The 71093-nt window shown below is 44.9% G+C and overlaps 2 protein-coding genes across 4 annotated transcripts in view; both read left to right on the top strand.

Moving 5' to 3' along the window:
- Taf3 (TATA-box binding protein associated factor 3) overlaps positions 1 to 6845 on the top strand; it is a 167575-nt gene extending 160730 nt beyond the window's left edge. The window contains exons 5-7 of the mRNA XM_046442357.2: positions 1 to 37; positions 3215 to 3321; positions 4869 to 6845. The exon at positions 1 to 37 is cut by the window's left edge and continues 213 nt beyond it. Of these exons, the coding sequence (XP_046298313.1) occupies positions 1 to 37; positions 3215 to 3321; positions 4869 to 4983 (259 nt within the window). The 3' untranslated portion in view covers positions 4984 to 6845. The remainder of the gene's footprint in view (positions 38 to 3214; positions 3322 to 4868) is intronic.
- A 23761-nt stretch (positions 6846 to 30606) lies between these two features.
- On the top strand, positions 30607 to 61001 carry Gata3 (GATA binding protein 3). 3 transcript variants are annotated; one of them, XM_046442353.2, is made up of 6 exons: positions 30607 to 30769; positions 40571 to 41174; positions 43560 to 44096; positions 49411 to 49556; positions 54558 to 54683; positions 58861 to 61001. In XM_046442353.2, the coding sequence occupies exons 2-6, from the start codon at positions 40934 to 40936 to the stop codon at positions 59143 to 59145; spliced, it is 1335 nt and encodes a 444-aa protein (XP_046298309.1). In that variant the 5' UTR covers positions 30607 to 30769; positions 40571 to 40933; the 3' UTR covers positions 59146 to 61001. The 3 variants fall into 3 exon arrangements, with proteins under 3 accessions (XP_046298309.1, XP_046298311.1, XP_046298308.1); XM_046442355.2 differs by lacking the exon at positions 30607 to 30769 and adding an exon at positions 40018 to 40194 and having other exon boundaries at positions 49414 to 49556; XM_046442352.2 differs by lacking the exon at positions 30607 to 30769 and adding an exon at positions 40020 to 40194.
- Positions 61002 to 71093: the final 10092 nt, after the last annotated feature.

Genomic DNA, 71093 nt, shown 5'->3' with positions numbered 1-71093 from the left:
GCGAAGTGTGGTGACTGAGACGGTCAGCACCTATGTGGTATGTATATGTACTTCATTTTCATAGTAGTGAAGAGAGCATTACTTGAGAACCTGTCATGAGTGATGTATATGTGTCATCATTGAGTCTTGGAGGCAACTCTTCAGGACCAGAAAAGTATTTTCATTGCATTTTTTAGCTTTTGGTTAAAAAGCATTATGTTTGCATATTCAGTCTCCATGAATAGTTTCAAAACATTGTTTTTCATTCCTTTGTATTATTTTGGAATATGACCATATTCCTATATACAATAATCTCAATGTGAAAATTATATAGATGAATAATGAAATTTAAATTCCGTGTTGAATTTCTTGATCAAACAATTAAATTATTCACTTAAGAATATAATTTATGTAATATACATAGATTTTATGAGCCAGCTGGTGTTTCTGAGTTACAGCACTAATTATATTTTATTGGCAAGATCCAGAATATTAAATGGAAATGAACTTTTTAAGTCACAGAGCTTCCTGAGTATCCAGGAAGCTTTAGATGTGAAACCCACCATGTTGAATGAATCCACATTGTCCCAGGATTCTTTTTAGGTGTTTTCCCCATACTTAATAGTATCAGGATTTTATTCAAACCCTAAATCCAATCTAGTAATAAAGTATTTATAAAGGTAAATTCTAAGAACTAGAGATGTAGCTCAGAGGTCAATTGCCTGCTGCTGAGAGCCACGGCTGAGTCTGTATGGCCCCTGGCATTTTGCCAACAGTACTGATTGACAGGCAAGGCATTACTATCTGCCTCTGCCACAACTTTTGAGTTCTCGCACTATTTTGAAGTTCTCGTGGGGATTTCCGGGGATTCCCCGAGAGTTCCCATTGGTTGGGGAAGTGCAAGAGGAGGGATTTCCGGGAGAGATATTTCCGGCTGGGGGTTCCTGGACAAGCCTCGTGGTGTTCGGGAGGATTCCCTGGGAGCTGTGTGAAGTGTTTTCCTGCAGTTTAAAAATAAAGTTTGTTCCTGCTTCAGTGGCTCTTGATTTGTGCCCAGCCAGACTGCGGCAGCCTGCCTCACTTGACCAAAGCCCTGGGTTCAATCCAGTAGCACCAAAAAAAAAAAAGGGAAGTTAAAAAAATGGAAATAAGATAAGTTTTGTGGGCACTGTAGAGTACACACACACACACAACAAATGTTTTTGATGCATTGAAGCATTGACATTGTATGGCTCCAGCTATGGAGACTGGGATTCATTAGCCTAATGATGGATGGCATTGTGGGAAGTGGTCGGGGGACTCATAGCATCTCTTGCTATGAACCATGAAATATTTCATGCTTCAAGGAGTTAAGGTAATTTCAGCAAATCATTAAATATTTGAAACTCTCCATGAAACAAAGAAATATAAAAAGAAAATATTAACTATATTCAGAGAGAATACAGTATGAAAAATAAAGTATTGCCAATTCAAGACAAAATAGAAGATGTGATATAAAAAATTGTGATCATCAGATTGAATAATTCAAGGACCAATTGCTATAGGTATTTAATCAAGGCAACATCACTCCATGTGTATTGATTGGGAAAGATTTTATACTTGATCTCTTCAACCTCCATTTGTTTATAGTGGATATTTGAGCTACTCTGTGGAAATGGGTCTGATTGTAATAGACAGTGTGGTTCAAAAGCCTTCTAACTCCTATAGAGACACTTTGTAGACAGAGGACAGAATGTGTGATTAGGGCAAAAAGGCTGATTTTTGTTACTGTCTAATAGTATGATGTTAGAGATGTCACCTAAATTCCCATAGTTTTGGTTTTTTCATTCTTAATTATCCAAAGCTTGTTTTACAATGATTAAACAAAATAGTAGTATATATTTGAAAGAACTTAGTAAACTGTGAAGTATTAGATGTAATTATGGATGCTATGCTAAATTTCTTATGTAGCACAGTCTCAGCTTGATAATTGCAAGAAAGGCCAATCAGCGGCAGAACTGGCCATGCGAGAGTTTGAGGGCCTAGGATGCTAGAGCAGTGTCAGCCACTGGTGAGCTGGTGTATGGTATCTGTGAATTCTCTCCCTGATAGTTTCCCCTGAAAGAGGGCTAGGTCAGAGCTACCTACAAGTTTCTTTAGGAAGTTTTTATATCAGTGTAATTGGCCTTATAGAGATTTAAAAAAAAAAAAAATAGTTGAATTTAGCTGGGTGCAGTGTCACAGTCCTGTAATTCTGGTGACTCAGCAGGTTGAGGCAGGAGGATCCCAAATTCAAGGCCAGTCTCAGCAACTTAGCGAGGCCCTAAGCAACTTAAAGAGATCCTGTCTCAAAATTAAAAATTAAAAAATGGGATGGGGATATGGCTTGGTGGTCAGGTGCCCCTAGGTTCAATCCCCAGCACAATAAATAAATAAATACAGGATTTTAAGATTTGCTTTTACTTATTGCCTTTATGCCCATATTGTAGAAGTATTTTCCCCAGATTCATTTTGATAATGTGAAATTTGAGGAAGTAGTAAAATTAGGGATGCTTCCTATTTAGAATGCTAAATTAATAAAGTAAATTAGAATCTTCAATAGGTATAGCAAAATCATGTTTAAATGTGTAGCTCTTTGGCCTCCTGAGCCCCTTATTTCATTTGCCCTTTAGTTGATTGTACTTTTCTAAAAATGCCATAAAGGGAATGGAAAGTTACTTAGTAACCACTCTTTTATATCCTTGATCTTATCATCTAGTTCAGGGGAATGGTTTGGCTAATGAGTAATAAGGGGACACCTGCACATGGGCCATATATATTAATCCCATGCCTAGGAATGTGATTGGGGAAACTACACACAGTTGAGCTCTATAGCTTTCAAAAATATCGTTAGTACCATAAAGACCCTAATTGTTAAAAATTTGTGGTAAAGGATTTTTTTCAGATGAAGATTACAGGTCATATGCTCATAGATATTATATAAATACTTTGTTTCTTTATGACTCATAAAACAGAGTTTAGGATATTCATTAGAAATGTCTTATCATTGATCACTCAGCTATTTTCTTTTTCACACGATTCCAGAACACTGATGATCATGATCATGGCTTTGGAAAGTGCTAATCTGTGATATTTTTTAGCTTAATTTGTCAGCTTATTTGGCTTACAAAGATAATGTCATAATTCTTATCTGGCCTCTTTTCGGTTCTTCTTCCCCACTCCCTGTCTTTGCTCCTTCCCCTTGTGGTAATGTCAGATCCGAGACGAGTGGGGCAATCAGATCTGGATCTGTCCTGGGTGTAACAAACCTGACGATGGGAGTCCGATGATCGGCTGTGATGACTGTGACGACTGGTACCACTGGTGAGTGTCTCAGAGTACCTCCAGCCACACTTGGTGGCTGCTGTTTAGTCAGGACAGCACAGGACACTCCTAAGAAGAAGTGTTCTGCAGAGTAGCTTAGTGCCTTCAGGCCACCCTCAAAGCAGTACTTGAAGTAAAATCATGGAGCACAGAAAATGAGATGAAGTTCAAAAACCAAGAGTACTTCAGCCTCAATTCTGGATATTTTGCTTATCTATCCTTTTTGTGAAAGTAAATTAGAGGAGAAACACCATGCATTTCTCCATCAGCCAGGAAGGATAGTGGTGTGGAGGACAGTAACTGCCATGACTTTTATGAAACCTCAGATGCAGGGTCTTCTGGCCAAGCATCTGTGGTTTTTATATTATTGGAGCTTTTATAGTCACCCTAGGGTTGCAGCTCTCTGTAAGTTTGTGACTGAACTAATAAAGAAGGTATGTGCAGATTTCTTAAGAAATTATGATTCCATAGAAGATCTTGAGGAGATGAAGAGGGCTGGTGTCTTTCAGAGTGCAAAGTGATTTTTGGAATATAAAGAATTTTTTGGAGTGAATTACTTAGAAGTTTGTAACTAACTTGTGCTCCTTAACTATAAAACATGAATATGTGGGCTTAGGAGTAGTTCTTCTTAGTAAATAAACAATTAACAAACGCTGTGAGGGAAAAAAAATGAGAGGAAGCCAAGTGTGGGTGGGTGCACACCTATACTCCCAGTGAGGCTACAATAGTAGCATCACAAGGTCCAGGCCAGCCTCAGAAATTTAGTAAAATCCTTTCTCAAAATAAAAAGGGCTGGGCATGTGGTTCAGTGTACAAGATTCTGTGTTCAATCCTCAGCACCACAAAAAAATAAAAAATAAAATGAAAGGAGACATAGTGTTTCCCTTTCCTTCCCTCCACTAATGTTCTGTAAGAGCTACGGTACCTGGGCTAGGGATGTGGCTCAAGCGGTAGCGCGCTCGCCTGGCATGCGTGCGGCCCGGGTTCCATCCTCAGCACCACATACAAACAAAGATGTTGTGTCCACCAAGAACTAAAAAAATAAATATTTTTTTTAAAAAAAAGAGCTACGGTACCTGAAAAATCCCATTAAAAGGTGACCCCTTGGTAAACTTGGTACAAACTGGAGAAATAAAGACAGCTTGTGTGTTTTTAAAACCTCTTCAGTAGTTCCTCAAAACTGAAGAAACGTGACCAAAATATATACAATCTTCTTAATTTATCTTTAAGGTATCAGATTTTAAAAGATGTCTGTTCAGTTATGATGTATGATATCTATGAAATAAAAACAAAGCCACTGCTCAGAAGAATTACACTATTCCTGGCTGAAAGAATGAACAAAGTAATTAAGCCCTCCATTGGGGCCTATAAAAGAGGCACTATAAAGTATAATCAAGTGCCCAACAATAGTGCTGCATAAATTCAAGCCATTTGACTTTGATTTCTGGTAAATATTTCATAGACTTAAAGAATTATTATAAAAACGTTGAAAGAAAAGGAATGAGCATATATAAAACTTGTTTCTTTGGATGTGTCTCTAACATCAGGCCCTGTGTGGGAATAATGGCTGCACCACCAGAAGAAATGCAGTGGTTCTGCCCCAAGTGTGCCAACAAGAAGAAGGACAAAAAGCACAAGAAGAGGAAGCACCGAGCTCACTGACCTCTCCACGTGGACTGGACCAAGCAGGGTCAGCTCAGGCTTTGTCCCTGGCACCTCTGGAGGGGAGCTGGCGCAGTTCCGCATCACGTGCCCTGGTCCCTGTAGACAGTGAATCTGGGAAGACTGAGGACAGCAATGCGCCATCCACTCTGGATCTTCCCTTCTGAGCACACTGGCCTATGGTTCGGTGGTGGTGTAGCAGGAAAAACTCTACAGTAGAGGCGTGGCCTCAGGGCTGCCACCTCCATTTTTCTATTACCAGTGACAAGTATTATTAATAAAAAGACCATACATCTTCCCTTTTGATTTCCTTCATTCTCTCCAGGGCCTTTTCATTAAGGTATTAGACAAGAAGATAATGTGTAAACTGCCTTGACTGTAATTTAAGGATGATATCATTAGTCTGTATACAGTTTTCAACTTCTCCCCCTCTATAGTAAGATAATCATAATAACATAAAAGAAAACTCCAGTTGGAGTACTGGTAAATATTTTTGTGATGAGAATATATGAAGCTTCCCCCAACCCCATTTTTAGTACTAACATGTAAAATGTTCAGGCTTTTGTGAAATACCTTATATTTTTTAAGAAAAAGGTTTCTATCATGTCCTGTTTGCTTCTGCGCAAATTATTTTTGTTTAACGTATTTTATATCTCTGTTGCATTCTAATTTTGCCCTTTAAACTGCCGGAGTCATTTCTCACTGCTTGTACATTTCACCAACTTGTATAAAAACTCTTCATACTAAAAAATTTCCCTTAATGTAAATAATAAATATTTATGAAGTAGTTATTTTTTAAATTTTTATCGTGTTTAATTCTGGCTTTCTCTGAAATCCACTGTGATTTCAGCCATGTCTGTAATTACTGCTGTATATAAATAAGCAAAGAGACTAGAGAAAAAGAGCCATAGTTCAGAGTAATTTACCTTGAGCTGAATGGACCCGTGCAGTGCCCAAAATATTGTGGGGGGAAAAGGACCCTAGCAGTTGGAAGGAAAACAAAGCAATTTAAATCTAGAGTTTACGATTTAAAATTGTTTTGTTTGTTATCTGTTTTGTTTTTGTAAATTTCTTTGATATTAAAAGGACATGTAGGTTCCATGAAAGTTAAAAAAAAAAATACTGTAGCATTTTGTGTTTATATTGTTTTATTTCTACAAATTTGTTCATTGATATTGTGCTTTAAGGCTGAAATGAAGTATATTATGAATTTTTTAAAAAGAAAACTCATCAAATTTCAGGGTATCACAAAACTTTATTATATTACTATACTGCCCACTATTTATTATATGTTATAGATATCTGAAAGGTAAACCAAATATTTTATTTTTAATGTAAAAACATCAAATTTAACTTTATTAGCATATTTTAGCAACTTTGGAATAAATATGGACTTTTACTTGATTTTGAAATAATCCCAATTTGGGCCCGTGTAATGGATATCTTGAATATTAGCATATGGGCTTTGAACCTAATACAAATATATTAATAGAAAATGTGATTTTTTTATTGCCAAATCAATTGATATTAGTGTGTGAATTAGTCATATTTTAAAACATTATGTGATTACAGAAATGTGGTTTTCTGCCATGAATGTTAAACTGCAAATCAGTGGAAATGGAGTAGACCTTTTAAGAGTGCAGGATATCATTACCCTCCTTGTTCTAGAGGCCAGAATTTTTCTGTCCCTTAAAAACAACAAAGCATCTATGTTGAGATATGTGTTTTTTGTTTTATTAATTTGAGATCATTCTAAATACTTTATACAGTATTTTCACATGCACAAATATACCCATTAGTGCTTTTTGGAGAAGGATGAGGGGTGGGGGAAGTGCGAAATAAAGATTATTGGCTATTTCATAGTTTGCTTTTCCATTTTCTTTATTTAGGATTTAGTTCCTTGAGGCATGGTCAGTGGGTCTAAAGTTGCCACGTTTAAGTGAGCAGGTCATGCTACTGAAATAATAACGGAGGTGCCTAGATAGAACTTTTCCCCCAATCCTACTGTCTGAGAGACTTCAGCCCGCACTACATTTAAGGAATTTCAATCAGTTTGTTGTCCCTTGCTATTTCATGGTTGCCTTCCTAAATCCAGTTCATGATTTTATAAATGGTCTTTGCAATAATAAAACCAAAGAATCATTTTCAGGGGGCTGGATGGCTCAAGGGATTAGTAATGGAATACAGAGCCTTTCACCTCTAGGTCAGTGAGTCGAATCCAGTCCAGGTCACTAGAGACCAAAAGTTGTCACCATCTTATGACTGTTCAGTGGCCTGTGTGAATGAACTGGTGGTCTCAGTCTCTACTGGATGGCTGTCTGTGACACCAACCAAAGGAAGTTCAAGAAACTGGCAAAAAGAAATGTGGATTAGAAAATAAAACATCTGTGTTACAAAGAAAAGTTAGAAAGTGGTCATAGTCGATCTCCAGAAAGGAATAAAGAAGAAAAAGAGAGCAACTTGGAAGCCAGAACAGTTAGTAAAAGAAAGGCTCAAGCAGAAGGAATGGGAAGAGCCTCTGTGACATGACAGAACTAGATTCGGAGGAATGAGAGGTATTTCCCTTTGGAGGGTTAGAGGTTTCCCCGTTGTGAGTAAAATGTGACCTGTTTTCATTTATCAGAGCACTGTCATTTGAGTGGCATCCATACTTCATAAAGAGAGGCAGTCAGGAAAAGAGCTTACCTGGCTAGTGATTTTATTGGAGGTGATGTTATTTAAGAAATAGACACTCACAGGAAACTGAGCTGCTCCTCTGGTGCGATAATCTGCCTTTGGGGCCAGGTGTAACTGGCAAAGCAGAATTTCTGTAGCCAACAAGGTGTTTCTCTTCCAAAGGTGTCTGGCGTTAAGTACAGTGAGGATCTTTATCCTCTGTCTGATGTGTGGTTCCAAACGTCCTGAAGAAAATCAGAGGCTATCAGAGTATTCTGACTTTGTCGGGCTTTTTTCAAGAGATAAAATATAGTGCATTACTGTGTCACCTAAACCGCTTTTGTTCTCCTTTCAATAGGACGATTAAACAAAGACCTACTAACCAAATTAAAGTATAAAATGAACACTGAGATATGGAAACCTTGCCACTGAGAATGCTAATGAATGAAGTTCACTGGAGGCATGTTGGCTAAGTTTTCAATACAAATAGTTTTATGGCCAATCTCTTTAGATCATAGCAGTGTTCTTTAGAAGTGTAAGTTTAAAAGTAGATGAGTTACCTTGACTGAAGAATGAAATAGATAATGTCCTGAATAACATCTCTTTCCACAATGGTATCAGTCATTTCTGCTAGGAAACCATTTCTTTTGAGAATCTTACATTAGTTATAGCCTAAAAAGTATAAAGTAGCTATTAATCCATGTGTGCAGGCCAGTGGAGGACATTGAAATTAGATATGTAGGTGGAATGCTGGACAGTTTATTATTCATTTCATGCGAATACAGCAAAACAATTTGGCCGGCAGTGTAGTTCAGTGGTAGAGAATGTACTTAGCATACACAAGGCCTGGGGTTTAATCCCCAGAGCCTAAATAAATAAATAAAACATTTAGCATACATAAGAGTTATTAAAATGACTTGTTGCTTTTTTATCCTGGACAACTAAGTTTTTTATCTAGTTTGTAGAACAAGGGTTCTAAACATTTGCATTCGCTTTCAACATTTACTAGGAATGCTTCCTGGAAAAGATGTGTTAGCCAAGTCTGGCTCCAGGGGTGTGGTTTCTGAGCCGCTGCTGTCTTCCCTAGTACACTCTGCAGTTGTTCCTGCAGTTTTCTGTATTAGAATGAAGGCTGGGGTTGTGGCTCAGTAGTAGAGCTCTGACCTAGCATGTTGTGAGGCCCTATGTTCAATCCCAGTACTGGAAATAAATAAACAAAATACATTACACATATACATTCATTCATTACATCGTCCTAAGCATATTCCATACCTGTTCTTTCCCCATTTTTCTATATACAATCTTTCTAAGACTACAACTGGTTTTTATTTTTATTTGGGGGGTACCAGGGATTGAACTCGGGAGCACTCAGCCACTGAGCCACATCCCCAGGCCTATTTTGTATTTTATTTAGACAGGGTCTCACTGAGTTGTTTAGAGCCTCACTTATGCTGAGGCTGGCTTTGAACTCGAGATCCTCCTGTCTCAGACTCCTGAGCTGCTGGTATTACAGGTGTGCACCACCGCACCTAGATTTGGTTTTTATTATTAATGTAGCTTTTTGCTTATGCACGTTTATATTTACAGAAAATAATTAAAAACTTAGAAAATGTTTGATTAAACTATCCTAGGAATTAGCAAAGTAGATGTTACATGAAAAATATATAGATATAAAAATAGATATCCTTTACAAGATGCAAACATGTTGGACTTTCGTAACAGAAGCATATTTTAGGTGCTTATGCTAGGCCATGATTTCCTACTACATCCTTGGAATCTAGCATTTGTTAGCCCATTGAAGTCTTATGAATTTTTTTGTTTGGTCCTGGGTTTTTGTTTTGTTTTGTTTTTGTTTCGTTGTTGCTATTTGGCTTGGTACCAGGGATTGAACCTAGGGATGTTCAACCACTGAGCCACTTTTCCAGCCCCTTTGATTTGTTATTTTGAGACAGGGTCTCAGTAAGTTCTTTAGGGCCTCACTAAATTGCTGAAGCTGGCTTTGAATTTGCCATCCTCCTGCCTCAGCCTCCCAAGCCTCTGGAAATACAGGCATGTGCTACCGCACCCAGGTGGTCTTGTTTCTGATTAATGAAACATTTAGAATGAGACTATCAAGCAAAACAACAAAGACCTGAGGAATGTCACTGTTATTGTCCTTAATGAGTTAACTATTGCCAAGTTCAGTGGTTTGAAGAAAAGGTTTGTGATAGTTTTAGTTAACTCATTGAGAGCTATACAAGTACTTACCAAAGGATGTTCATATCATCCAACAATATTATCCAGTTATATTCTGATTATTTCTTATATACTCTGTGGGATGGTGATAAAACTTTTTTTTTCTGCTAGCTTTTAAGAAAGTAGCTTCTATGTAATTGTATTTCTATATACCTAATAATTTCTCATCTTTCCTTCATTCTATTAATTTTTTACATGGCTATTTATAACATTCACAAAAATATGAGGAGCTGGGCATGTAGCTGAATGGTAGAGTGCTTAACTACCATGTGCAAGTCCTGGGCTCCATCCCCAGCAGTGGGGAAAGAAAAAAAAAATGACTGGAATGTTCTGCACTCAACCATATCCAGACATTTCTCAAAAAAAAAAAAATCCATTAGTCATCTGCCTGGGCAAGGCACATTATGTACTGTGACGATACAAAGATGAAAAGAGATAGCATGTCCCCAGTGTTCCAGAGAGCTCTTAACAGGTAATATGTCACAAAGGGAATACACCACTCAAAACCAGGTACAAAGCTGGGCTTGGTGGTACGTACCTATACTCCCAGTCAGCTGAGATGGGGGGATCACAAGCTTGAAGTCAGCTTCAGCAATTTAGCGAGACCCTGGGTTTAATCCCCAGTACCAGGGAAAAAAAAAAAAAGTTCATGGTCAACGATCATTTCTGCCAACTATAAGTTAATTAGACCAAACATCACAATACAGTATTTGTAAATTTCTAAAGGAGACAATGCTATGCTGTATCAATACATGGTGTTACTTACGTATAACAGTGGTGGCAAAGCAAGGACCTGGTCCTGAGTGGGAGTCTGAGTTACTTCTATAAGAACAGGGAGTTTTGATGAAGAAGGAATAAGAAAGCTCAGGGCTGCTTCCAGGAAAACGGGCAATGTCATATTGCTTGATGAGGGCAACGATTAAGAGGAGTCTCTATTACATGTTAAAGCTGTGTATATAAGATAAGTGTTGGGGCTGGGACCACAGCTCAGTGGTAGAGCGCTCGTCTAGCACATGTGAGGCCCTGGGTTCGATCCTCAGCACCACATAAAAAAATAAATAAAGATATTGTGTCCATCTACAACTAAAAAAATATTAAAAAAAAAGATAAGTGTTAGTCATTTTCCCTGCTTATTATTTTCTACATTGAAAGAAGGTATAGATCAGTGATAGAGGAGGATGTGTTTAACAATTGCTAGTCCCGGTCAAGGAAGTTTACAAAAGTATAGCCTGCCCTGCCCAGTAATACTTAATGGACCTGAGGCTGAATTTGGGGCCGGGGGCCTCTCTGAGAAGATATATCTATTTATTTCAGTAGAAGCATTCCTAATGTAATCATAAACTTTTTTTTTTTTTGTATGAGGGATTGAACCCACTGAACCATATCTCCAAGACCTCTGTGTTTTTGTCGTTTGGGGATTTTGTTTGTTTGTTTGTTTGTTTTAGACAGGGTTTCGCTAAGTTGCTTAGGACCTTGCTACCTTGCTGAGGATGCCTTCAAATTTGTGAGCCTCCTGTCTCAGCCTCCCAAGCCACTGGGATTACAGGCATGTGCCACCATATCTGGCATAAACCGAATTTTTGTAAATGCACCTATGCTAAGTGCCTGGAGAGAGTTTCTATTTGTTCAGGGTTTTGTTTATTTATTTTGGTACTGGGGATTGAACCCTGGCTTGCTCTACCACTGTACCACTGAGCCAGACTTTTTTTTTTTTTTTTTTTGAGTCTCCGTCTTGCTAAACTGCCCAGTCTGGACTCAGACTTGCAATCCTCCTGCCTCAGCTTGCAGAGCTGCTGGGATTACAGGCATGTGCCCCCATGTTTGGCTGAGGAAAGAATTTTGTAAAACTAAATGAAATTATACATACAACATTTAACAAATGATAAAAGCTCAATAAATGGTAGCTATTGTGGCTTTTTGAAAGCCTAATCCATTAATAAGTATTATTTTACTCTTTCAGTAAAATAATTTTTCAATGCTTTTATGAATTCTGGGTTTCCTGTGAGACTCAGATTCGAAACTTCAATACCCACTCCTGAGGAGTGATCTTGTATTACAATCTAGGTTTGGAAAATTGGACATGACATTAACTAGGCAGTTTTTATTATTAATTTAATTATGTCAATTTCATTATTGGCCAGGAGAGAGACTGAAAGGCACCTTCCCAGTGCACTTTTGCTCCTGAGCGGGTGGTCCAGCTCAGTTTTACACCTATGTGTGTCATGAACAGAAGTGGAGAGTAGGGGGATAATTACCACTCAGTGCCAGACCCAAGAAGCACATGCATTATTAGCTGCACAGCACTGCCAATGTTAATATGCAGCAAGCTCATGTGCAATTGACTTGGCATTGGCATTTTTTAATTATTACCCTAAGCCATGTCAGAGAGCAAAATGCAAGGGCCAATCTCAGAGGAAAAGACAGTGAGGTTTCTTCTACATTCAACAGGTTCATGGCTACACATTTATTCTTACAGGCCTCGGTGTAAAATGGGTATCAGATAGATCGAGAACCTAGCTTACACTTGAAATGAACAGCGATTTCTCAAAGCATTCTAAATGCAGTCCAGGTATAGGGAGGCCTTGATTTATAGAGTGTCCATGAGTGGAGAAGTGATCAATACACTCCTCTATAAATTTAGGAATCTGTTCAGTATACAAATATTTGTGTTCTTCAATCATCACACCCAATCTAGGGGCTCAGGCTATTCAATGAATGGAACTTTCTGGATGATGAAAGTGTTCTTTTATTTCTATGCTGTCCAATACAGTAGCCACTGTCATACGTGACTATTGAGCACTTGAAGTGTAGCTGCTGCAACCAAGAAGCTGAATTTTAATTCATTTGATTTTAAATGTTTTTAATTTGAAGATCTGCCAGGGACTGGGAGCTTCCTACTGCACAGTGCAGATCTGCAGCATCCACAAGTGCAGGCCTTCTCTGCTACTTCATTGTGTCATCCCAGCCCTCCATAAGGCCAGGGAGGAGACTGAGGGAGGCAGCACATCACACCAGCCACACCTCCTAGCCAGCGGCTCCACCTTTCCAATATCAGTTCTTGCTTCCAGAAGCCAAAAAGTTGCATGAGATCTCTGTGCTCTTGTATTTCTAGCATTCTGTGTATGAGATTTGAACAATTAAATAACTTCTGTTTAAGAGACATGGACAGCTACCCAAGAGTAGTAGCCCATACCTGTAATCCCAGTGACTTGGGAGGCTGAGGCAGGAGGATCACAAATTTGAGGTCAACCTGGGGAATTTAGGAAAACCCTGTCTTGAAATTAGAAAATTAAAAGGGGCTGGGGATGCAGCACAGTAATAAAGCATCCCTGAGTTCACATACGCGCGCACACACACACACACACACACAAACTCTTAGCCCTGTTGCATTGTTAATCAATCAATGTGTGAAGGGAACTCATACCAGTTCCTGGATTCCATTCCCAGTGCTGGGGAAAAAACAAAAATGTGGAATGGAACTCACACCTACTACTAACTCTTCACATTTTTTGAAATGTGGATTTGGTTAAATTAGCATAAAAGGATTAGTCAAAAAAGTAAGAAAATGAGGGTACAAAAAATAGACAGCTGGGCCTGGTGGTGCATGCCTATAATTCCAGTGACGCAGGAGGCTGAGGCAGGAGGACCACAAGTTCAAGGCCAGCCTTGGCAACAAAGTGAGCCCCTGTCTCAAAATAAAAAATAAAAAGGGCTGGGGATGTGGCTCAGATGTGTCATTCTTTTCAGGCACCTCTTTCTTGCAAGAGCAAAGGGGGGAAAGGAATAGGAGAATTTTTCTCTGGACATTTCTTCAGCTGTAGAAATGGCTCCTAGGAGCAGAGGCAGGGCTGGGCGAATGAATGCCTTCACCAACATTCCTCTGCCAGTGTCTCTAATTACAAGAGGTTGAGCAGCACAGCACAGAGGTATGTATATTGCTTTATTGCCAACAAAATGGAATGGACAGAGTTTGATATTTTCATCTTATTAATTTTCATTAAGTACATGTTTTATGTATCCAGGAATCTGTATAGAGCATCAATTGTCAGTAGTTTTCAAAAAAATTTTTGAATGACAATTTCCCACTGTGTTGATGTAGCCATTAATAAAAACATGGGATATACTACTTGTTCATGGATGTTTTACCTGCTTACATTCAGTTTCTAGCATCTACCAGATAACCTAAAACCCTTTCAATTTCTATTCCATTTCTGGGATGGCTAGTTACTTTAAAAAATATTTTTATTTACAAACTATTATCACTAAACTTTGTTTCAAATTACTAAAAACAATAGAGAAAGTCCTCTTGTAGATACAAAATACTAGAACCTGCTTGAGAGTTTCAAATGACCAGGCTACCAAAACAAAGCTAGCCCCAGGTTTCAGTTTGTAGTCACAGACAATACAGCAACTTAATGCAGCATTAGATCCTGGCTGAATTGAAAAGATGGTATTTTAGGCCATAAGAGGTTATTTACTTACTTTCCCTTTGGTTTATGTTGATGTTTCACAGTTGTGCACTCTGTCTTTGAGAAGCATCTCTAAGTTTGTGTGTATCGATTCACATGAAGGATGGTTATATAAAAATATGGGGTATTCCATTCAGCTCGGGATACTTCATATCCATATACATTCAGGTATGGTTTTTACAGTTGTATAGTTTAGATACAAAATAACATTAAGTGGCTATAATTTTGAATTATGCATGATGCATTTGGAAACAGGAATATGAATGATGAAGAGTTTGCAAGCTCCTATTTTTCATGCAGTTGGCAATCATGTTTCATTAGTTGCTCAAACATCAGAAGAAAAAGAAAAGATTTGGAGCACAAGTAAGGAAAGGCCCAGATGAGCTGTTTCCCCCATCTGCCCTTCAATTACTGCCCAGTGTGAGGACAGTCCATGTCACTGAAACAAACCAAACTTAGCCTGTCGTTTGCTTGTCTTCCCTGACATTATCTGATTCTTTTCTTTCCTTTTCTTTCCTTCCTTCTTTCCTTCCTTCCTTCCTTTCTTTTTTTTTTAACAAGAAAAGCTGATCTTTCATATTAAATGGGGTAGTCTCCCAATTAGACAAACAGTGTGTCCAAAGGTGAATGGAAACGGTACACTTTCTATAAAGAATTGGCATAAGATGATTTTTTTAAATGTTCTAGAATCTCAGTAATTGACTGTTGATAGACTTGGGGAAGGGCACTAGCTCTTAAAGCCAAAAAAGGAAAAAAAAAAAAGAAAGAAAGAAAAGAAACATCCCCAAAACGAAACCTTAATCATCTTGTACCTAAGCCAATCCACTAATCAGTAATACAAAATATAGAGTGCTAAGATATTAAGACACTATAGAAATGCCGCTGAATACTGAACATGAAAGTAAACAGCCCCAGTTTCCTAGCCCTCTCCCACCTAATCTGATGGAGCCACCCAATGGCTTTGCATAAGGTAAATGGAGCTGGCTGCCCTCCGCAGTCTATCGCAGGCTCCTAAATGGATTTCTATGAAAAAACCTGAGTTGATGTATCTCCTGGGATCAGTGTGGCATTTAGTTGCTGGCTGGCCCCACTAAGTTTCAGCCACCCCTGCAGTAAACCCCCACTGTTATGGAAAGCACCACGTGATGGTCAGGGTCCACCCCTGGCTCTGTTTCCAAGGTCTTTCCTGAAAGTTGGCCACAGAGATAACCTGGTTTCCATGCTATTTATTGCCTAGGAAGGAGAAAGGGTTGAGCCCAACCCCTTTGGGATGTGAACTTGTGGTTCCAGGGAGTCTAGGAAGTCAAATCTGATGCTTTCAGAACTAAGCTTCCCGGTGTAGTGAATCAAACTGAAGTTTTTCTCTGAGAAGCAAAGGGGAACTGAATTACGATAGCTCTTTCTTATTTACAACACATTTAGAAAACAAAGAAGAAGGAGAAAAAAAAAAAAAAACAACAACTCTTTTCTACCTCCCCTAGTTCTTTCGAACATATTTAACCTGTGGCTTTTGCAAATAGTAATTTTTCTCCATTAAGAATGCATTCCTTTTAACATTCTTTTTATTAAGTCAAAAATCATTTCATCCAGGACTTCCATTTACTGGTGGTGAATCTGGTTAACTTCGGAGGCCTAATATCACTTCTTCCATCAAAATTGATTAGTCTGCAGGTTAGGGAAGATTATAAGGTCGGGTCAACCCCCCTTCCTTCCTCCCAAGCGTTTTAGCAAAGATAAAATTCAAATGATGTTTTTACTAAAAATTATTGCCTTCTTTTAAAAGATGGCATTAAAGATAGCAGTGTAATAATACTTTTTTTTTCAGCAGCAGAAAAGTTTGCTCTTTTTGTAACTAGATTTATGAAACAGCTGGCTGGAAACGGTCCAAGGTTTTCATCTGGGGTGGGTTCTGAGCATAGCATTACTCTGAAACTCCATTTCTTTAAAGGAATGAGATGCCTTATAGACAAGACAGCATTTAAAGACTAAAAAAAAACAACTTCCTCAACTTTTAAAAAATGAATGCTTATTCAGCAACCACTTTTGGATAAGACTTTACAACTTTCAACATGTTGTGAGAACAAGCAGCTCTGGCTACCATATAACTTATAAATATCAGAAAGGAGATATTGGCCCATTGGTTCCGTGGTAGAGTGCTTGCCTAGCATGTGCAAAGCCCCGGGTTTGATTCCCAGCAACATACGTGTGCGCTCACGTGCACGTGCACACACACACACACACACATACACACACAGGCATACATTTCCTGTTTCTAGCTGTTAGCAAAATGCATGCATTAATTTCTCAGGATTCTGCTAGTTCTTTGAAGACTTGTTTGTGAAATCCAGTGCCTCAGACTTGTTCAGATTCCATATGATCAGAACATAACACACCCTGAAAAAGTATAGGGGGTTAATCCAGTTCAGAGATTCAGGTGGTTTAAAATTGTTTCAGTGGTACTATGTATATTGTATGAATGAATATACATGTACAGTCATACTCAGAAAATCCTTCCTTCTCATTCAGAAGAGTTAAAAATGTAGGCCCCATTTCTAGCCCTCTAAATAAAATCCCTGTTCCAGGATTATTTATCATGGGTATGGATGCCATCAGTCATGAAAAGTTAACAAAGACCTATTGGGTTTATCTATAGGCTGGAAACAAACATATCTTGCTCCTCCGTTATCTTCTTGTTAACAAAGCCCTATCAGGATGTTCTAAACATCAGCATTTACTGCCCAGTGGCCCTTTATCTGGGATGATATAGAGAGTCCAGTCAATTAGTGGGAGGGTTTGTAGATACCTGCCACATATTCCTGAGTGGGATCTCTCTGCTCTCTTTCTCTCCCCCATCACAAACACTTCACAGTCTAGTTCTCTAGGTGGTGTCCCTGCTTGCATACTGGGCTTTGGTCCATCTCTGTTGGAGTAGTGAAACTCCCAGCAAATAAAGGCTTACTGCCACAAAGCCAATGACCAGCTGTTCTCAACAGGGGCATAACCCTTAGGACCAAGGTCCCACGCAGCTTGTCTTGAAAAAACGGGAACACCAGCTTTAGTATAAATGTTGCTTTTCACCTAAGCATTTTGCAAAAACAATGTTACTAACGCCTATTCCATAAACATGGGAAACCTCTTTGATCCTGGGTGTGTGAGTGTGGACCGGTGAAGCTAGTAGCCACTATGGCATCTAGAATCTATAACCTCTTCACCCATTGTGTTCACTTTGCAATTGCAAGCAAAGCTGTCCCTGGCTCCCCAGGGTCCACAGGATATAGCCACTTAACTTGATATATAAGGTGCTTCACTGGACCACCAACCTACTTCTCTCCCCATCCTCCTGCTTGGGCACATCACATTTCTCATGGTTTATTGAAACTTTCATGCCCTTTCCCAGCCCTGTGCCACAGAGCATGTCTTTCCCTTTTGTACCTCCTGTGCTCCTGAAGCACCTAAGTGTCCTTGTGAGAGAGATCAAGAGATCAAGCTGGCCTCTTTGATAGATCATGGGTAGGCTCTGCCTGGCACTGCTGCCTCTAGATTCCCCCACCATATGGTCATGCTTTTCCTATAGTTATTTATTCCATCTGGAATGATCTACCAGTGTGTCTTTCTCCCCACTCACCTCGTGGGCATCTTTTAAAAAAAAAAATTATAGTTGTAGATGGACAGAATGCCTTTATTTTATTTGTTTATTTTTATGTGGTGCTGAGGATGGAACCCAGTGCCTCACACATGCTAGGCAAGTGCTCTGCCTCTAAGCCACAACCCCAGCCCAACCTGTGGGTATCTTGGGGACTGAAATAGTTTCTTACTTGGCAGTCTTGGAGGTTAGCAGGATGGCCATTAGGAAAGAATGAATGATGAATGGATAGATATAAATGATTTCAACTGTACTGACACACCTTAGTAAATACTGAGATCTGCTGGAAGGAAAGAAGGAAATCCAAGGAGCAGCAGGAAGCATGAGAACTGGTGTTGTGGTCAGATGAACAGTCACTTGTCCCAAAGGGATCAACTCATCTTAGAGGAATGTTCCATACATTTAATGAGGTAATGCTTGAAACCTATTTAGTTTACAATGGATGGAATTTCTGTTATTCTACAATAATGCATTTATACTCTTTGGTACAAAGGCCTATGCTTCCATTAATTTGGGCAGCATTTGTTCTTGCACAGAATCTCTGATTTACCCCAAGACAGCTCAGTTTGGTGAAGGGATAAGTAGCATATGGTGCCTTAAAATGCAAAGGCCGACTTACACCTAAAGCAGATGGGGAAGATTCTGGGTGGTATAAGTACTACTGTTATTTTCATAAGTACGAAGTTGCCACCAGTTGGACATTGAAGTGAGAATACCTACATGGGCTGTGGCCTTTCTCCAGTAGTTACTCACCCAGAACCCAGTCTCCAGCCTCTCCTGGCTAAAGTCTGGTCAACAGTCAGGATCTTGACATTGTTTTGACCCTCTGAACCTTAGAACCATCATTGGGAGAGTCTGGGACAGGAACTATCTGCTTCTTCCAGTTCCCCACTTCCAGCTCCCAATCTGCACTCCAGGTGCTTGGAGTTTCTTTTTCAAAAAGCTGGTTAGCCCTCCACCCCCACCCCCATACACCACTAGTCCCTGCTGGCATTGCAGCCAGCCCAGCCCCATCTCCCCTCTTGGTCCCCATCCTGCCCCAGCTTATGCCTTTCATGTTATTTTGCTGAAAAGTGTCCTAGATATAAGAAGGAGAGAGACCACAAAATCAATCCGCTGACTCCCAGAGGAAGGCTCACACCCTCCTTCCTGGGACTCCCCCTGCCTAGGCGTCCATTGTCCCTGGGGTGGAAGTCTGCCTAGGGGACTACTAAGGCTTTTCTGAACCAGATTAGTTCCCCCTCAGGCAGGCAATGTCGTCTGGTGGTTCAATAAGTCCCAGCGCTCTGGGAGTAGGATGGTGGTGGGATCGCCCCCCACCCCCCCCCTCCACGGAACATCCTGCTCCGCCGGGTGCCATCTGAGCGGTCATGACAGCTCAGTCGACCCGCAAACCTGAGCTTGGGGAAGGAGGTTAACCAATGAAATCTTTGGGAGCGCCTTCCACTTGCCACCGAGGAGTCTGGCACACACCTTTAAGCCGCCACACGACTGGCCGTTCCCAACTCGGATCACCACCAGTATTCGTGAAGCTGCTCGCATCCTATGCATGCGGAGGGCAAATAGAGGCCTTGGTCAAGTGACCTTGCGCGTGCTCTGGACACATACGATCCTGGTGGCCTGGAGAGGGCTCCTTTGGGGCGTGCCGCTGGCTATCAGATGGATGGCGCCAGAAGAGGGCGCTACCAGGGCTGCAATGTCCTTTACTGGTCAGGTTCACAGAGACCACAGGGCCCCAGTGGGTCTGCGGCTTCCATTAAAAAAGAGGGGGAGTGAGGGGAAGGTGGAGAAAAGAAGAAGGGGCGGGAAGGAAGGGGGAAAGGGTTACACTAACCGTTTGGTGGCGCACTGTTCTCATCACTGCTACTCCGGATGCTGGGGCAGGAAGATCTCCAGTTGGAGGCCGGCCTTAGCAACTTAGTGAGACTTGTCTTGCAATAAAATATAAAAAGGGCTGGGGATGTAACTCACTGGAACAAGGGGTGGGAGAGACGGTGGAGAGGGACAGGGTGTGGAAAGGAAGAAAAGAAAAAGGGAGAGAGGAACAGAGGGAAGAAAGAATTGGGGGACCCTGGAGGGCAAATAGAGGCCTTGGTCAAGTGGCCTTCAAGACATCTCTTAGATTTTTGGTGACCTTGCAGGTTGGGAATAGAAATTTGCCATGTCTGCTTTAATGTAGACTGGTCTCTTGTGATGTCCTTGACTGTCCTTTGATGCTACCATTTTTTCCACATAGCCCCCTCCCCGGCCACATTCCCTTCGCAGAGAAGCCGGAGACCAAATTCATCCCCGTTTCCCCAGCACCAGCGACCCGCTGGAGGATTGCTCAGGAACCCGCACCACTGGCAGGCGGTGTTTCCTGAACAAACTGGAGAAGGAAACCTAAGACCCGCGCTCTCCTGGCAGGTGGCTTTCTCCCCAGCCAGGGCGGCCCGCGCGGCCAGGCGGCGCCACCGGACTCCGTCGGCCTGCTGCCGGCGCCCCGGAGGCCCGGGCCCTGCCGATCCCAAGGAGGGGAGAAGAATAGGGAAGTTGAGCGGGGAGGAGGGGGGAAGGTGCACTCGGAGAAAGTGGGACAAAAGGTGACTTTATTTGGGAAGATACATAGACAAGGACCCCCCACCCCCACCCCCGTTATGCAAGTCTTGGAAGCTGAGGTGATGGGGTCCGAGAAGTGGGTTCTTACTCCTTTTCCTGAAGGTCCATGAGATGGTCAAAAAACGACCCCGATGGATGAATGGGGCAGTGGACCTACCGTTCGCCCCACAGCAGGAGTGGGGGTGACCGTGGTGGAGACCGCCTGCTGTGTCAGTATGTAAACAAGCGAGCGTCCATGTGGGGCCCATGCACTCCAGGGCAGTTGTTACCAATACAGAGCAGGACAATGATACCCCCCAGTACAAGTGCAAACTAGTTTCTTTGTTGGGGGGAAAAAAAGAGAATAAAAGTTTAATAAACGTGTGCTGTGTTGTGGATGACTTTGTGACGACCTCTGTTGCAAATGGCCTATGCATGCGGAATAATGGTCTCCTTGCAGAGAGGGAAATAGCTTAGTGCTATCATCGTTGCCTCGGTAACCATCAGAGTCCCCATCTAGCAAGAGAGAAATGAGTTATGAAAAGGCTTGAGTGAAGAAGGGATTAACACATGATCCCAGGGACAGTATGTCAATCAAAATCAACTGAGAAATTACACTGCTCTATTTGAGAATTTCTCCGGAACCCGAACGGTAGTGGAGTTGGGTGCCTCTCCCTCTCTCCCTCTCTCCCTCCCCCCGTCTCTCTCCCACCCCCCTTTTAATTTGAGAAAGAAGGGGGAAAGTACTACCATGATTATTCTTCATGATCATCATCGAAAATCACACTGAAGGGAGGGAAAGCTCACAAAAAGGGGGTGATCTAAGAAGACAGGAGCACCCTCACCCACCCACGGCACGTCTGAGCACCTTATGCTCTTATGCTCCCCTCTGTCGCGACCCCTTCTGACTGGAGCACGGACCCCCACGCCACCGCTCCAGTCCATCCCGACTGAGAGTCCTGGGCCTGGCGCTCTCGCGCTTGATTCTGGACAGCCCCGCAACTGCGCAGGGCGAGGCAGGGAGGAGGATGGACCGTGTGGGCTTGGGTCCCAGCCCTAGGGGACAGTAGCTTCCTCTCGCTGGCGGCCTGCTGCCTGGACTCGATTTTCCGCTCAGTGTTCTGGGAAACAAAGCGAATTGGGTGCACATCCCACCCACCCAGCCCGTGAAACCCCCTCCCCCCGGGAACACACGCCCACGCACGCAGATCTTGCGCACGTGACACTCAAGTCTCAATACAGAAGCGGGGATGGGCGCGGGGGCGGGGAAGACCCCATACAAAGAGAAGCAGCGGACTTTCCTTAATGGACTTCAAACCCAGCGTTTGGTGTGGTTGAACTAGCCCCCCTGCCCAGAGATTGCGCCTGCTTGGACTTCCGCTCTGGAGCCTGAGTCAGGAATTTTGAAATAAACCATAGTGTGTTCTCCACTCCCCACCCCTCAAAGAGAATGCCCTCTTTGGGAAACACTTGAGAAGCACAGGACTTTGAGGAGGGAGGAAAAAGAATTTGGGTCTGTTGCAGTCTGGGAAGTGGGTCTTCTGCAGATGTGGACCCCAGAATAATCGCTGGTGCTCCTGGCTATAGGCACTGGAGTTTGGATAAAGACTTTATAAGTTCTAGAGCGTTCTGTGGCTCTCTTACGAGGGTCTTTCTGGACAGTGCCTGCAGGCTGGCAATGGTACCAAGAGATCCGATAGGGACTTCGGAGCTTCGCACCCCCCACCCCCCACCCCCCACATACCAGTTTCCGCTCTAGGGAGTTTGGACACCATCTGACCCAACTCCATAATTAGCAGATGGGGAAACTGAGACCTGGAGATGTTACACTTATTAAAGCCTCACATTGACAGGGCTGGAACCAGAGCCCAGTTTTCTGAACTTTGGTTTAGAAAAGTGGCCCCATTTAAAATTTAAAAATAAAAAGGAAGGAAGCTAGTGCTGTGGACGGGGCTGTCTCCTGGCTCAGACCCGGTGACCCCTTCGCTGCGAGCTGAATGCTTCCCGCCATCACTTCATTCATTCATTCGCCTTTCCTCCGGACGCCTCTCCTCCCCCGCGGAGTCCCACACAAGTTTCGAGTCCTGGGCGCCCCAATGGTTAACTAAATCGCCTTGACCCCGGCGCTATTTGATATTTGCCTCCTTGACACTCATTTAGGAGCTCGCAGCGGTAAAGCAGACATTGGACAAGTCCAGCCTGAAACCGAAGCCTTGTGAAAGGGGGGAGATGGGGAGAACCTGATAGCTGGAAACTCGTTTTCTCCAAAGGCTTTCGGGACATTTTAGCCCGGCTCCAGGTCCGCGGAGCGCCAGGGCGCCGCCAGTGCGGGTGTAAACGTTAAATGTTAGCTATTTGTTCCGATGATTGGCATGAAATCGACTCTTTCTTGTCTTCTTTTTTCCTCCTTCTCCCTCTTTCCTTTCCTTTCTCTCTTTCCCCCTCTGGATTCCCACAAAAACTAACCCAACCAGTGGCTCTAGTAATCTGCGTCCCTCCTACAGCCAACACTCAAGTCAGAAAACTCCCAGTTTGGAGAAAAGTAACAATAACAACCAGGACAAGGCCGGGGGGCGGGTAACTTTTCTGGTTTGGCTCCACTTCTGGAGGTGACACTATATGTCTGCCACCGACTCACTGTCTCTTCTTCTTCTGGGTTCCTTGTATCATTTCTCTCACTCTCTCCCTCCCCCCCCCCTTTTAAACGGGGCTGAAAAGAATGAAAAGTGTCCCTAGCATATTATTATTCAGGAGTGCTGTGCTCTCTATGAACAAGAGACAAACAGATGGACAGATAAGGGAGTCACCTGATTTCAAAAGTTCCAGTTTCTGCTTAAGGGGAGCAAAACGACAGAGACATCTTACTCAGAGCAATTACTGCCTCTCTAGAAAGTAAAGGAAGAGTCCACAGTTGAAGCTAGCCACTAACCACACTCCCCACACCCCATCCAGTTTTTAGTCTCCTCTAATCCCACTCCCACATTGTCTAAATAACAACACATTTCTTATAGACTCTCCTATTCTAAGAGAGGTGGGTCCTGAAGCTTCCCACCCCCACTGCATCCTAATTCCCCATTCATCTTATTTGTTCTGTCACTACCTATACCTTCTTCCAGTGTAACCTTTTCAAACTCTGATTAGTGAAAGCTTCATTCTTCTCACTGATGATTTTCCCCAAACTCCCTCCCTCCTCCTCTCCCTCCTTCTTAAAAGATTTTGGAGCCGGCAAGATAAGATATGCAATCCTCTATCGGGAGTCCTGTGATATTAAAGATCAAACGTGGCATCAATGGAAGACCAAATGCAGGGGGGAAACAAAAGGGGGAGGCTGGGAGATGCTCATCAGCTAATTACAGCTGCAAATATTATGCAAATTTATCTTGGCACAGAAATGGAGAAAGCGAGTTTAAGTGCGGAGATAATGCCGGAAAATTGAATGTTCATCTGGGCATGGGAAACGGCCCAGTAGGCTCCATTGGTCTGTCTCATCTAGGGAAGCTCCGTTTTTATACTCCTATCAGATCATCTGCACTTCACTGGTTGGGGCTGAGAAATTAATATTACTTATAATTGATACTTGAAATTCTTGGAGTGATGTGTCATAAGGAGGAGGAAGACACGAATTGAGGAAAAGGGAGAAGGGGAAAGGGAGAAAGTAGGAGGAGGAGAAGGAAACCATACAACATCATTCAATATACAGAATTGGAAGGAGAAGTCTGAAGTTCATGGTAATAAGGATAAAGTGATCTGAAAGATAAAGGGGAAACATCTTAGAAAATTAGGTGTCTCCCTCTACTACCATCTAAAGCCTGATGTATCTTTATAATAAAAATTCAAGTGAAAAAATCTGTAATTAGTTGGCTATGTCTTTTCCCTGAAAATGTGAGATAGGCTTAGAAATGGAAACTTAACTGGAGATGGGAACTTTGGGTATCACCAGGAAAGGAAAACTTCAGAATGGGAAGGCATGACCACTCTAGGACTCTTTTTGTAGACCTAAGCACAGAGAGGAAGGGTGCTTTGTCTCTAGTAGAAACTCATCCCTGCCTCCTCCCTAGTCACACCTCCATTTCCTCCATTTTTATTGGCCCAAGTCAACATTCTTCAGTCTACTCAAGAACTGTCTGGGAAATCACAGTCCCAGAGAACTCCAGATCCTCACACTTTAAGAAGAAAACATTCTTACATCTAGGGAAGAAGGAAAAAAATGGAAAATACAGAGAAGATAAAGTAATTATGGAGGAGGAAAAGAAGAAGGATAAGAATCAGAATCCACCTCCCAGTACAAAATCTACCACAATCTTAAAAAAAAATGTGGAGAATTTCAGACAAAAAGTATTCAGGTGCAAGCCATCCAATTACTGAGAAATTATGATCTGACGTCAGGAAGAACAATTGGAGAGCGAATAAGTATGAATCTCCTCTCACTAGTTTGCATATTCACAACGATTGTTTAATCCAAGCAACCAGAAAGTAATCAACAGGCACAAAAAGCTTAAAGAGCAAATTACCAAGGACTCCTGCCCCTTCTCCATCCCTAAACTGGAACATTGCTAGTGTTGTCAGACTCTGGGAGGGGAGTGCAGGGTTAGCCTTAGATTCTGAAATCTGTCCTCTAAGAGACCAGTAAAGCCTGTTGCTTTTAGATGCTTTTGTTCTTTTGGTATTAGGAGGAAAGACAAAAGAAACAAAAATGCCAATTATTGAAACTAATTAGCCATTAAATGAGATGTGTGTCCTCTTCTAACTCAAAAATGGAAGGAAGTTGATGAGAGTAGGTGGGAGCCATTTGGGAGAACCCACCCACCCTTTTTTTCTAAAAAAAATAAAAATTAATTCTATGCATATTCTTCATGTGTCAACAAAGTCAGGAGATCTGGAAAATATATATATATATATATATGATGCACTTTTATAAACAAGAGTAACGAATATTCAGCAAACCTGGAATTGATTTTTTTCTTATTTACTAGGAATGGGGTTGGAGTGGGTAACTGAAGGAGGAGTTGTGGCTGGGGGGGGGCGGAGATGGCGAAGAGAGAGAAAATCTCAGAAAAATTAACATTATTGGTATCTTTCTATATAAAGATGCAAATGGCATTTTATCTTAACTTGGCCCTGTGCTTTAGACAGTGTTTATGATTAATTATCTCCTTTTTCATAAAAATAAATCGTGTTAAAAATTAGGATCTCGGCACTGGGGAGAAACGAAGCGCTGGTTTCAGGTCGATCTTGTTAATTTCAGCCTGAAATTGACACACTAATTAAAGAGCAGCGTGGTAAAGCACGAGCAAGGCAAGATGATACCCAGCTCTTTTTTTTTTTTTTTTATCAGATCTACCTTATATTTTCCCAATTAAAAACTGCAAAAAGCAGTTTCATTGCCCCGGGATAAAAAAATAAGGGCCCCCTTTTCACAACGTTGGCCATCACTTTCTACCATCAGATTCATTGTGATGTATTAGATGCAATAAATTATCCCATGTAACAAAACATTGGGAGCTGAAAGGCAGATAATCTGGAAAGCAGAGATAAGGATTCATTATTCCAAATCATTATGAATCCAACGTTGCCTCTGACTTCTTTCTTAATCAGCTCCTCTGATCCTGGATATGTGAGCAGCACAGATAAGGAAAGAGTCGTTTATAATTCTCCACCTCGTCTAATATTTTAAAATAAAGTCAGAGGCAAGAAAACGCCATAAAACACTGGTGAGCAGGCAAGCGCCGAATGAAAAATCACTTCCATGTTATTATATCCACAGTAAGATTTAATTAAAATTCTCCACGTCCACGTGCTTTATTTTCAGATAGGATTTTTTTCCCATCACGTAATAATTGATAGGAATTTGCAAACGGGGCTATTTATTTAGGGCGCCTGGGTGGAATAGGTCTGATTTTTTTTTTTTAATTTCCAGTCATTGCTTTTGAAACTTTCATTTGAGATGTCCACAATTCCATATTACCCAAGCCCCCCACTGCCACCTGCCCCCAATCAGGCCATAGTTCTTGATTAGGAAGACATAGTCACAGTCCTGAGAGTTGAGTTTAATAAAAATGTTCTGTTAAAAGGAAAAAAGGAAGAAGGGGGGGGGAGGAAAGAATTGGATTCTATGCCTTAGCTCCTTTAAGCCTCCCCAATCCCCCCTCCCCCTGCATATTTATAATAAATATCTATGAATGGGATTGAAAGATTAGAACTTTGGAACCAAGGCTAATATTTGAGTATGTTCTCATCCGGCAGAGTGCACTTTAAAGACTCCAATCAATCTGAGAATATATGAGGAAGGTTTTAAAAATTGAAAAAGGGGATGATGCTGATGACTGATGGGAAGAAAGAAAGGTGTTTCCAGTGTTTTAGGGAAAATAAATGGGATATCAGGAGCTTGGAAGAACAAATACAAATACATTACAAATACGGTCCCCCCAACCGTAGGTAGAACACTGGATGCTGTGGCCCCACATTCTTAGAAAGACAGGAGATTCTACCAGTGTTTATTTCTTCCTATGGGGTTTCCTTTTTCTTTATCTAACAGGTGAACTTTATATCTCCATGGCCATCGAAAAGATCTGGACAGAGTGCTTCTATTATCTATTAGTTATTTACTGATCAATCTTCTACCTGCATAAGCCCAGTGACTTTATTTTTAAAGTCCAATTAAATGCCTTAGCTTGTGGCCTGGGAAAACTTGCTGAACACACCAGAGGGATTTAAAGCAGTTGCTGGTGGTGCCAGTTAAGATGATATGTTTGCCGACAGGAAGAGTCTCAAAGCCATGTTCTGTTTCCAGGCCCAGGAGACTCAGTCTGTCTCCCCAGGTGGGTCAACTCTGAATCTGTCTGAGATGGATGATAGCCGAGCCAGGGGTAACTGGTTAAAAGGCCAGCAGTAGGTGCTCCACAGAGGGGAAATGGAGTCTGGGAGATCCGAAGCAGGATATATGGATGTGGAGTGAAGGAAAAGGTGATTAGCGCTGCAGCTTCCGTGTCTGTGTGGCCAAGAGCTGTGTGTGTGCCTTGGGCTGGTTCTCCAGGTGTCCTCTAAACACAAAAATCTCCTCAGTGAAAAGATTCACTAAAATCCTGGAAGTGGAACCACCATGTCTTCTCAGAGGGGTTAGATTAGTGCCACCTCTGAGTCACTCATTCTCCATTGCCCAAATACCGGCGTGTCAGTTTCTCTTCCCTGGTTCTCTCTGTCTCACCCACAGGTGTATGTATGCACAGACAGACTTGAATCACGAATCAGCAAGCCAGAGTGAGAGCTTTTAAAATTCAGAAAGCGACTTATAGCTTCATTAAAGCAATATCTTTGCAGTGTGCCAGGCGGATGTCCATGGATCGGGAATAAATCTTCAGTCCCTCTGCCCAGGAAGTGTGACTAAGCGACTGGAGCGGGTCCCTCACTTTGTTTACTTCTCAGAATAAATTCTCTCCTTTTTCTATCCCACTTCCTCCCTACCCTCAAATCTCCCCAAATTCTTCTGGAATAATCCTTCCCAATTAGCAGCATTTCCACCCTTAAGTCCACCGAGATAGCAAGACATGTCCAGCTGGCTGAATCTTACCCCTGTCTGACCATTACATTGAGAAGCAATTCTAATTTTATGAAGTCCTTTGGATTTTCTTCTTAAAGCCTGAGTTTCTCTGGCAGTCAAAGATAGAATTGGGGTGGCAGGGGAACCGTGTGCATGCGGTCACATTTCGCAACCCCTTACCACTTTAGACCTGGAGACAAGAAAGTGCCCGCATCAGCAGAAAAGGAACTGGGAGCAAGGCCGCCAGACCGACGGGAACCAGCGTAGGAAAGATCGCCGGTCCGTGGGGGTGCGGGGGAGGGGAGGGGACTAGGTGGCCAGGGTAGTATGGAAAGGGTAGGAGAGGAAAGAAGGAAGTCCTCCTTAGGTCTGAGAAGATGCAGTCGCGGGACCTAGATTCTAAGGGGGAAAGGGCTTTACCGTAGGAGGCTAATCAGGGGGATAGGAAGAGAAAAGGAGAGAAGGGAGAATGAGAAACTTAAGGGGACAAGAAACCGAAGAGGGAAGCTTGGAGAAAGATACAAATGACCCCACCGGCTTAGTGGCGTGTTGAAGGAGAGCTAACACCCGCAGCAAAGAGACAACTGTCACTACCTGGGTGACAGATCAGTCCCTCCCTGAGTCTCTACCCTAGTTCCCACTAAGCAGCTTGCTACAAGGAAAGTGGCGGTGTGATGACCTTCTAGGGATCAGAGATGCCAGCGACACTCTTCTTCCCGGGGGCCGAGCCCTTCCTGGCACTGTCCAGGGAGCCCCCGAGGTGCGCGGGGGCAACAGGTTGAGTGCAAGCTGTCGAGAGAGTGGACTTCTTTCTCTGTCCTCGGAACCCGCTGAAGAACGTGGCTCTGCCACTTAGTGGCGAAAGGCGGGAGGGACAGAGTAGGAACACGGAGGAGGGGCTGTGTTCCTGAAGATGGGTGGGCAGAGGGGGTGCTCCCTTAAGGGCAGGGAGGCCCCCTTCTCCTGGCCAGCTTAGCAAGGGACACACTGCACTCGCCCACTCTGGGCTTAAACCTACCCCGAGGGCGCTGCCATCTAGCTGGTGGGGAGTATTAATGGTCGGGGTTTCAGGATTACGGGACTAGTAACAGGCTAAAGGGGACAAGAATGCCCATCTCGCGGACAGCTGCTGCCCAATCCACAAAAGTGGCATCGCCCCTTACTGGTTCTCTCCTCCCCATCTGGGGCACTTGCCCTTGCGCGGTTCCTGGCTCTCTTCGGCCCTCCCACCTTTCCGTCCCCTGGCCTCTGCCCACCTCCATCCACACCACCAATTCTCCCAGAGCCACTGACCAATTGCCTTGTCCTCCTGACACGGAATGGCCACCCCCAAACACGTTGTCCTATGAAACTGGGCAACTCCATCTTACCCAATCGGTTGGAGCACTAGAAACCTCTGGACTTCCTGGCCCAGCCATGGACAAATTTTGTTTTATTTCTCCCCAAAGATTGATTTATTTTTAAAGTCAGTCTCCATATTCTTATTGTATAAATATTGTGAAGGGAAAACTCTACCTGTCAAAACAAATGGACCCTGACCTTTCTACCCCAATGTTTATAGAGTTTCATTTTACTCTTGCTGAAACTTATTCATGACAGATTCTCTCCGTGGATGATTTTGACCTCCTCGCCACTGGGTAGGGATAGTAAAGGGGTGGGGGCGGGGCTTGAAGGGAAGGACTGAAGTGTACTGGGCTCTGGGTAGTCACATAGGGTGATTTTCCTTCAAACATTTTATCTCTGGATGCTGCTGATTCCTTCTCCCTTATCTGATTCTCCTTGAATGTAGATTCCACCCCCCTAGAACTCTTCTTAAAAAGAGTTGGGACCCCTAGGGAGATTCCTCCTCAAATCTCCAGTTCCTGTGCCCATGGATATCCCTACTTCTAAATATTCTTCTGTCCTCCAAGGAAAGGGTCAGGGTAGCAGCCAGGCCAAGTCTCAAAAAGTCCTGCTTCTAACTTTTATTAGCCAACTGCGACTAAAGAGAGATGAAGGTAGAATAGGCATTTGGAGGCATCATATCAACAGAAACATGGAGAGGGAGCCGGAAAGTCCTAGAGGCAAAAGCACTAGTTTGCTGGCCTTGCTAATGATTGTCACCAGCTGCAGCCTAGTCGTTTTCACTGGGTCCCCAATTGGGAAGAAAATGCCCAAAATGTGTTTATATCTTTGATAATGACCCAGTCAATGCTACTGATGACATATATAGTGTTAATTGCAACCTTGCCAGAAGACAGTGGGCTGGCTTTGTAGGCGCCAGGGGCAGGTCGCATTTCAGGCAGTCTTTCTTGGCCCCCCCACCCCCATCTCTCTCGGTTTCACACACCCCTGATGTGCGGTTTGCATGTTTGCAAAAGGGGGTGAAATTCATTCCCTTCTTCTTTCTTCTTCCCTCCCTCCTTTTCCCCCCTTCGCAACCCGGAAGAGCTCCGCTCTCTACAGTGAGCATGGGAAGGCGGAGGGGAGGGGGCTCCTAGGAAGGGTGCACATCACCCAGGTTTTACCTCTCGCTGGAAGCCCGCCTGAGATGCGGTAAGCAGTTCCAGCGGCGAGGGCGGCAGCGGCGGCCACTGTAGCGAACTCTGCCTGTCATTTCTGCCTTCAGATCTTCTGCAAGTGGGGGAAAAAAAAATAAAAAACAGCTGCTCTCAGGAACAAGCTGCCCAGGTCAGTGGATATAGCTCTCTACCCTCTCTCTCTATTCCCTCTCCCTGCTCCACGTGGAGAGAATTAGAGGAGGAGGTCCTGGAAGAAAGTGAACTAGACCCCAGTCCTTATTGTTCTTTCTGGTCACTGGAAATGTTGGGCTTTCTGCGGTGACCTTGGACGAGCAGTGTGTGTGTGTGTGTGTGTCCTTGTTTGGAGAAAACAGTTAGTAGAACTAGGAATGCAAAGAAAAACTGAACAGAAAAATAAGAGCTGGTGGGAATGGTTTTCCTCTGCAGGGAGGGCAGAGGATTGGAGAAAAGCCATTTTGCTCAGGAACCTTCTCCCAAGGTGGCTGCAGTGTCCAAGTGTCAATTTCGTGTTTATTTTCCTCTGCTTACAAGTGTATGTTGAGCTCATTGTCTCTGCATATAATTAAAGAAACAGATGTGCACTCCATGATAAAGTTGGAGCCCAGATGTGTCAGAACCTGGCATCATCTCGAGCAGCTGGTGGTCGGGAGGCACCTTTGCTTTCAGAAGCATCCTCAGGTGGGGAGAAAACCGCAGCTTCCCGGAGGGAGTAACCGGGGTTGTGAGGAGCAGGAGGGGCATCTGGGACAAGATTTGGACTTTCTCCCAGGACCCTAGACCTGCAAGACATCGTTCATAGTTCCCCACAAAGACAGATAATAGGAAGACTAGTGAATCCGGGCCAGGCAGTTGCTTTTATAAATGTAATTTCTTACTCTTGGATACTGCAGGGTGCTTGAAGAAACTGACACTGGTGATTCTGTCCAAGGGCACGGGGTGGAAGTGAGTCTAACTGCAGCATCTCCCCTCAGTTTGGGTTTGGTTCCCATGTTTTCTGATCCCTTTCTCCTCTCCCATAGCCCAAATTCACTAGAACCCTGGGGTAATGAATGGGAGACTGAGAACTTTGAAGAGACAAACACTGAAGTAGCATTTCAGAGGTCCTTCTATCCTTTTTCTGTTGCTGTGGAAAAGGTTGTGGTGGTGGCTTATTCCTCCGGTTGACAGACTGCAGACCAGGGAGTACCAGCCAGGCAGGTTGAGTCCATCCAGGTGTTTCTAAGTGAGATGCTTTGAGGGTGGGGGTCCAACGTGCTGTTTATGGGGAGGATGTTTACTATTAAATTGTGTGCCATTCAGAAGAATACAATTGTTTCCTGCTGGTTTGAACCCAGGTTGGGATGTGGTGTCAGTGCAGACAGTCCAAGACCGAAGTGGGTGTCAGGTCGCATGGGGCTTTGCTTATTGATTGATTCTCACAGTGGAATCAAACAGAAGGCCCAACTTCTAGGTTTATTTAAGGCAGTCATTCTGCAAGTTCTAAGGTTCCTGGCTTGAGAAGGTAGCTGGGTTTGGAGGATGTGAATGAGTGGCAGCGGTCCACAGCTTACCCTCCATCCCACTAAGCTGCCTCTGCCAGCATTGGGGGGAAACAGTGCTGGGGCTATTCTGTTCCCCACCAAAAGCCTGGACATGGGGCAGTGTGCACTTTCCTTTATTTAATATTTTCACTCCACCTTCTTGCATAAGAAGTGAATGGGGGGGGGGCTGGGGTTGTAGCTTAGTGGTAGAGCGCTTGTATTGTATGCATGAGGCCCTGGGTTCGATCCTCAGCACCACATAAAAATAAATAAATAAAAATAAAGATATTGTGTCCATATACAACTAAAAAATTTAAAAAAAAAGAAGTGAATGGGGTCAAGCAGAAGTACAGTGAAGGGAGGAGAGCTGTGCTTCTGGGCACTCATTGGTAGAGTCTTTCTTTTGGGATGTCCAGCAGCCCGGAGTTACACTAAAAAACTGGGGAAGGGGCAGATACACAGGAGCCAAATGGCTGAGACCCCTTCTGGCTATTTGTGTCCAGAAACTGTAGAAGGTGGCAAAGAATTAGGGATCCTGATAGCTTATGTGGGGGCAAATAAGAAGCCTTCTATGTTCTCTAGTACTGGGTTATTTTTAACCTTTTCTAAGATGCACTGCAATATTACATGCTTGGTGGTTGAGCCATTTTACACCTAAGTGTACATTTCTGTCCTGCTTTTGTCTTTGTGTGCAAACCAAACATTTCTGATCTTTTTCTTAATGATTGTTATAAGCAGAAAGAGGCTTTGCAACAAGGAGGGGGGTAAGCCACGGGAGACCCCATGCTTGCTGTTGGGCCAACTGGGACTGGAGTGTGGTTGCTTGGGCGCGGCTGTCAGAAAGGATAAGAAAAAAAACAGTTGCCAAGTCCCCTGGCCATGGTCCCCATATTGCGCCGTCGCCGAGGGTCTACAGCGCAGTGAAGAATAGAAGCGTGTGTCTAGTTGGTGTTTCATTTTATATAACAAATTGCTGAAGGTCCACGAGGTGGCAGGCAGCGGAGAGTCGACCGTGAGCCGGGGCCTGGCTGGAAGAGACCGCCGGCAGAGGACAGCCGCTGACCAGGCGAGGGCCAAATCCTTCTTTTTTGCACTTCTGAGCTGGGTGGATTCATGGCTTTTACTGAGGGATTTTCAGCACTCCGAAAACAGAAACGATTAGTGGTTTTAAAAGCCTGCCTCCAGTGTCTCCAGGATCTGTACAGAATCACCTCCCCATTTCCCTTACCCCTGCTGTGAACACTGCCCCCCACCTTCACGCCCGTGGTCGATTGTCTCGAAACAATCACATTCCAGTTCCTCAGGCTAATCTAGAGAAGAAGAAGGAGAAGGAGAAGGAGAAGGAGAAGGAGAAAGAAAAAAAGAAAAGAAAAGAAAAGAAAATCCGCACAATATCCCTAGATAAAGCCCATCTGCAATGCCAAACCAGAGGGACCAAGGGAAGTCAGCCTAGCAGAGGGTTATGGCTGACTAGTGGCTTTGAAGATGGGTGATCGCAAAGTGGTGGGCGACCAGCTGGGAATGCTGGGAGGCCAAGGGGAGTGGGACAGGCCTAAGCCCCATGAGCACCCCTTTTCACCCGAAAAATACTTCGACCGGGTATCCCAGGCGCTCAAATGGTGCATCCCACCGTCGGGTTCGCCTTTTCTGGGCTATGGGGCCAGAGTTGGATGTTTCAGCGGTTCGGCCTGAGGGTCGTCTTGAAAGGAGAGTCATGATCTAAAAGCAGCGAGTCCCTGGCTGGAATCAGTAATGCCGTAGGCGGCAGGGTAAGCGGCCTGTGGCCGAAGAGACAGACGTCACCACGCTGGGACACCCCCATTCTTCCTCTTCTCCTGGGGCTACCACCTGTCCTCCAAACTGCCAAGGCCAGGAGGTTGGACGAGCTGGGAGATTCACCCTTCCTCCAGGGTGACTCGAATTCCTTTCAAATCACCCTTAAGGGAAGCTCTTTCTCTCCTACCCAACCTCGGGGGTTCCCCTCGTTAACACCCCCCCTCACGCGTGCATTGTTATACCCGAAAGCAGAAATCCCCGGTCTTCTCCCGGCCGGTGTTCCCTTTCCGCTACATCCCTACCTACCCAAATTTTATCTTAACTACAATCAGGGGTTTTCTCAACCCGTGAAAAGGTGGTAGTGGCGGAGGGAAGGCCAGGGTCCCTTGAAGCTGGAGGCCCCTGCCAAAGCTGGGGCTGGGGCTGGGGCTGGGGGCGGAGTGCGAGGGGGAAATCTCCCAGCACAGCTCATCTCTCTTTGACTCTCCACAGCTCGCTCGCTACTCCTCCTGGCCTGGGCGGGTTTCCTTCCTAGCTTTAAATGGTGACAGATGAATTAAAAAACAAAACCAAAAAACAGTAAATCGAACCACACACCCCCCGAAATTGATGGCTCATTTCACAGGGAATGTAGACACCAGGCCCTGGGCCGGTGGGCGTGGGAGCCAGAAAGAGCTGCGCGTGCAGAAATCTTTTGCCCTATTCCTATGGGTTTCCCTCTTGGACGCTTCTATCGCCAACGTTTTCCCGTTGCCGAGTGTTTTGGGTCCTTTTCTACATTCTAAGTCCTGGAGTTTATTCGAAAAGGATCAACATTGCTGAGCCGGAATCCTCAACTAGTTTTGTCCACTGTCCGTTGCTTTCTCGTCACGTTTTGATTTTGTTTCCCACTCTGCATTTCAGCTTATGCGGGAAAGAGAAAGGGAGTCTGGGTGGGAACTGCAATGACAAATAATATATATTTAACCTGTGCGATCGTCGGGCACCGCGCCGGAGCGGGCTCTCCAGTGGTTTCGCCAGCACAGCCTGGCCCCGCAGTGGCGCCTTGGGCAGTGTCCCCGGCGTAACCCTCCCGCCCGGCAGCCGGAGAGCTGTTTATACAGCTTTACCTGTGCTATTCTCGTATCCAGTAAAAATCCTCGCCCGGCCAAGGTAACCTAATCCGGGGGCCGAGTCGGAGGAGGGGGCAGTTGAGACCCGCTCCGGTGAGGAGGGAGGTGTGTACCTCGCCAGGAGCAGGGGTCTCTCCTTTGCTCCTCCTCCTCCCATAGGGAAGGAAATTCGTCTATGGTTCGGGTGACCGAGGAGGGAACCCAAGGCAAAGGGAAAAGGAAATCGGCTTCCACGTCTCAGTCTTCCTGGCTCTTCTCTAACAGGCATTGGGGATCCGCGCGCGGCGGCTGCAGCGGGGACGCGCGCTGCCAGAAGGCACTGCGGTCTCAAGGGCTCCTGGCAAGAGCTAGCGAGGCTGGGGACCGGCTTCCCTCGTGGCCTGGCTCAGGTTACTCTTGCCCCAGTCTCCTCTTTACAGCTTCCAAGGCTGAGATAAAACAGGCAGGGAAAAGGAACCTGCACCTCCCCAACCAGACCTTCCATCCTAGGCAGCCTGGCCAATCTTCCCGAGCACCCTGGTTTTGGCGGCAGCCCGCACTGGGAATCAAATGTCTCTTGGTGCTTATTGTTTCTTGCTAATTGTTCCAACAATGGACACTGTTAAAACTGAGACACCCAATTAAAGGCCCCGCCAGGCCGCCCGCAGTTCCTGGCAAAGCACAGGGCCCGGGCCTGAGGTTTGCAGACTGCGGGGCCGCGAACCCGGCTGGTGAGGGGCGCCGGCGCCGGCCTCAACACCTCTGGCCTCCACTTCCTCTCCAGACTCTCAGCGACCACGGCCGCTTCACACCATTTTTATTGACTGATCGTAGCCAGGAAGATTGATCGAGCTGGAATGGGCAGGGACTTCTCCCCCAGCTCTCCGGCTCGCCAGGGCCGGGACTGCGCTCCAGTTTCTGGTGTTTGGTACCGCTCTGCGCCGTCCCCGCCCCCCACGCCCCCACCCCCCACCCCGCAGCCTAGCAGGTTCCCGGCTTCTTTTCTGTCTTTAACAGCGCGGTCGGGTCCGCCCAAGCCGGCGCCGCGGCTCCAGAGGGAGGGACGCGGCGGCGCGGCCCGGCTCCGCTTCTTTCTCCCGCCTGCAAATATTTGCTGCCTCGCTGGAAATCCGACTATTTCGCGCGCCCTAGGCTTGCAAAGTCCTTAAGTAAACACGCTCAAATGACCGCCCCGGGCGGTCTGAGGCACGCTCACTACCTCAGCGCGGGATTAGTAACTTTAGGACTTCGACCCCGAGGCTTGGCTCTGCTGATTACCCTCGGCGGGCAGCGCTCCCGCCCCTGGGCTGTTTCTTCCCGCATCTCGGCCCCGCGGAGCTCGCCCGGACTCGCCAATAGCCAGGCTCGGGTGGTTGCGTGGATTTCCGTTTTTGGGGTCCGCAACCCCAGAGCTGAGGTCTCGGAACCCGCTCCACTTGCTTGCGCCTGGGCCTTCGGCTTCTGTAGGAGATCGGGTTTCTCCACTTCCACACAGACAGGGTCTCTGCGCCCCTAAGAGGGCGGGTGGGAGGAACTTGCATATGGACATGTGTTGGTGGGGGGTGTCCCAGTTTACCCCAACCCAGAAGAGATAGTCAGACTCCATTTCTTACCCTTTCCCCAAGAGGGCACACATACCCCGCTCAACTTGACGCCTAAAGCAGCCGCCTTGAGGCCTGGGGTTTCACATAGGACAACCTGGCTCCCGCCGACTCACGCACCGCACCAGGACCAGGCTCTTCTGAGGGTGGTGGATGCTCTGTCGCCTGCTTGGCTCCAGGATGCTGGGTTACAGGCATCCAGGCCGTTCGCCAGCCCCTTACCCTAGTGAGGAAGGCCTCGTGCACTACGGGAGCCAGGGACCCTACAGCAACCGCAGCGGCAGTGTTCTCCTAGGTCGTCTCCTCTTTCCTCCAACGGAGCTCCGCCGGCCGCTCTCCGGGAGGACGCGACACTCTCTAGACCTGGCCGGAGCCCGGGTGCCTGGAGAGAGGGGTTCGGCAGGTCTACAGGAGGGCTCTGATGCGTCTCCATAGGCGGCGGGGATCAGCTTTGTGGGCTCTGGCAACAAGAAAATCAGGACCACCTTTCCCTCCTTCCCCCCGGCTTTGAGCCCCCTCCCCTCCCCCGCCCGCCCGGGGAGGAGGAAGCCCGGCCTGCATTTGCCGGCGAGGCGGGTCAGGCCGGCGCCTGGTCTGGCCCAGACCCCCGCAGCCTTGCTCTCTGCCTCAGGCCACGCGCCACAGCCTCTCCGGTCTCGCTCCCTTCCCCCTTCCTTCCCCGTGGGTCCCCGGGCCGACCTCGGCCCTCCCTCTCTGGTATCCCCCTCCCCGCCTTTTCCCTCCCCCCGTTCTGTGCTCCTGACTCTAGGGCTGGGCCCGTGACGTCAAACCCAGTGTGGCGTCGGCGAGACTGGCCGGCGCGGGCCATCAAAAGAGCAACGTCCTCTTTCCCAATTACCCACTGTCAGTCCGGGAACAGGGGCGGACCGGCTGGGAATTACATGTTAAATACCCCCTACAGGCTGGCTCCATTTCCCCGGGCATCCAACCCTAGGCCCCCCACCATTCTCTGCCAGCCGCACACCATCTAGACCTAGAGGGGTCTTCGAGATCTTTTATTTTTCCAAGGATGTGGAAGGGGAAGAGGTTGCCCTTCTGCATCCCAGTTCAGTCCGAGTTGGTGCTTGTGATGGAATTAAAACGAATACCCCCCCCCCACACACACACTCCCACTGCAGAACCCCTACACCGGAAGGCCTCCTTGCAAAAATTTCCTTTTTATCTTTTAACATTATCCTTAGGCTCGGAAATTAGCATTTCAAGTCCTGCTGTGAGAAGCTCTGTGTGTGTGTGTGTGTGTGTGTGTGTGTGTGTAGGATGGTTCCCTATTGCCCTTTCTAGGGCTTCATGGTCTCGGTGCCCAGGACCAAAGAGCTACACTTGGCTTTTCTGAGAGGCTCCGAACTGGAGGCTGGTTGACACCCACGTCTTGACTGACTCGCAAACTCTTTTCATTTTTTTTCTTTTAACTTCCATCCTTAATCCCGGGCCTTTCAGCAAAAATGTGTGTGCGTTCTCTCTCCTTGTTTATGGAGTGGTTTCCGGTGAATGTTAGACAGCAACTAAATAATTAAAAGGTTTTGAAAGCGCCGTGAGCTGGAAGAGATGCTGGCAGTTTGACTGGCCCAGGAGAGACAAGTGGTCAAGAGTGAAAGGAAAATCGATGCTCCTTACTGGGCCGCCCTAATAAACGGGAGACCAAGGTGGGCGCAGAGAAAGGCAAGAGGTTTTTTTTTTTTTTGCTTTTTGTTTTAAACTGAGAAAATTTTCTTCCTGTTCTATATTAGAATTTCAACCCTGGTTTCAAACAAATATCAGGTTTGAGAAGGTGAGGATGCAAAAGAAGGTCCAAATCCAAGACTGTGAGGACCCACTCTTCCAAATTTTACCAATCTTCCTATAAGGATTATGTTTAAACAGAACATTCCACACACAACAAACTGAAGCTGAATATTGATGTTTTTCCTTCATCCTGAAAAGAATCCTTCAGGACTTACTTTTTGGGGATAGCCTCTTCTATACTGATAGTTTGTATTTATGGGAAATTTTACGGGGTAGAGAATTGAATACGGAATAAGGTCTTCAGTTCAAACAGTCCCACCCAATCAAACCTCTCAGCCCAGTCGGTGAGAAGGCCAGTAGGGGAACCCACACTTTCTACTGGCATACTTTGCTCTGGGGTGGACCTGGGTGGAGTCTTCTTTTCCCGCCTGACCCTGCTCTCTGGGGCAGCTTGTTCGGGCGGTTGAAGCAGCCTTAGCGCCACTAGGGGATGCAGTGGCTCAAAGGACCGAATGGGGCCGGAGAGGTTGGAGCCCGCCGGGCGGGCCAATTGCGGCCCGGCCAAAGTCTCGCCCGCTGATTGGCCCTTCTTCAGGCCCCGCCCCACAAAGCACCGCCCCCTCTACCGGGCGTCTGGAAGTCGCGCTCCCTCCGCCCGCGGCTGCTCACAGGGCTGACCGAGGCCGGGAGACCCGCAGAGCCCTGGCTAGGTGGTTACTGAGTTCTGTCTGGGAGGCCGGGATTTGGGTCGGTGTAGGGGGCCGGTTTTCTCGGCCGGGGGAGAAACGCTGGGAGCCCGAGTAAGTAGAGCGAAAGGGGAAGTTTGGTAATTGGAGCTAAGAGTTTTGTCTACTCGGACTGTTCTTGGAGGACCAGCCACCCCCCTTTTCACCCATCATGATTGTCACTTAGGCAAAAGCACACATCGATTAGAAATATTAGGTCTGGAAAGGACAGCTACAACAGCTGAAGCATTTTCATTGGGGAGGCTTGTGAAAGCAAAAGGCCGGGGAATCTGGTGACAATGACAACAAAAGTAACACGTTCAATCAAATCCATATTCCCTTCACTTGATTCCTCAATCTCTTAGGAAATTGGCCCAAGAAGCAAATCTTAAAAGTATGTTCATTTTAAACATTTTTTTTCCCTGATCGGTGTTACATGCACATAGCTCCAAATTGATAAATTCTCAGGAATACACTATGTTGAATAATAAAGTTGTCCATGAAAAAAAAAAAAGTCTGAAAAAGAGAAGTCGAAATTCACTTTATGAATGGAGCAGGAGGGTTTCACCGGGTCGGAATAATCTACCGAGCCGGTAGGAGCTGAAGCTACATTTAAAGGGCCAGAGCGCGAAATCTCCTCTGCCCGCCCCCTCCGCCGCAAATCCCGGCCGGCCTCGCCCACCCTGCCTGCGGCCCCTCAGCCCGAGGCAGCCCTCCACGGCGCCCCTTTCCGGTCAGTGCAGGGTGGGAGGAGGGGCGGCGGTGTGCGAGGGGTGGGGGTGAAGTCCTGGAGCAGGTTTGGGTTGCAGTTTCCTTGTGCTGGGGATCCTGTCCCCTCCTCGCCAGCGCCAGGCTCCTCCCCTCGGCGCGGATGACACTAGAACCTCCTTAAGTTGCGTCGCGCCACAGCTGTCTGCGAACACTGAGCTGCCTGGCGCCGTCTTGATACTTTCAGAAAGAATGCATTCCCTGTAAAAAAAAAAAAAAAAAAAAAAATAGAGAGGGAAGGGAGAGGAAAGAGAGGGACGGAGAGAGAGCGAGACAGAGCGAACTACGCAATCTGACCGAGCAGGTCACACGCCTCCTCCTCCTCCTCCTCTCTGCTCCTGCTACCCAGGTTGGTACTGTAACTTTTTTTTTTTTTTAAAGTTTGATTTACCACCATCCACTTGGGAGGACTTTTTAAAAAATTAAAATTCAGCTCTCCTTTCTGGGAGGGTTTCCTGTGGCTGGAAAGAAGTTCTCGGGACCGCTGTCCCCAAGGGAAGGACTTGTCCTCCAAGTTGTAACCAGTCAGTTCGGGGCTCCTGCGAACCTGGCAGCTGGGGATGTCCTTGGGAGCCTTGCTTCCTTCCAGCTGTGTCCCAGCGAGCGTGTGCGTGTCCCGGGTGCGTCGGCCCGCGGGGCGGCTCGTGGGGATCTAGAACCCTTCAGAAATTCAGGTGCTAAAATATTTACCGACTCACGCGGGTCTCCTCTTTTCTCCCTTGCAGGTGACCCGAGGAAAAACTGAGCGCTGAGGAACCCCGGTGCAGAGGAGCCTCACTTGCAGAATTCCAGCGTCCTTGCCCCTCCTCTTACAGTTCGGCCCCCGTTTATCCGGCCGTACCAAGTTTTTGGATTGTTTTTTTCTTTTTCTTTTTGCCACACTATCTTTCAAAGATTTTCCCCGCCCCCCAACCCTCTCATTTGCTCACCTTTCCTTCCCAGTCTTCCCATTCTCCCATTGAAACCAACCATTAAACGACTCTTCAGCTCTCGGACAGCAGGAGTCCGCGGACCTCCCAGGCAGACCGCCCTCCCTCTTCGCGCGCGGGTTCCGGGCCCGGCGAGAGGGCGCGAGCGCAGCCGAGGACATGGAGGTGACCGCGGACCAGCCACGCTGGGTGAGCCACCACCACCCCGCGGTCCTCAACGGACAGCACCCGGACACGCACCATCCTGGCCTCGGCCACTCCTACATGGATCCAGCGCAGTACCCCCTGCCCGAGGAGGTGGATGTACTTTTTAACATCGACGGTCAAGGGAACCACGTCCCGTCCTACTACGGAAACTCCGTCAGGGCCACCGTGCAGAGGTACCCTCCGACCCACCACGGTGAGTCCGCCTGGAGTGCTGGAACCCTGCCAGCCGTGCCGCTTTGGTCGGGAGGAGGGGGACTGAGCCGAAGCCCCTAAGTGCCCTTACTGGTGCATTTACAAAAAAGAAAAAAAGAAAAAAAAAAGAAAAGAAAAAGAGAGAAAGAAAATTGGGGCCCGGAAATGGGCGAGGAAGCCGTTTCACTGGTTGTGAAAGTGTGTTTTAAAAAAGGGTAACAGCAGGCGTCTCTCCTAGCTGGTGTCCCTTGGGCCTAGCGCTCACCTGGCGGGCGCCGAGTTGCAGCTCTCGGTCCCCGAGCGGCTGCAGGTTAGGGGGCCCTCTGTCCCAGGCGCGGGACGCCGAGGCTCTGCCTCCGCCGAGCAAGGATCCCGAGGCGGGTCAGCCAGCGCTAGCCAAACCGGCCAGGAACTCGACTCTTTTCACAGGGCTTCCCTGTTATCTAGTAGGTTTCCTAAGGGGCGCTTCTGCCAGCGACCCTCAATTTGTTTCTCAGGGCACATTTTGATAAAGGCCCAAGAGACGTGTTTATTCCCACTCCTCTCTTTTTTAAGCTTTCCCCAAAAGTTAGTGCACTTGGTTTTTAGGCATATCTTCCCACTCATGGCTTAGGAAACGGCATTCTGGTGCTTCTACCAGTCTAAGGGGGAAAAACTACTGCCTTAAATGTGAGGGATTTTAGGTTTCCTAGAGTCCCGGCTGCACAGAATTTTCCTGCGTCTTTGCTTTCAGGTTGCCTCATTGCCTGCAACGTTGGCCTTATTCTCTCCTGAGGCCTATAGTAGTCCCCTTAGGCTCCTACAGGAAATTTAGGATCCAACAGGGTTTCTTTTTAAGTAGGAAGAATTCCAGTTGTCTCCCTCCCCCCTTTTCACCTTGAAGTTTAGGAGAGTTCTGAAAAATAGGTCCAGCCCAGGGTAGTGAGGGGAAGAAAGCTCTAACACTTTCCAGCTGTAAGTTTATTCCTAAAGAATAAATAGGAGCAAAAATTCAGGGTGAGAAAACATGAGGCTTTCTCAGTTGAGCCAGACGGGTCGGCCCTAGTCCCCCTACTCAGAGCGGGCTTTGGCGCCGTTGACATAGCCCCTCCGGCAGCAGGCGTCCTCTGCCCTGCCGCCGCCAGGTTTTAAACAATCATTTCTGCGGATGGGGCGCTCTTTGCCCATGTTCTGTGCAGATCAGCAGTTAAATGGAAATGCGGTACATGCAGACTTAATGTTATTTACTATACTACTTCCTGCATAATATGAATCTTAATCCTTAGTGTTCAGAGAACTCTGAGCCCCTAGACTCCCTTCCCTTTCCTCTCTCTTAAGATTTTAGTTTCAGTATTGTTCTTAATGGTTGAAAATAATGTCAAATGGTGAGGCAGGTCCTGTATTAAAAGATCAATAAGTGTGTGGATTTGCACTAGCAGTTTAAATGTTTCCCTCTCGGAGAGTGTGTGCTTATGTAAGTTATGGCTACCTTAGAATTGTGTATTTTAAATGAAAGCTAAATATACTCTGTGTATGAGTCATCCTTAGTTTAAAATACACATAAACTGGAATTTTGTGTCTTGGGGGCTCAAGTGAAAATCCAGATACTGAACTGGTGGAATCACAGCTTTGAGGGTATATGAGGCTTGTTTTAGTTTCTTCTTCTATAGGATTTGGGAGGTTGAGAACAGCAGAAAAAAAAAATGCCATCCCAGGGTCCAGCCTGGGAAACTTTTAACAGCTTGAGCAATGAAAATTTCCTTGCAAATCCCATTTCAGGCTTTTTGGAAGCAGCCTTGCCAATTCTGAGCAAGTGCTGCATTGGAGTTTTTGGAGATAGCCCTAAAACATCCCTTCTTCTTCCCTAAGCCTTTTCCCTGCATGCCGCTTTGGGACTGGGCCTCTGTTTAGGGTCCAGGGTTTCTCTTGGTGTGACCAGGCTCTGTCCTTCAGGCCTCATCATTCACAGCTGACTCTCTTATCAGGCTGACCGGGATTAAGTCTGGATTGGGGAATCCCAGCCATTGAAAGAAGCCAATAAATCTAGTCAGGTTCTAGAGAGGGGCCTCAGGGAATGTGATTTAGACAGTGTACCTAGAGAGGCCAAATAAGCCAAGGGACCTTGCTCCTTTCCTTCCAAGCATCAGTCAGGCACTGAGCCCTTAGTTCTGCCGAATTTAATGAGATGTGGGTGTGGGAGAGAGGGGAGTCCTCCTGCACCCAAGGAGTGCTGGTCAGGTCCTCCTGGGACCACAGGGCTTAGAGAGTAGGCCTGAACCCAGCTCCGGGTGGATGTTGGGGGTTTCAACTGGGAGCCTGGGGTACCATGGGGAGAGTCCCCACGTGTGTCTGAGAGCCACACTCATAGGCATTTCTCTCTTCTGTCCCTTTTCCACCACGGGCGTAGGGAGCCAGGTGTGCCGCCCACCTCTGCTGCACGGATCCCTGCCATGGCTGGACGGCGGCAAAGCCCTAGGCAGCCACCACACGGCTTCACCCTGGAACCTCAGCCCCTTCTCCAAGACGTCCATCCACCACGGCTCCCCTGGGCCGCTCTCCGTCTACCCGCCGGCCTCGTCCTCTTCCCTGGCGGCGGGTCACTCCAGCCCGCACCTTTTCACCTTTCCGCCTACTCCGCCGAAGGATGTCTCCCCGGACCCGTCCCTCTCCACCCCTGGCTCAGCTGGCTCGGCCCGGCAGGACGAGAAAGAGTGCCTCAAGTATCAGGTGCCGCTGCCCGACAGCATGAAACTGGAGGCGTCGCACTCCCGCGGCAGCATGACCACCCTGGGAGGGGCCTCCTCGTCGGCCCACCACCCGATCACCACCTACCCGCCCTACGTGCCCGAGTACAGCTCCGGACTCTTCCCCCCAAGCAGCCTGCTGGGGGGCTCCCCCACTGGCTTCGGATGTAAGTCGAGGCCCAAGGCGAGATCCAGCACAGGTAGGAGCCACCTCTGCCTTAGAATTCCTTTCTCTTGTTTCCGCATCTTCCTGCTTCCCTTTCCTAAATCCAGAGCCAGGCAAAAGAGACCACCAAAGGGGACCCTCAGGGGAGCTGGGGGTGCTCCAAGGCCTTCTGAGATCCATCACCTTTATTCCCATTCTTCCAGAAGAATGAGAAGAATGAGGTGTGTCCTCCTATCTCTTGTCTTGGAAAGCTAGGGGAAGGGGATCTGATTTAAAACCCCCCAGTGAGCTGGGAAAAGAAAAAGCAAACAAAAACAAAGTAGTGCCCTGTGCTGCCAGTCTAGGGACTTCTGGATTCTGCGGTAACCTTTAGCCGGTTTCTAAGACCAAATGGAAGGTCGGGGAAAATAAATCTTTAGTGTTTAATGCTAAAACGAAACCTCCTCAAACCTAAACAAACACAGGTCCCTCCTATGACCCCTTTGGCCTCTGTCAGTCTGATTGTTCCTCTCTGCTCAACTCAAAGGGGGTCATTCTGTCTATAGCAGGGGACAGTCCTTTATAGAGACATGTATAAATAAATGTGGGGGAGGGGTGGAGGAAAGGAGAGAGAGAGAGAGAGAGAGAGAGAGAGAGAGAGATAGACATGTTTTGAGGAGGAGGAAGGAACCTGGCAAAAGCATCGAATATATCTTTGCTGGAAAAGGGACTCTAGACCCAACTTCTGGGAGCTGGAGGTGGCTTCCCTTTGGGGAAGTATGAAAAGCAAATGTCCCGTGGCCCAGTTAGTTACCTGCAAGGTCGCTTAGAGCTCTCAATGAAGGCAGGGGCAGGAAGCTGTCTTAGGACATATTCCTCTGTTGATCAGAAGCCAGAGAAAGTTAAAAAAAAAAAAAAAAGCGAAAAAAGATTCTCCAGGTATATGTGTATCTTCTAACCCTGCTCATTCTCTTTCCAAAAAACAAACCCTGTTTAGAGGCATGCTGCATAGTTAGTCTATTGGTGTAGTTGCTTGCATTAAAACAAAAACAGGAGCACACATAGAAACAGATTTGTGCTTTGAGAATAAAATCATCCATCACCAATTCTGTATCTAATTGAAGCAGTTTAGTCAAAACAGAGACAGGGATTCTCTTAGACATAATTTCGAGATGATTGTCATGTCTCCAAAGGAGTGTTCATTTCAGGGTGGGCATCTATCCTGTGGTCTGCTCTAATTGTCTTTGCCACTGCTGTCTATCTGTATACTATATATATATATATATATATATATATATATATATATAAAGTGAAAATCACTTGTCATGTAAGGTTGAGATGAGCAATCTCCAAATGGGCGCTCCCCAAGCTCTGGTTTGGAAAACTTCAGAGGGAGGTTCTGGGAGCCCAGTGACCATGAGATCAGTTTTCAGGTTTTTTTCCAGGGTGACATTCACTCCGACTGCCTGAGCAGGACTGTCTCTATTTAGTTGATATGTTTTAGCTAATCCAATTATTTTCAGACTGCTGCACGCGACAGTTGCATTGTTTATCCCGAGCCAGGAACTTTAATAGAGTCCGGATGCGGTTAGGCTGACAGAAAAACTCAGACCTGCATGTTCAGTACATGAAAGTAGGCAGGAGGGAGAGGGAGGTTGGCTAGTTGGGGAGTCAAAAAGAAAGCAAGAGTTAGGGAGAGCCGCCGAGCATAGTGGCCCTCCAGGCTTGGGGGTTTAAGTGGAGGGCTGGGGAGAAATGGGGTTACAGCTTGGCTCAGAACAAGGGGCTGGACAGCAAGTCCGTATTTTGAGGTTGTAATGGGATTTTTTTTTTTTTTTAAAGTTCTTTTTACTGGTAGGGTTGTGAGGTTGGGGGAAGATCGTGGTCTCTGAGGCCGGTGTGGTGGTTTGTTGGGGGAGGGGACAGAGTGACTTTTCCAAAAGACTCTGGTTTCTTTGCCCTCGTTTCTGTGTTTGATTTCCACCCCTTCGACTGTGCACACTTTCTGTCTTAAGTTTGCTCCGTTCTTTTCTGTCATTTCATTCCTTAAGGTTGTGAGTGTGGAAGAGGAAAAAAAAAGAGCTGGAGTTTCCCTCTGCCAAACCTAGGGATACCTGCATAGCTATTTTATTTTTTCAGTGAGAGGAGGGGAGAGGAGGCCATTGCAATTTGGGTCTTTACTTCCTCCTTATTCCTTTCTCATAGACACAGAAACCAAGAATGGTGCACCTGGCCAGCGAAGGAGCTGGGACTTTTGGAGTGTGGAGGGGAAGTTTCCAGAAGCCCTCTGTGTGCAGAGGGTGGACTGGTGGGAATTCTGGAGGAGGGAATTCTCTTGGGTTTAGTGCTTTCTTCCTTCTTGCCTCTTCTCTCTTTTCTTCTTCTTTGCAAAAGCATTCACTGAATGAGGAGGCCAAGAGAGGGTTGTCAGGGTTGTTTGCTGCATTTTGGAAAAAAACGGTTGAAGCTGTGGTTAGGCACCTATTGCTTTCTTAACGCCTGGGCTTTCAGTCCTTGGATATGTCTTTGCAAACAAAAGACAAAGCCTCTTTGCAGAGGACCATTTCTCAGCTTCCCCAAACACCTTTTGACCGTGGGCATCTCTACCTTCCTCTGAAAAATCTCCTGCCCTCTTCCTACCCCCTTCACAGCCCAGTTTCAGGGTTTCAGTCCGAAGCCCAAGGGGTGTTTGAAAATGGCTGTTGAATGTCAAGAGGCCTCACAGCTCTGTGGTTCTTGTCACCTAAGAAAGAGGTGTCTGCCCGAGCAGCTCACTATAGGCAGGGGGCGAGGAAAGGGGAAGACAGAAAGCAGGAGACAGTCAGGGCCTCCATTAGGAAAATTGGCTGTGTGCTGAAGTCACAGACTAGAGGCAACAAGGAAAAAAAGAAAAAAGAAAGGCCCTCACGAGGCAATCACAAACTTGCGGAGTGAATCAAGACAGAAAATTGCTCTAGTGTGCAGAGCCCTGCCGAAGAGCAACCGTTGCTTGCTTTCAAGGGCCTTCTGAAAAGGAAGCTGTCATCCTCCCTCCTGCCTGACAAAGGAAAGGAAATCAGACTGGTCATGTCAGGCCAGGAGACCGCCCCCCCCAACTCCCCCAACCTCCACCAGTGCCGGGGTGCCTAGGAGCAGGGAAGCCGACCACACTGCTCACCTCAGCAGCCACCCTACCCACCCTACCCGGGCCCAGCCCCCGCTGCTGGTGCAGGAAGCCTGAACCTCCCCCTCCCCCAGCCTCCTGGCTCTGCCCTTCTGCCTAGAGTCCCTAAGTGGCCCCTGTCTGGACATCATGGGGAGTGGGCCTGGCAGCCCAGCCCTGACCCCAGAAAGGGGCTGACCCAGCCTCACTTGGGACAAGGAAGCAGCAGGGCCTGCAGCCTCCAGGCGAGGGCTGCTGCTGGCACCTCCTCGCCCACTCGCCCTTTCCTCTTTCCTTCACACCTCCCCCACATCTAGTCTGCCACCTCCCTCAGGCTCATGATCCAAATGAAAGGTACCTGGGTGTGAGGCACTCCAAAGCCTTCTTACAAGACTTGAGAGGAGCTGTTGACTACTAGGAAAGTGCCTTTGGCCCCCAGTACAGGGTTTTTGTGTATAATCATAGGTGCTCTTGGACACAGAGAGGGCTCTCTCTGTAGACCCCAGGCTAAGAACCTTTTTGGAATCTGGAGCAAAAGAGAGAGAGAGAAAAAAAATTTCTGCTCAAAGATTTATTGAAAGCATAAATAAGACAAAAACTACTTGCATCATTCCTGACCGACAGAAAAGAGGACCAGATTCACTTTCATTTGCCCAAGTTTTTAATTTTCCTGTAGATTTGTCCCTGGAGAACACCGCAGGCCCACAGGTGTGAACACCCGTAGTTCCCTTATTCTTGATCTGGGGGTTTCCAAAGGCCCAGTAGATCTCAGGGCTGCCAAGGCAGGTTTTTCCTCCTTTTAGGGGAGTCAAAATTCCTAAGTGCCTGTCTGGATTTTCTTCTCCAACTTCAGTCTTCTTCCTGGTAGGCTGGTATTAACTGATGAATTTCTCAAGACAAAGCAATCTTAAGGACTCATCTTTCTCTCCTGCCCACCCTGAAGGTGTCCCTCCCAGCACCTGGGCCTAACTCTGTGGGACCAACTTGAGTTGAGCTGCTTGTCCCAGCTCGCTCCTGGGTACTAAGAAAACTTGTCACTATGGGCCATCCCTTGGCCCCCTAAAAGTGAAGGAGATTCTCTTAGAAAGTATCCTCCTTTTCCTCCTGTACATTTGAAAAGAAATCAGCAAACTCTCCTAGGTCTTAAAATGGTAATTTAAGGGAGTGTCCCAAAGAACTTTGTGTTTGTAGGGGGTGAGTGTGAAGGAGCTGGGAGTGAATGCCCCTGGATCAGCCTGGCCTGGTTGAGTTTTCTGTTTATTTTGTTTGTGTTTTTGGAGAAAGAGAAACTGCAGGGAGGCCTTGGATAGTGAGCTGACCAAGGGGCACCCACTCCTGGGCTAACTCCAAATCTGCATTTGATCCTCATTCTGTCTCTTCCAACCTTCCTTTTCTGCCCTTCTCCCCACTTCCCCCTCTTCTAGATTCCTTACCTTAAGTTTGTACTGTGTTTCCCTCTAGGAACCCTAGCTGGTTGGGCTAGGGCCACAGTTCAACTTCAATTCCTGTAATAGTCACTGGAAAGCTGAGAAAAATCTTGGCATTTACTAGGGAGAAAAAAAAGAGAATGTGAAATGAATGGACCTTGTTGGGTCTTAATCTATTGCTTTGCAACCAGGGACATTTACAATTTTATTGGAAGTAAAATCTAAAGCCCCAGTACTCTAATAAGTTATCCAATTGATCAATCTATACATCTATTTATTATCTGTTCATCTATCTAGTCATTGATTAATCTTTCCTTTTTCCCTATTCTAATCTTCATTATTTAATCAATCTACATAGACAGACCCTACTGATGATAATGGTCACCTTTGTTTTCCTTTGAGGAAAATGAATGAAATGCTTTGCTTTTGCCACTGTCCAGGGCTCAGAATTTTCTCAGGGAAGTATTTCGAGTTGAAATCTGCCTTCCTTCTTTTTCCTACCTGATCTTCCCCATCAGATTGAGCAGGCCAAGAACAAGGTTCTGTGGCTATTTATTCATCTGCCACTTCTTTGGACATGATCTGTTTGTGTACAGGGAATAGTTATGCCATCAACCAAGGGCAGTAAATCTGGGCCACTTTGGAGCACTTAGAAGGAGATGGGGGTGGGAATTCTTCCCCAAAAGAGGGGGAAGAAAGAAAAAATTTTCAGTTTCACTTTTTCCTCCTAATTCTGAATGTTGTCTGCCTTTCTGTGTGTTTTCCTTCCATAAGTGACTTATCTGTGATCTTGTTTCCAGAAGGCAGGGAGTGTGTGAATTGTGGGGCAACCTCCACCCCACTGTGGCGACGAGATGGCACCGGTCACTACCTTTGCAACGCCTGTGGGCTCTACCACAAAATGAATGGACAGAACCGGCCCCTTATCAAGCCCAAACGAAGGCTGGTGAGTTCTCCCTGGAAGGACAAATCCCACACTACCCATTTTATGTTTTCCATTTCTTCTCTCTAGGAAGGGGAACTGTCTACAGGAATTTGGTTAGGATAGATCAAAGTCATGTCAGCTTGCTTAGGACAGTTTGTCCCCCCCCCCCCAAATTAGACATAGAGAAAAATGATGTATATATTTTTTTCCCATCATGTTTTTAAAGTCACCTGTTTCCAGGACATCGATTTCTGAGTTATCAAATCTGAAATGTATTCCCCAATAGGATACTTGTGTTTAGCAACACCGGGAGAACCGATTTAAAATGCATAGGAAATCACCAGGTCACAGACAGAAAAATTGAGTCTGAGGATGGACTATTCCAGAAATCATCCAGAACATGCTCCTGAAGTAGTAGAAGGAGGGCTCTCAGGAAGTAATCATAGACAGACTGGGTGCTGTGGGTAAATCTCTTGTGCTCTTGCTTTAAGGTTGAGGGGGCCAATTAGCTGAATTTCAGAAGCAACAGACATTAAGCTTATTATACTTTTGTATCCCTTCTTGGTCTTAGAAATTGAGGACTTTTCCTCAGGTAATTCCTGTGGGAAAAGTTTTGTGATTCCTGTCTTGCCTCTTGATCTCAACTAGCATATGGTGTTGTTTTCTCTTTGAACTACTATCAATAGGGTGATAACTACCCCTCCCCCCACTTTTTTTTTTAAACTTTGTTTTTAACTTCTTGATTATTAGTATTACTGAAGAAAACCTGATACTGTCAAGCATTTATGAAAACTTCCAGGAGGGGTTCGTTGCCTTTAGAACCTTCTATTGAATAGAGAGTACATGTAACTGAGACAAATAAAAGCAGACTTGGCAGATGCCAACTAACCACAGTTAAGAGATCAAAATGCTTTTTATGGTGCTGAAATTCACCAAGTGGAGAGGAAAGGAAGGGATTTCCCAATGCAGATTAATGGATGAATTGGCATCCATCAAATTCTAAGGGACAAACAAGCAAACAAAACCCTACAAAAAACACAAACAAAACAACAGCAGCAGCATTTAAAGCATCATTCGTCCTCCCGTCAGATTGTAGAACACCTTTCACGTCCTCTTTAGGAAAAGGAAAAGCTTTCTAGGGATGGAAGCGCCCACAACTTCAATTTTTGGCAGTCTCAGGTCTCTAGGCTTTATTCTGTCTGATCTTTGCCCCCATCTCCTACTTTCTCAACCTCCCCCCGCTTCTCTTCATGCAGTTTGGTATTTTTTTTTCCCTTGCTCTCATGTGCAAAGCTAACTTCCTAGGAAAAAGCTGCCGGATATCTGAGCACTAGAGATAACTCATAAACAACAACTCAGCTTCCCCAACCTAAACATCAAGATGTTTGGACAGATCAGAACAAGAAGTGTTTGAAAAAAAAAAAATGGCTGGAGGTGTTAGCACAGAATGAATGTGATCACACCACAAAAGAATGTTCTGAATCACTCAAAACCTGGCCTTAGTGGGAGAGAGAGAGAGAGAGAGAGAGAGAGAGAGAGAGAGAGAGAGAGAAAACAAAAACTAACAAAAACCCTTTTGTTAATATAAGGCATGGTATTATAGTTTTTTTTGTTTGTTTAAGGTAAAGAAGGAAAAAGGTGTAAAGGTCTCCTACTATAGGCTGCTGATGAGCACAAAAGTTTATTCGACATTTTCTTCTGTCTGCACAGATTGCAGAGGAGGGGGTCTACTTCCATTTTTCATAATTTGGTCTTTACTCACCTTTCATAGGAAATCTGTAGAACTCTGAGTAATAATTGTTTTTAATTTTAGAATTTATTGGTTGTCACATTTTAAACTGTCTTTTCTATCTTCATCATCTGCCCAGGGTTGTTTGATATTTCTAGTTCCTTAGAATTCATATAGTACAGGGAGACATTCAAAAGACATTCAGAATTTTTGTTGGTTTGTTTCTGAGCTTTTTGATGTATTTGGCTTTTGTATACTTGGAACCTTTTATTTTCTTTTTTAATCTTTGGGGCTGGGGATGGAAGCCGGGATCTTACACATGCTAAGTGCTTGTACCACTGGTAAAGCATGTGCTGAGCGTGTTCGCTACCCTTGCCCTAGAACCTTTCAATTTCTTCTTTCCTATATTTCCTGTTCCTTCACACATTGGCAGATTCACTGAAGACCACCCAACCCATAATGTAGCTAGCTGTTCCATGAGATGCATATCTAATATGCAGAATAAAGTAATGCAGAAAATAGAAGAAATAACTGAAGTGAAGATCCATAGATTTTTTTTTCTCCTTCCTGATGTTTTCATGTCTCAGAAGTAGCAAAAAGCTGAGCAGCCTGCTTTATTAATCTACTCTGCTCCTTCTAGCAAACCAAACAGTGTGGCTTTGACAGACTCTCTAGGTTTGCATGAAGTTTGTAGTATTGGAGAAGTACCCTGAGCCTGCTTATATTTGTGTTATTTTCTATATCCTGCCAAATATTGTATACTGAACTTTGTTGTTTGAAACTGTGATTTCCCAGTTGGCATTATGTGTTTGTATTATACATTCACAGTTGTCTGGCTGGGCAGTCTGGGTTATCTGACTATTTCTTTTAAAGAAGAAAAAATATAAGATGATGATAATGATCGCATGTAACCTACTTGTCAAAAATCATTAAGCACTAGTTTCACATAGGACTTTCTTCCCAAGAGTACACAAATGAAATAGTTATTTATTAAATTAGCACATGTCATAAAAGCAGGTGGGCATAGGCATGTGGAATTAAAATCAGCATTCTTGGACCTTGATGAATTATGTTCAAAATGGACCACAAAAAAGTAGCGCTTTCTCCACTTTGATAAGGGCTGTTTTTAATTTCCAGTTTCTTAGAATACAGAAAAGAAAGAATAATTAAAGAAAAAAAGAAGTCGGAACTTTGCTATTTAAAGCCCGTAGGAACATATCTGAGGAACAATTTAGTAGCTTTGAAAAGAAAAGAATTAGTCTGGTTAATTCAAAATTGCCACTGGGTTTTCCATATCTGGCCGCTTCCTGTGCTTAGCCTAACTTTTTGCTTGATAAAATGCTGATAGAAGCCAGGCGTGGTGGTATAGGCTTGTTAATCCCAGGAACGGAGGGGTGAGACAGGAGGATTGAAAGTTTGAGGCCAGCCTGGGCAGCCTGCGGAGACAGTCCCAAAATAAATATATATATTTACTAAAAAAAAAATAGGAAAGAGGGCTGGGATATATTTCAGTGGTAGAACACTTACTTGCTTAACACATGTGAGTCCCTGTGTTCAATCCCCAGTACCAAAGTGGGGACAGTGTAGAAAAGAGCACCGAGATCCCTGTAGTTTTCATTCCATGTTTAACCACAGCAGAGTTTTCCTTCTTTTTCTCTCGTTCTTTCCTTTTTGGAGCTGGGTATTCAACCTGGGGCTTTGTGCATGCTAAACAAGTGCTCTACCCTTGAGCTACAGCTTGAGCCTCCATATCAGAATTTCCTTGATCACAGATAAAGAGTAAATGTATTCTTCCTTCTCTTGCCTTTTTTTAATAATATTGAATCTAGGAGCAGGAATAGTTTTACAGTGCAGTTTTGTTTTCATCATGGGAGGTGAGGAGAAGGAGAGAGGAATATTTTAGAAGTGACCCAAGTTTGTATTTTTTCCAATAGTTTTAATAGCTTAATTTTTTAAAAAGAAAGTATGGACATAGAAAATAGTCACCTGATAAGTTTAAATGCATCCGAAAGTGAAAGAAGCTGGGCTCCATGGTGCATACCTGTAATCCCAGCAACTTGAGAGTCTAAGGCAGGAGAATCACAAGTTGAAAGCCAGCCTGGGCAACTTAGTGAGACCCTGTCTAAAATAAAATAAAAAGGGCTGAGGGGGTTGAGGCTGTAGCTCAGTGGTAGAGCTCTCATATAGCACAAGTGAGGCACTGGGTTCGATCCTAAGCACTACATAAAAAATAAATAAATAAAATAAAGGTATTGTGTTCATCTGCAATAAAAAAAAAGGCAAGGGGAGGGGTGCTGGGGATGTAGCTCACTGGTAGAGCACTCCTGGGTTCAATTCCCTGTGCCACAAAAAAGAAGAAAAAAAAGTGAAAGAACCTGCGTGTCCTGGAAAATAAAGGTAGCAATGTAAGCAAAGAATTAAAATTCAAGTTGAGACTGCCATGTGACCTGCCACGTTTCTCGGTGAACAATAAATTTCATGAAGTTGTCATAAGAGCAAAAGGGGGGTTCAGGATTCCTGCTGAATAGCAAAATTACTTGTTCTTTTCATTTTGTCTCAATAAATGATGACCACCTAAAGAGGTTGAGAGTGGTTGTCTTAGGAGTGGCAGGTGACCAGGTCCCAAAGTGTTGCTTATGTAGAATTACACATGAACGTGTTGACTTCAGTCGTGATGCCCACAGGTGCCTGCCACATACATGCACATTTTTTATCCTCTTGGGGAATGAGTTTCCTGGGTGTTGTTTGCACTGTTTTCTTCCTCCGCAATCTAGCATTTCTTGATTTAGGATCTGTCCAATGCTTGGGTTTGTCCTTTTACTGTTCCGTGTGTCCTAGATGGCTAGTCGCCTATTTGAGGACTACCGTGTGGGAGTTGTGCTTGAGAAAGACCTCTTGTGGGTCTGCGCTTGGTGACTAGGAGCACTGAAAGCCTGGTGCCAAAATAGTTGCTAACTCAAAATTGCTTCCCTTAAAGATGTGCTTTGTGGGGGTAGAGGAAGGGGATGTTGTTCTCAGGGAGATGGCACTGGCTCTCTGCTCTTCCATGCTGGAGAACAGCAGGAAAATTCATGTTACTATAGTCCCAGACTCTCTTATCCAGTGGATGGCTTTATTTTTCTTCTCGAGCCAGATTTGGGGATCTTTATAACTTTCATGTGGGCCACTTGCTAGTTTTGATTTCAATGATAATGTCTGACTTTTTTTTTTTTTCAAGCTTGTCTCAGTAGTACTTCTGCCAACACATTTAACATTTGTTTTGATTTTACCCACTCCTCTTTCCCCACCCCAAGTCTGCAGCAAGGAGAGCAGGGACATCCTGTGCAAACTGTCAGACCACCACGACCACCCTCTGGAGGAGAAATGCCAATGGAGACCCTGTCTGCAATGCCTGTGGACTCTACTACAAGCTGCACAATGTAAGTGGAACTGGGACCAACAGGAACAGTCTCTCTCTGGCAATGCCTGATGACAGCATCACCACTGTCCCAGGCAGACCCCATGATAGATTTGTGTCACCGTCCTTTGGGTCAAGTAATGGGCCTCAGATAATTGATATAGTAGGACCCGATGATTTTGTTGCTGTGTGCAGTGGCGCATGCCTGTAATCCCAGCAACTACAGAGGCTAAGGCAGGAAGATCGCAAGCTCAAGGCCAACTTGGACAACTTAGTGAGACCCTGTTTAAAAAAAAAATCGGGCTGAGGGCATAACTCAGTGGTGGAGCACCCCTGGGTTCAATTCCTGGTACCAAAAAAGGTTAATAGAAAATGACTTTGTCATCGTAGCCTTGCTGAGATGGAAAGGTTTTTTAAAGACAGACAACAGCACTAACCCACTTAGTATTATTGAATATACTGTATGTGATGCAGCAATCTGATATGCTTAGTGGGCTTGTCTGAATTTTTAGGGAGAAAAATATTCTCCTTAGAAAACACAAGGAGTCACCAGTTCTATTTTGATGTTTCCTTGCATTTTAAACTTCTTGCAAAAAGAGAAGACGCGGGTGTGCCTGAGGGAGAGAGTGAAAGAGAAAGGTAAATAGAATTGTAATGCGTAGCACAGCAACTCCTGAAACTAAGAAGACCCGATTCAGTTACTGAAGGGTAAAAAGTCTTGGCTAAACCTGTGCAGTGAATTTCAAATGGGTTCTCTGTATAAACGACGTGCAGTGAAATCGTCTGTGAGATTTCATCTGATGTCTTTGTCCCAAACAGCTTTCCCATGCAGAGAACTCCTGAGCCCAGAGCTCCATGAGGTTGTCACACCAGGAAAAGAAAATTTTTTTCTCCTTCTTATATCATAGTATCAAAATTATAACTGCTGGTCACTTGGGCTTAGCTTTTCTAATCTTTTAATTTAGGGTCCTTCCATTTTGTAATATCTTTACCTTAATTTTTTCAGGTTTTTTTTCTTTAGTTATACATGGACACAGTACATTTACTTTATTTAATTTTATGTGGTGCTGAGGATTGAACCCAGTGCCTTACGTGTGCCCGTTGAGTGCTCTATCACCAAGCCACAACCCCAGCTTTTTTACAGTTTTTTTTTTTTTTTTTTGGTACTGGGAATTGAACTCAGGGGCACTCAACCACTGAGCCACATCCCCAGCCCTATTTTGTATTTTATTTAGAGACGGGGGTCTCACTGAGTTGCTTAGCTTCTTGCGATTGTTGAGGCTCCCAAGCTGCTGGGATTACAGGCATGTGCCACCACGCCTGGCGAGGCCTAAATTTTCATTGATTTTAAAGAAAAAATTGTCATTGTGATCTCTTTCTCTTACCCCTCTTTGGCTTTTTCTGATTCTCCTAAAGTCTCTGCTAGACTGAACTGGGAAGAGGTGGGAATTTTTGCTTGGGGCTATTCTGGCAGCAAATTCATTTTACCCAGGAATACCCGGCAATTGGGGCGAAAGCTTTTCTGGCTAGATTGTTTTGAGTCACAGAGAATTACCCTACCTCTTTTTCAATTTGGGGGAACAAGTTGCTCAGATTCCCAGGGTGCCCTATAAAGTCCTCTCCCTGTCTGCGATGTCACATTGTCTCTTGACATGTCTCCATGTAGTTAGTGCCCAGTACTAACGATCTAGAGTCTTGCTACATCTAGAGTCTTGCTACGGATGATCTGTTATTCTCCCTCTGACGCTGGGGCTGTTGGCATATGTACATTTATCAACAATTAAACCCAAGTTCTGGTTTCACTTTGGGGAATTTACTTACTCAGTGCAGTGGAGATAGAAAGATTTGTGATAAAAATCTGGCAGATTTAGGGCATTAGTGTTTATTAGCAATTTAGTCATTTGCACAGCCTGTGAAGTTATTTTTTGAGTTGTCACTTATAACTTTTCAAGAACTTTCATGTTTCTTGAGTACATTTGAGCCTCAAATAGTCCTGTGATGTAGACAGGGCAGAAATTCTTTTTATTTCAGTTTTAGTTGAGGAAGTTATGACTCAGTAAAGCAAGTGGCTTAAGCAAGGTAAAATGACTGACGAAGCAGAGAGGATCCTGGCAGATTTCAGGGCATCAGAAGGCCTTTCTGGGAGGTGGTGGCATAAGGATCGATAGGAGAGCCTTGGAAAGCCAACACTCTCTTATTCTCAAATATAACAGAATTCTCATGAATTATGTGCCTATATCTGTTCTTTTCCTATTTCCATGCAAGCATAGGAATTATGGGAAATTATCTATAAACTTTGATAATTAGTCATGATGAGCTATTAATCTCACTTGTATCCCATATGTATCTATGTATGATATGTATGTGTGTGTGTATGTATATTTCTGAAGAACATTAATTTTTTTCTAGCCAGGGTGGGTCTCAAGCATGCTAGGCAAGTGTTCTGCCACTGAGCCACATCCCTAGCCCACTTAATTTTCCAAATCAAAGAAAATCCAAGGACACTTTTTCACTGCTTCCTGCTATCCTGTTTGTATGTACCCTGGATGGAACCCAGGGCTTTGTGAGTGCTAGGCAAGCTGAGCTATACCCCCAGCCCCTCCTACTGATTATAAATTGGCTCTGTCTTTGTGGCTGGGCACCAGTGGGGGAGAAAGAAATTTCCTCATCGTCAGGTATGTGTTTTTATGTCTTCTCTAGTTTCATAGGGATTCATTGAAGGAGGTGATGTATATGTATTTAGCAGAGATAATAACCTATTGCCATTTTCATCGCAGAGCATTTTGTTCTGCCCATGCAGATATCTACACACTATGCCACTGAGTTGCCTTCTTCTTATCTGGGCATTTAGATAACTGCATATCTCAGTGGTGTTGTGACTAGTTATCTGAAGCTGTGTGGCCATCTGGTAACTAGATATTATATTCAGATACCTGGCTATGTGTATCTAGATATCCCGTGTACAGAGCAGTGTATCTAGATGTTATCTCTAGACATGGAGATTTGATGTGGGAGTAGATTCCTGTCATCTCTGTAGGCTGCATCTTTATCTTGATGATAACTTGAAGAAGGAACCCTGAAACATTCTTCTGGCCATGACCTTTCTTGGCTCTTCTGCTTTCACTCACTCTGCCTATCCTGGCACAGGGGTGGGGAAATAAGGCCTCAGGGGGCTCCATCCCTCCTCCTCTCATGTGACCTCTTATAGCTCTAGGGAGCTGCATGTTTGCTGTGCCAAGCGGGTTGATCCCTCTTGGCCAGTTGGATCCTCTATTCCTTAACTGTCATTTTCTAGCTTCAGTAGCAGATAGGTAGATCCTGAAGTGGAGAACCTCTGTCTCCACACTGGCAGAAGGGGCATCCTCCCGAGGAAGTCAGGAATGACTGGCCCCTGATACTCCTTGAGTTTCTTTGTCACATTTCCCGGGGAACTCATCCAGATGTGTAGCTGGCTCTCATGCTGTTGGGATCATCCTGATGCTGACTCTGTGGGGTTTTGCCTGAGCAACTGATCTTGATTCTGGGCCCCCAAAGCCAACAATTAAGTTTTTCAGCAAACAAGGGTGGGTAGGCTGTTGTAGAGAGTGATACTTGTTGTGGTCTCTTTACTCTGGTTTGTTCTTGGTCTGACATTTTTAGATGAGCGCACCTTTGTGCTAATGGAGTGCCTTGGATCCCATAGATGGATATTAAAGACTTGTTGATCGGTCGCTTTAGCTGTTTGTCTAGTCAGAAGCGGAGAGTCAGTACCAGGGAGAAGTACCTGGGGATAGAACCCAGAGTTGTGTGTGTATACACTCTACCAGCTAGCTAAATCCTCAGCCCTTAATCTAAGAAACTCTGGAGAAATAAAACCAATTATATTTTATTTCAGTTACCAAAGAAATAGAATTCTACTAGGTGGGCCCTTGGAAATGCAAAGTTCCTGGAGGAAAAATTTCTTCCAAATTATTTATATTGATGATCTTAATTGATAAGCAGTGCTTGGAGAACTTCTTCTGTGGTCTCTGGTCTCTGACAGCCATAGGAGCCCTTCCCCTTGACACCTGGACTGTGGTACTTTGGGTCCCTGAAAAGGACCCCAAACTGAAACAGGTCCCCTGACTGGCAGCCAGTGGAACCTGTGCCCTTGTGCGAAAGCCTGTGCCATTTCAAAGGCAGCAAAAAAGTAAAAAAAAAAAAAATTGATCTTTGTTTAGATTAACAGACCCCTGACTATGAAGAAGGAAGGCATCCAGACCAGAAATCGAAAAATGTCTAGCAAATCCAAAAAGTGCAAAAAGGTGCATGACACACTGGAGGACTTCCCCAAGACCAGCTCCTTCAACCCGGCTGCCCTCTCCAGACACATGTCCTCCCTGAGCCACATCTCCCCTTTCAGCCACTCCAGCCACATGCTGACCACGCCCACGCCGATGCACCCGCCTTCCGGTCTCTCCTTCGGACCTCACCATCCTTCCAGTATGGTCACCGCCATGGGTTAGAGCCCTGCTTGATGTGCACAGGTCTCCAAGCGAGAGAGAGTCCCCCCGACCCCCTTCTACTTGCGTTTTTGCAGGAGCAGTATCATGAAGCCTAAAAGCGATGGATATATATGTTTTTGAAGGCAGAAAGCAAAATGATGTTTGCCACTTTTGCAAAGGAGCTCACTGTGGTGTCTGTGTTCCAACCACTGAATCTGGATCCCATTTGTGAATAAGCCATTCAGACTCATATTCCCTATTTAACAGGGTCTCTAGTGCTGTGAAAAATTGCTGAACATTGCATATAACTTATATTGTAAGAAATACTGTACATTTGAGGAAGACTTTATTGCACCTGGGTAGCTGTATGAAAGGCATGAAGGACGCCAAGATTTTTAAGGAGTATGGGGAAAATAAAAGTATGGAAATTCAGAAGAAACTAGGTCCGATATTCAAATGGACAAACTGCCAGTTTTGTTTCCTTTCACTGGCCACAGTTGTTTGATGCATTAAAAGAAAAAGAAAAAAAAAAAAGAAAATTAAAAAAAAAAAGAAAAATATATATAAAAAAAAAAAGAAAAAAAAGTTGTAGGCAAATCATTTGTTCAAAGCTGTGGGCCTCTGCAAAGGAAATACCAGTTCTGGGCAATTGCTGTTAAAGTCACAAATTGCCATCGAGGGTTTCAGAGTGTCATTTCTAGGCCTACATGCTTTGTGAACAAGTCTCTGTAATTGTTGTTTGTATGTATAATTCAAAGCACCAAAATAAGAAAAGATGTAGATTTATTTCATCATATTATACAGACTGAATTGTTGTATAAATTTATTTACTGCTAGTGTTAAGAACTACTTTTTTTTTTTTTTCCTTTTTCGGTTTTAAATATTTTTCTTCTCTCTCAATTTTTGGTTGAATAAACTAGATTACATTCAGTTGACCTAAGGTGGTTGTGCTCTGGAGGGTTTCTTTTTTCCTTTTTGTTTTTTGGATGATATTTATTAAATAGCTTCTAAGGGTACAGTAGTATCTGTCTCCTCACTCATTCCTCCTGCGGCCTGAGCTACGAGGGTGGCAGTGTATGAGCTACCCGCTTGCATGTCAGCCTCCCGAACCGGACAGGCCACATCCTGAGAGCCAGCCTGGCTGACTGTCATGTCCCGTGTTAGTGATCACTGTCTTTAAACAGTCTGTTAATAATGCTATAAAAATAATAATAAAGTTAAAATATTTAAAAAAATCAAAATGACATCGTATCAAAGTGGTGGCCAAGCTCTTAGAGAAACTGGTAGCTCTTGCTAATTTAAGAATAAGGAGTCTTTAAAAAAAAAAAAAAAACCAAACCCAGACATGTTCAATTGTTCACTGGGAGACAATGCTGACCCCAGATGGGCAACTCCTATTCCTTTGGGAAGCTGGGAGTATTTGGGATTTTGCTGGAGCCCAGATGAATTTGTTCTGCGGCTGGAACAACTTCTGGGGTCCCCTAGTGAGCTGCAGTTTCTCTTCCCGCTCTTCTGGTGTACCTAACTGATAATCTCAAGGAGAAGTGGGAAGGTTTCCGGCTGAGATTTGCAGGTGAAAGTGGCAGCCACTGCATGTAAGCTAGCTCGGCTGCTCTTAGTTCATTTCTGATTTGCTTTTCTACTGTTGAACTGAATAACACCACAGTGGAGGGTTTATTGGGATGTTTGGGAAAAATGAAATAACCATTTTGTAACTGACGCTGTATAGTTTCCTTTTACTCTGTCGACAGAATGTGTAACTATGGCACACATTTAAATATCTCTGTTAATCGCCTCTCTGCTTTCTTAGCAAATATTTTAAACCTAAAGCTAAATGTTGAAATAAAGGAGTAGAGAATCACTGAGATGCAAATGGAGATCTCACTGGCTCCTGATTAATGACCAAAGTCTGAATGTTGTTTCCGATTATCTTTGAAGCACTAAGCGAAATGATCATCGATCGCCACATTAAACTTGGGAGATTTTATTGTAGAGTTCCAAGTCCCAGGGTTTGCCACTTTCTTTTCTTCATGAGCAGATTTGAGTTAATGCCCTTTCACCTTAAGATCTGGGAGTTCAAATTCTTGACATTCTTGAAGTGGGAAGGGGTGGGGTGGGGGGGCACAGAAAAATCACAAAGTCAGTACCTCTGCTAAGTTTTGTTTTAGGTACTGTAGTGTTACTGGCCTGTTTCCTCCTAGTCCTTCTTAAGTGAGATGCCATTTCATGTTTGTGTACATTGATTTAATCTAAGATGTTTCTAGAAGATGATGCAAAGCTTTAAAACATATATAATATATATGTGTGTATATATATATATATATATATATATATATATATATATATATGATAACAATGATTCAGTTTCTTTAGAATGTTATCATGTTTTCATGGCTTCAGTGATTTTGTCTATATAAGACACTGAAAGAGCAAGAGTGGCCAGGATTTAATCTAGAAAAAACAGCAAGATTGTGCATCTAAAATATATTAAATTGTACCCTCAGTTTTCATTCAGTTTTTCCTCGATTGTTAACAGTGCTTTTATTAATGCATTATAGTTATACATCATAGTGGAGTTCATTTTGACATGATCATGCATGCATAGAATATAATTTGTTTTATTTCAGTCCTGTTTTGCTTCACTTTTGAAATCGCTGCATTAGCTCATCCATTAGAGAAATATTTGAAAAATATGTGTTTTTTTTTGTTTGTTTTGGAAATAACTTGTGATTTGGTTTAGTTCTTTAAAACATTTTAAAAAGTACACTAACTTATGTATAGAAAAAAAGAATAAACTGCAGTTTGGTATTTCTAAACTCCTCATATACCTAACGGTGGAAGTTTATAAGTAAAGACTCTGGATTTAAGCACTTCTTTCCTTTATTCAACAAATACCTAGTGAGTGTCTACGTTGAAGTTCATTTAAAACCACCTTTTTAACAATATGCTTTAAAAAAATCAGACCAGGAAACAGAGAAACAAGACTCCAATGATGTCATTCTTGCTTTGTGACATTTACCTTGTTATTCCCCTTTACAATGAACTACATGAACTGTGGTGAGGCTCCTGACTGGGCCTCTGAGTTAGTCCCCAAGCAGACGAGTTGTGGTAGAGCTGGGGTACCCAGAGCCAGCCTTCTGAGATCAGTATCTATTATCTAAGTTTTAAAAAGTCCTTTTAATGCTTAGCCCTCATTACGAGATTACATTTTAGTATTTCATAAGTCGAATTGTGCAAAGGGATCAAATGCTTCCCAGTCTCTGCACCCCTGACTTGAGTTTTGTAAAGTACCTGCTTACAACAGCTCACAAACTCACAGACTCACAAACTCACATGCAGTCCATTGTCTGCTTCTGATATTTTCCTCACAATGATGAATTGTCCTTTTCAGCATTTCAAAGAGTTAAAGGAGTTATTACTCTCTTTTCTATTTTGTTCCATTCCCCTGTCCCATATCCTTCCCCCCTCCAGCAAACCCCCTCTCCTAGAGCCATTTTTGTGATCCTTCCTGGACAAAAGTCATTCTTGACCCCTCTGTAATTTCCAAGCAAAGGAGAGATTAAAAGGCCCAAAGAAAACATTCGAAGGATGGCATATAGTTTTATGTACGGGACAAAAGTTGTAGCTATTGTCTAGATCAACTGAGCAGCATAGCAACCCCTCTCCCGCATTTCTAAATGAATCGAGCTCTGAGAAGCATTTTCACTTCTGTGTATACCATCCAGCTGAACAGTGCAACACTTTCCTGGATTTGACTTTGTCCAAGGGTCCAGACACCCTAATGAAAGTGTCCAGGGAAGGGAAAACCCTGGAATTCAGAGAAACTCCTTGATTCTTTGAACGTGTTTCGGACTATACTAGAAGCATGGAAAGTTGGGCTTCACTCCTGGCTCTGCCACTAATTAGCAGAATGCTCTGAGGCCATTTATTTGATTTTTCTGGGAGTCGACTCCTTATCTAGGTAATCTCTTAGACATCTCTAAGACCCATTTAAAAGGGGAAAAATGCCGTGATTCCATAGGATATGTATATATTTTTGAGACTATCCTTTATTATTAAATTTTGAAATTTTGGAAAGTGGTGCTCGAAAAGCCTGGTGACGGCCCTTCCACTTTCTGGTGAAACACAAATTAACTTGTATTTTATGACTGTCAACCCAGGACAAGAGTCAGCGTCTCCGTCTTTGGATTCTCTGCTTTCTGAAATGTGTCCAGACTCCTCTCGAGCTGAATACACAGGACTTGCTAGTGCTGCTGATTTTGGCAGCCTGGTCCATAGTTCTCTCATCCATTGTGTAAAGAAATTCTGCCTGAATTGCTTACAGCCTATTCTCGGGATACAGCCAGAGTCCAATCTTTCTTTTTCCTTGTCCTCTCTCTCTTTCCTTTGGGAGAAGAGGATAAACAGTCAGTAGATCAACGTGGGGGAATTAAAAAAAAAAAAAAGTAGATCCTTTCAGGGTGCTTGGTCCAGATTCTGATATCCCTGGTCCCTTCCTGGCTAGCCCTTGAGCTCCTTTGCAGGGGATCCTGGTACATTAGCTACATTGTCTGTGGTGCATTTTTACAATCCCCTGTCATGTCTGTGTGCAGTTTGGCAGGCTGCACATTGGAGTGGGGATTTGGAGAGTGGAGCCGTTCACCCCGCCCTGCCTCCCCCAGGTCTCCAGCTAAGCAAAACCTTTGCACTACGGTGGAACACTCATCTTACTGCCCTTGGTGAGGGTGCCTGGTCCCCAGTAAGAGCCCAAGAGGTGTGTAGACACCTGGAGAGGAGTTTGTGCTTCTACAGAAGCAACTTTGGGCCTAGAATTGTATAACTTAGGAGAGTAAAGTGGAGATACAAAGCCACCTCAGAGATTTGGTCTTTACAGTGCCTGAACTACAAGGTAGTCTACAAAGAAACCAGGTGAACTGTTTTCTTTTGGGGGTGGGGGTGGGGGCCAAGATAGGGAAACTCTGTAGGGATAAGAAATTTTCAAAAAATGAAGGTTCTGTTTTTCTTTGATGAAAAAATATTAGTTAATACTTACTGACCAAATTCATAAATACCCAAAACATTTTTTAAAAGAAGCAGAAGAGGGGCTGGGGATGTGGCTCAAGCGGTAGCGCGCTCGCCTGGCATGCGTGCGGCCCAGGTTCGATCCTCAGCACCACATACAGACAAAGATGTTGTGTCTGCCAAATACTTAAAAATAAATATTAAAATTCTCTCTCTCTCTCCCTCTTTCTCACTCTCTCTCACTCTTTCTTTAAAAAAAAAAAAAGAAGAAAAAAAAATAAAAGAAGCAGAAGAAATAGGCTTTTCATCAGGGCTGTTGAATTGCCTATGAGTAGTCTTTTGAACAGTTTAGCTTGAATACCTTCATGAGTCTTATAGATTCCTGCGGTGGAGTTGGGGGGAACTCAAGTGGGATTGGGGGGAACTCAAGTTTGGTGTTTTCTTTTCTTGTGAGCAGTTTTGGGGATTGAAACGTGCTAAGCAAGACTTTACCACTGAGCTACATCCCCAGCTCCAGTGTTTGCATTTAAAACTACATTTCATGAATGTGAAGGTGTTGGTAATAGAAGCCACCTTGGGAAAGGTGGCCCCTCTCTCTTCTTTTCAGGAGAGGCTCTGCCGTTCTTTTTTGGCCACTGTCTCATAGCCATGCCTAGGGCAATTTGTTTGCTGATTGAATTCCTACCCTGCCTGTCACTTTTAAATCTATGTGTGTGTGTGTGTATGTGTCGTGCTAGGGATTGAACCCAGAACCTTGTGCATTTACAGTTCCGAGGGTCAGAAGCCTGCAGTCAGTTTCATTGGGCTAAAGTCATGATGGTGGCTGGGTCAATTTCCTCTGGAGGCTTTAGGTGGAGTCTCTTTCCTTACCTTTCCTAGCTGGGGAGTCGCCTTTGTTCCTTGTCTCATGACCCTTTGTTACATCACTCCAACCTCTCGCGTCCATCATCACATCCTCTACACATCTTTTGTCAAAAAATCGGAGCTGTTCTTTGCCCTGCAGACAGATATGGTTGAGAGGTTACAGTAGGGAAGGGATCTGATTCCCTCCCTCCCTGTGTCGAGTGTGCAGGGTGAAGCTGGGAAGCTTTTCTACTCCGCAAAATTAACAAGACCCAACTGGGGATGGAGCCCACCATTTCATCTTTATTTTCCTCGGGCACGAATCAACTGAAGTTGGCATCAGACTGTAGGTCTACCTGAGACCAAGCTACTAGTTAAGGAAACCAGGAAACCAGGAAGCCCCAGGCAGTTTTATACATGGCTTCTCACATGGGAATGACTCTGGTTCCTTGGATCTCCAGGTGAGGTGGGAGTGTGATGTTCTTCACTTTAGGACAAATACTTTGAGACATGTTGACACAATGACTTCATGCAAGATGTCTCAGGAAGGCAGGTAGGAAACCGTCTCTCGGTGACTTCTTGCTACTTCGGGCCTTTCTGTAATGATAGTGACCTCTGTTATGCTTCCCTTTGTAATTTTGTTGTAAATGAAGGTATTTTTGTGACAGGATTTTGCCCAAAGGAAAGGGTGTTTTGTTTTGTTTTAGGATGGAATTTCTGAGACCATAGTGGGTGAGAAGTGGGAGGTTTCTGGGTGGGAGACAGTCTTCTCTCAGCTCCCAATAAATTATACCAAGCAAGTGAGCATCTAATCCATCCATGTGTGGAGTCAACCCTTCCCTTAAGAGGTTTGCATCTCTATGGGGCAACAAGATGTGCCCAAGAACAATCAAATTGGGAGGAAGCCTCTGGCTCACCGGTTGAGCAAGTTTGGATGTTCAATCCTGTGCTCACAGAAAGAGACGGGAGGTCTTTGTCTCCCTAATTGGATCAGGGGGCCTGCAGCTGCTACTTGGGCTCTACGTGTGACAGTAGGTGCCATGATGGGCTGCAGCCTGGAGCTTACTTCAGTGCGTCCCGGCCCTTGCTGGCGTCAGAGGCTGACTATCCAGTTCAAGGGTTAAATAGGCCCTTTGCTTCTCCGTCTTTCTCCTCTACTACCTTCCAGACCTGGCCCAACCCTCTGCTTCCAAGCGTGTCCATGGACAGGGGCAAGGAGAGGCCACAGCACCCTGCCAGCCTACTTTATAACACTAGCAGCTCTGATGAAGGTGGAGGTTTTAAACTACAGTCCTGTCTAAGATGAGGTTCGGGGATTAGGTGTCTGCTTTCCATTACCCTAGATAGAAGAGCCTGGCAGAATGTCTGCCCCCATGGCCAGCTGGCCGGCCCAAGGCGAAAGGAGAGGAGGGAGAAGAGAGGCATGTGTCAATCCCCTTTTTCCATCAGCTTGGCCCTCTAAGGTAGACTTCTGGCCTGTGTTTTCTCTCTGTCACGACCTGGGAAACCGAAGCTCTGGGGATGTACCTGAGCTACCCAAGGACACAGAAAGCCCCATCTCCAAGGGCCTGACCTAGATTGTGGGAGTGCTGGTATATCTTCTTAGCACTAACAGTAAAAGTAGAAAAGAAAAGCCCACAGGTAAGTCTTAAGTTTAAGGGAAATACACTGCCTTGGCTTGCCACTGAGAAGATGTTTGATACCCAGATAAAGGTACCCCTAGTGGAAAAAGTCACCCTGACTCCTTCTTTCAAAAAAAGAATCTCCATTCTTGTCAATGAATGTCCCATGACATGTCTTCCAGATGCGCTTTGTACCTACCAGCCATGAAATGTAAAGTCTCTCGTGGGTGTGACCAGAATGGGTCCCAGCTTGATCCTAGAATCCGGATGACGAACATGAATATTCGCTGGAGAGAGAAAGCTGCCGTTTAGTGAGAAGGGATGCCCATGTTGGGCTGGAGTCTGCAAATCAATACAATGTGTGGGCTTGCTGGGAGCGGCCCTCATTTTGTTAAGGATTACATTTCTACATGGTTTGCAGACTAGATGTTAATCAGTGACTGTTGGCCAGAGAGGGCAAACCTTACCAGCAAATAAATGCATTTAAGATGTTAGGGAATGACCAAAGAGGACGATGTATGCAGGGACCTAAAAAACATGAAACCACTTAAGAACGTAAAGGTCATTTTGTTCAGGGCAAAATTCTTGTGCATGGTGCTGACAGTTTGCCCTCTGGGTGTTTTCAGAGCTTAAAGGATCAAACTCGTCCACAAGAAATATGGAATGTCTAATACAGAACACGCACCCCTCCAGCCCAACCTTCTTGTCTGATCCTCAGCACGGCTCCAGCTTCGGGTTGAATACCACCCTGCCTAGAACCGTGGCATGAGCACAGCCTTGCTCAAGTTGTTGGCTGGCACATCTAGAGGACACTTTAGAGCAGTCTTAAGTAATAAACAAAATAGAATATGTCACACTCCATAGTCTGTCTGAAGCCATGCGAAGGAGGGAGGGCTATCTTTCTTCACCTCTGAGATCAGTTCCCAGTGATAATAGAGATTTTTGCCGCCATGCAGAAATCCCGCCAAAGTTTCTCATGCTACCTTAAGAGGTGAGTGAACGATCATCTTCCACCTAAAAATGAGGCTTTATTTTCCTGTAGATTGATGGGATATAATAGATGTTTATATCATAGGATGGTAGCCTAAAGAACATGAGCTATGCCAAAAGATGGATTATGAAGAGGAGGACTAACTCCAGAAGGCCAAGTTGGTTTTGAATCTGCTTCTGCTCTCGCTTTTGGGTCCCCACCTGCTCCCTTTGGTATGTTGCCCCTATGATGCTGAGCCCCTGGTACTACTCCTGGGTAGTACCCACTTGCTGCTGGGCCGCGTCGCAAGCAGAGCCTGTATTCTGGGATGATGTCAATTGCTCCGTTGCTGTCTGAGCAAATCTGAGCTGGGCTCAGAGTCCTACTCCATGCAAAGTCTGAGCCGCGTACTCTTTTGGAGCTAAAGTATTGATGACTCTTACCGGCTTAATGTTATCCTTCTTTGTTGAGCTTTGCATGTTAAAGAAGCCTTTAACGCCTTCCAATTTGACCTAAGCAAGTGAGTCATATGGGAATTCTTGGTACTAGGGGAAATATAATATTTTGGGGCAAAAGGGCTTTTAGCTGTCTTTCAACAGCAAACACAGTGCAACTTGTTGAATAATAATGACCAGCTCATGTTCTGAGTGGCCTCTAGGTATGGAAACAGAAATTAATATCAATAGACCATTTATATTCTTTCCTGTTGACCACTGAACATTGAACACTTACTATGTGCTTGACACATATATGTTGTCTCCCTTAATTCTCCCAAAACCCTTTGACATGGGTGTTATTATCCTGATTTCATGAGGACAGAGGTTTAGGGATGCTAACTTGATTAATAACTCATAACTTGTCTCTGGACCTCTGTTGCTACCTCCTGCTTGGTACCACAAAAGACTATGTACACAGTTCCTTCTTCAATCAAAAATAGCTGCTTTGGGCTGGGGCTGGGGCTGGGGCTCAGTGGCTGAGTGCTTGCCTTGTACATATGAGGCATTGGGTTCGATCCTAAGCACCACATAAAAATAAATAAATAAAATAAAGGTATTGTGTCCATCTACAACTAAAAATATTTTTTAAAAAAATAGAAGCTTAAGAAAGGATCTCGAGACCCTGGATTTTTTTTAATTTTTTTTTTTTTCTTAGAGTGCTTTCCATTAGTTCTTTCTGTTGGGTGATTTTTCTTGCAGTCTCTCCCAGCCTAATCACTCCTTTAAAAGGTTAAGTTACGTGCCCAACATCTCACGGCAGGCAAAGGTCAATACTGGGGTGAAAGCTCACAACCACAGTGCTCAGGGCTGGGTGTCCCTGGGGGAGTGTTCTTGGCAGAGGCAGGTTATGTTTAGATTTGATTGCTTGGACGTCAGTAGCAGTTTTCGGGAACCCAGCATAATCTCCAGCATTGATGCTCTTATCTTAAAATCCCCTTCCAAGACAGAAGGAGGATCTGCTTTTCTTATTGGACCACTTTCAACGAAGGGTCCTTTTCCTCCAGATTGCTGGCTTACCCACACACTCGATAGATAACGGGGTTCCAGGCGCCACGTGGAGACCTGCTGCCCTTAATTATGCCTCGGCTGGTAAAATCCAACCAAACTAATCACAAAGCACTTGTCCAATAAAAGAACCCTCTTTTTATAATGGAGAAATTAACTGGGCTTGAGCAGTAGAGAGGTTAGGGAAGCTGCCATAAAATATAATTATAATAATAATAATATTAACAGTAGTATACTCTACATGGCCTCTTGCCTTTCATCCCAGATCTGAGAATGACTGGCTGATGTTAATTAATATGGTTTGGCCCTGTTGGAACTACACATGGGGCTAGAAAATAAAGCATGGGGTTTTGTTTGTTTGATTTTTTATTTGGGGTCCTATCCTGCTTCTCTACCTGGGGGGTGGAGGTGGTGGGATTAACATTTTCATCCTTCTCATTGGGTTGAACAGAAGGAACATTCTGACAGCTCTCCAGAAGCCTGTGTTTGCCTTAATGGTGCTGCATACTTCACCACAGTGTGTGTGTTTTCATTTACGAGGCTTGCTGGACTTGGCCATGAAGGGGTTGCAATGGGCTCTTAAGGACCCAGACTGTGGATGCTGTCACCTTGAGAGGGAAAATGAAGGTGAGGGGCAGACCCAGAAGGTGTAGCTCCTTTAGAAAGGGATGTGTCAGGCTGCATTTCTTTTAATCTTCATGAATTTGGAGCATTCATGGGGAATCCACAGCTAGAAGACACTCTCCAGAGATAAGGATTGGGAGGCCCAATAGATGTCCTTGAGCCATAATCTGGACTTCCAAAGTCAAGGTCAGCCATGGATAGGGCAGACATATGTCACTTCACCTTTCTAGCTGTAGCATAGTGGTGAAGAACACGGATTCTGTAATCAGGTGGTCTGGATAAAGATGCTGGCTCTGTCACTTAGTAGCAAATGAAATGACCTCTCTAGGCTTCATTTGTTTCATCTGAAATAGGGGGCTATTTCATGCATGTGGTCATTGTAGAGTTAAGGGAAATACTGTACGCAATGTCTTAGGACCATGTTGGGTGTCAACTCAGCTCACAGTATCGAAGTGTTGTTATTATCCTCTTCACCACTCATGTCTTTCCATTGTTTGGTTACCAGTGGGTTACCTCGCGAGAATTATTTAAAATCAGGCTATGGAAAGGTATCCTGAATGGTCCAGGATCATCGGATAGGGACAATGGAGCGCCCAAGACGTGTTTACCTTGTTCTGGCTCTGCCTTTGGGAATCTGGTTTGAGGTCCTCCAGTGGTCCTTGAACAGGGGACTTAAAAACTGCTCTCACACATTTGTGAGTAACAGTGGGAGTGGGAATGTGAGATGCCAAAAGAGCCAAAAACCAGTGCTCTGGAGAATGATTCCAAGCAATTTATTTAAGATAAACATCCCATATTGGGAGAAACTTCTAGAGTAAGCATGGAAGATGAAATCATGAAGGAAAGGTGGATACAATACTGGAAAGAAAACTTGAAAAGGCAGCTGGATTGGGAGGGAGCTCCCGAGGAGACTGGGCTATCGCATTTCTGCACCACTCCACATGTATGAAGTGGGAATCTTTAATTGAAGGCTGGTCTTGCAGGGGAGGAGGGCAACCATTTTGTTTTTTCAGGGATTGAAAACATACGAGATAAAGATGGCTAATATGATTCACTCGTGTGCATTATTCTTTTTCCATATTTTTTGTTGGTGGATTATAATTATACATAAGAGTGCTATTCTTTGTTACTACTGGGCATTACTCTGGAAATCAGAGTATTGGCAAGACCAAACAATTCCCATTGCATTGAATAGGTGGCTGCACCTGACATTGCCTCATATGACCTCCATTAAGGGACATCAGAACAAACTGAGACATTCGTCACAATCCTGAACTACATGAAAATTAGAACTTGCCTTCCTCAAGGTAGCTCCTGGACTTAAAGAAGATAGTTACTGGACAACGAAAGGATCAGTTGTACAGTGGCAATAAATAGGGTTATGGAAGCTGCTATTACCAGGAATTG

The sequence above is a fragment of the Marmota monax genome, unplaced genomic scaffold (genome assembly GCF_021218885.2).
Source record: "Marmota monax isolate L192 unplaced genomic scaffold, Marmota_monax_Labrador192_F-V1.1 WCK01_AAM20220418_F8-fsc00072, whole genome shotgun sequence".
NCBI lineage: Eukaryota > Metazoa > Chordata > Mammalia > Rodentia > Sciuridae > Marmota > Marmota monax.
The sequence above is the reverse complement of the archived record's forward strand: the minus strand, read 5'-3'. Positions and strand labels throughout refer to the sequence as shown.

Coding starts and splice junctions, on each gene's coding strand:
- Gata3 (XM_046442353.2), top strand. CDS start 40,934: ATGGAGGTGACCGCGGACCAGCCACGCTGGGTGAGCCACCACCACCCC. Junction 41,175..43,559: donor GTACCCTCCGACCCACCACG/GTGAGTCCGCCT, acceptor CCACGGGCGTAG/GGAGCCAGGTGTGCCGCCCA. Junction 44,097..49,410: donor CAAGGCGAGATCCAGCACAG/GTAGGAGCCACC, acceptor TCTTGTTTCCAG/AAGGCAGGGAGTGTGTGAAT.